This window comes from Giraffa tippelskirchi, chromosome 1, assembly GCF_054371585.1.
Source record: "Giraffa tippelskirchi isolate mGirTip1 chromosome 1, T2T-mGirTip1v1.2.pri, whole genome shotgun sequence".
NCBI classification, from domain to species: domain Eukaryota; kingdom Metazoa; phylum Chordata; class Mammalia; order Artiodactyla; family Giraffidae; genus Giraffa; species Giraffa tippelskirchi.
The window spans coordinates 101,810,239-101,871,186 of record NC_137275.1 but is presented as its reverse complement, the minus strand read 5'-3'; the positions used below and the strand labels follow the sequence as shown (position 1 = coordinate 101,871,186).

At 38.6% G+C, this 60,948-nt stretch overlaps 1 long non-coding RNA gene and 1 other non-coding gene across 3 annotated transcripts; both read right to left on the bottom strand.

Annotated features, from left to right (window-relative positions):
* Window positions 1–2,569: 2,569 nt before the first annotated feature.
* Window positions 2,570–12,943, bottom strand: LOC145521355 (uncharacterized). Of its 2 annotated transcripts, XR_014065335.1 has the most exons (4): window positions 12,900–12,943; window positions 9,490–9,650; window positions 4,486–8,162; window positions 2,570–2,847 (listed from the first exon to the last, which is right to left on the bottom strand). It is a non-coding gene; the product is annotated as an uncharacterized LOC145521355 (long non-coding RNA). The 2 variants fall into 2 exon arrangements; XR_014065336.1 differs by lacking the exon at window positions 9,490–9,650 and having other exon boundaries at window positions 12,744–12,904.
* On the bottom strand, window positions 9,796–9,868 carry TRNAW-CCA (transfer RNA tryptophan (anticodon CCA)). Its single transcript has one exon. It is a non-coding gene; the product is annotated as a tRNA-Trp (tRNA).
* Window positions 12,944–60,948: the final 48,005 nt, after the last annotated feature.

The following is a 60,948-nucleotide window of genomic DNA, read 5'->3' as shown; positions in this document are numbered from 1 at the left end:
AAGCTTCCAGTCCCACCTGTAGGAGACTGATCTTATATGGCCCTAATATCCAATTGCAGTCTTGGCCTTCACGTTGTGGCAATGGCATTTACTCTGAAAGTGTTTCCTCACAGGGTCCAGAGTGGGAGAGGGGAAGCCTGCACATCCCACATTGAGATTTGGGTGGGCTGGAAGGGAATGTGAGCCCTGTAGGAGGAAGGTCAAGCTGAGTACCACTGAGTGTTCCCTGTAGGAATAGGTGGGAATATGGGTGTGGGGGAAACGGGAAACACACATTTTCTCTGGAAAGGATCTTGGGCCTTCCTCGTTTTTAGATCTTGTAAGGATAGAGCACAGCAGCAGAAGCACTGTCTCAGAGCAGTGGGAAGGCGCACTTTAGTTCTGTGTTTTCTGGATTTCTCTTGCTTTCCGGTCTATAGTGCTATGGTCTGAATGTTTGCATTCCCCTCTCCCCCAAATTCATATGTTAAAATCCTAATGCCAGCTGTGATGGTGTTAGGAGGTGGTGCTCCTGAGACATGCTTGATGATGAGGGTGGAGTCCTCATGATAGAATTAGTGTTCTTACAAAAGAGACCCCACCAAGACCCCTGACCCTTCTGCCACATGAGAACACCATGAAGAGGCATTAGCCGGGAACCAAGAAACCATGCAGGCACCCTGACCTTGGACTTTTCAGCCTCCACATAACTGAGAAATTTCTGCTGTCTGTGAGCCGCCTGCTCTATGGTGTCTTGTGGTTGTAGATCGAATGGATTAAGACAGATAGTTAGAAAGAGAAGCAGTTATGCTGCTGTCCCAGGGGAACATGGAGCCATTGCAACATCATGCACTGGGAAAGTGGGGAGGCAAAACAGTGTCATCGGCACACAGACCAGACTGTGGCTGGAGATGTCCAGACAACAGATTTCTGATTTGAATGGGACTTTTATATGAAGTCTTCTCATATCCCTGCCTCTCTTCTCAGTGGAGGGTATATCCTGGGGTCTTTGAATAGCAGAATCAATGAAGATGGGGAGTGTGAATAGAGAGGAACAGCACCACCCTGTGCTGGGGTTTCCTGAGGGTATTGGACTGATGCAACATTATTGACGTGGGCCATGTGGTGGACACTGTGATAAGCCACCCAGATTTCCACTTTAGGGCTGAAGGATTTACTTCCCTGGTTGCTAGGAGTGCTGTTGGCAGAAAGACCTCAGCTGTCATCTCTCTACAGAATACGCTTCTGCTGAGAAGTAACTCAGCCAAGGTCACACTCCAATAATGACTAATCTACATGGGATATAAAAAAATGTTGGCCTTCTCTGCTTATCTCAGGCCAACTCTGAAGGATCGTTTCAGCTTTACAACTTCCCAGAGAGTTGGTTAAGCCTCCACTGAGATTACATTGATGCTCAGCTTCTCCTTTTGTCTAGTTCTGATTTTTCTTTCCTCCTTTCACAGATACTGAACCTGAGCAATTCCTAATAACTGCCTCACACACTAAACTCTGCCTCAGCATTTTCTTCCTGGGGAAATCTGACATGTGACAGACACAAACAGGGTGTAGAGCAGTGGGGGCTTCTCCAGTCACAGCTGCAGGTGGTCCAGTGGTCCATAAGGATTGTTCTAGCAAGGAATAGTTTATTAGCTGCAGAGTTGGAGGGCAGTTCTTCCTAGAATGATTACACCATCAAGTAATATAATGAAAATTTGTATATATGTATGTGTAATATTCTTACAAACACCATGTTTTCCTTCCAAAAACTTCTGAGGATTTTGGAAATATATGGTAGGTTTATACTTTGCTTTATTTAGGGGCCAGTGGAGGAGACAAGGCTTTCTCTGTAGAAGACTGATATATGATATATGAAAATTTTTCCAGTTACTCCGTTTGTACTGATTTTTCTTGTTTCTAAAGATACAGTTTCTAATGTTATAATATCTAATGATATGATAGTATATCATCATGTTATATTGTATTTCTTTTGTTACTGATGAAATTAAACATTGCTTACCAGGTATTTATTGATATTTCTTTCCTCTTGAGAAGTTAAAGACCCAGACAAAGTGCTAGATATCCAACACCTGTTCACTCACTTAGTAAACATAACACCTTAGCTGATGTTCCTTTTTGTCCATTCATTAGGAGACTTTTTTACTCCTATTGTGTTATGATCTGGTGATGCAGAAATAAAAGTTGGTACATATCTTTTTCCTGAACACCTGAAAAACCCTATCCAACTTCGTATCACTCAAATGAGTCATGTAAAGATGGAAGTTCTCCTAGAGGTGAACTTCACCGTTTAAAAATGTTAAATGTTTCAAGGAACTGAGCCACAGAGAATGAGAAGACCCTGGCTGCTGGGACTGGTTGGGACTGGGCTGGTTTCTGGACTCTGATTTCTGGTCCTGTCCTCTCTCTGTCACGTCATTTCTTCTTTACACACACAGATGCCATCCAGAGACTGATTGGAGGGAAGTCTCTAGATTAAAATTAAAGCAACCTTCGTGAATAAAAAAGACAGGACTATCACAAAATAACTTGAAATTTGAGCACACAGAGCTTTAGAGCTAAAGGTCACGCTGACTTCACAGCACAAGTGGAATAAGTTTATTAGATGGGGAAATATACCTCTTGTTCAGGGTGACACAGATGAAAGATTTAAGCGGCCTTTAAAAAATATTGCTTTCCCAAACTCTCAGAAAACTTGTCAAATTCTCTAACTCTAGTAAACTATAGTTTAAAAAAGCAAATATTTTGCATATTATGAAGATGATAAGTCAACAAGTAAATGACATATAGTATATATTTATCTTTCAGCTGCTTGCTGTCCAGCATCCATTTCCAATCAACACCTTGATTTTCCTGGGAAAGATACAAATTTGTCTTATTCTAACTTTCAATTTTTCCACTGTAGTTCACAGAAAAAAAAATTACATCACAACCTATGAAACACATTTGTATTTATATAAAACTAATCAAGTTTCAACAAAAAATATTACTAATGGTAATGCACTCTGATGTTTTTATTTCTGTTCTATATTAGTCTATTTGAAAAAATTGCTTACAGTCCATTGTAATGAGTGTATGGTCCACAAATGAGATGTTATTTACAATTTGAAAAATACTAATCTAATTCAGTAGATTTGAGGGTGGTGGAATTGATCTCAGGAGTGGCCAGATTACTGCCAACAGAGATCCACTGAGGGATGGGTAAGTAACCCAGACAGAGCCAGTGAGATGGAAGGAAACTTCTGCTAAGACACAAGGATATGAATTTTATAAATTCAAAAGGACTTTACTACCATCAAGGTTGGAGAAGGAAATGGCAGCCCACTCCAGTATTCTTGCCTGGAGAATTTCATGGACAGAGGAGCCTGGAAGGCTACAGTCCATGGGGTCACAAAGAGTTGCACAGGACTAAGAGACTAACACACACCATCAACGTGGGATATACTATGGCCAGTCACTGTGTGGAGCTGAGGCTGATGCTTTTACTACAGAACCAGAGTGGAGACTTGGAGAGGAACTGATCCTGGGTGATAATCTTGGAGTCACTGTATCCAGTCACTTTATCAGTCATGTTTCTAGACAGTTCAGTTACATAAGCCAATAAATTCCTTATATTGTCAGGCAGTCTCACAGGGTGAAAATTTAAATTTGTAATTTATAATTTTATCTATTACTTTCCATATGATTATAAACAGACTTTTTTTTTTTTTTTTTAAAGATCTAAGTCACAGTTGGGGATTATTCATGAGAGGCAAGATTAAATGATCTGTTTCAGTTCATTGCTTGCCTCAGTGAATTCTGGATCAAAATGAATCTCACTGACATTGACAACTTAAGCTCCTGAGGAGGAACATATTCTCCAATGACTCATTCTTGGGAGAAATAAGAACTTTGCTCTGGGTACAGGGGTCATGTCTGTTAGGAATGTAGGTGATGTCACATTGGACATTCATTATAGACAGTTAAAGAAGATTAGTGTGTGCTTCTAAAGACTAATGGAAGTAATTGAGGGAACAAAGGGTATGGTCCTTCAGTTCTAGAAAGGGGAGTGGTTGATGGTGTAGAGGGATGCACACCAGTGCCATGAAAATATTTTTGAATGGATTACAGATCTGTAGGAAGCACCCTACCTAACAAGAGCTCAGTGACCCTGTAAGGCTTGGGACATTAGGAAGTTATAAAAAGAGAAGGGTGTATTGTTGTTTTGTGTGGCAGATGTAACTAAACCTAAATGTTGCTTTGTGTCCTGAGTTTGGTGGAACAAAGTTTAGACACATACTACATTGACTTGACTTCTACCAACACAGAAAAGTATAATTGAACTTGCTAATTTTGGTTGTGAAGTGAAAGTTACTCTTGAACTCTAAAAGTCATACTGAGAATGAAGATGGTGAGACATTGGATCCAGTGCTTACTAGTTCATAATCTCTGGTTAATTTGGGTCTTTAATAAACCACTCAGATATCTCTATGTATAAGGATGCATGCTTACCTTCCAGGGCCTTTCTGGGAAAGCAGCACAAGATATGGAAATTAGGCTTGAAGTGAGAAGTCCTGATTTTGCTTATTGTCTCTTTGGCTTCTTAGGTGGCTCGGTGGTAAAGAATCCTCCTGCCAATGCAGGAGATGTGAATTCGCTCCCTGGGTTGGGAAGATCCTCTGGAGAAGGAAATGGTAACCCATTCCAATATCTTGCCTGGAAAATACCATGGGCATAGGAGCCTGGCAGGCTACAGTCCAAGGGGTCACAAAAGAGTTGGATACGACTGTTTTGTGACATTTAGGGGCTCTTCATAATGTTCTTTGGAAATGAGGATAACACCAGTGCCTGTTAACGCTGATTTCATTGAGATCATTGTGTCCATTAGATGGAAAATGCAGGTAAAAATGCTTTGAAAACTGTAAAGAACTGTATAAATATAAGAAATTATCTACATTTGTAGGAAGAAACCTAACCCTGCTTTTCACAAATGCCCTGTCAGTATTAAAAAAAACAAAAAAACCAAATTGTTAATTATAGAAAGCCAGAAATTAAAGGCTCTCAGTTTTTGCAAGTTTAGTATCCTTGATTCTGATAATGAGTATGTTATGGTATTTTTATTTTTAGATAACTTTGTCATTAATCTTGGCAATTAATTACTAAAAGTGTTAGAGAGTAAAGCTCCATAAAGGGTTGGTAAAGTACAGCAGTGCTTTTGTCTATTATTCTGTTCTATTCAGCATACAAGCACATTACTTTAATCATCCTGTAATGTTAGAAAGGATTTTAGAGATCCCTAATCCAGTCTTAGCATTTTGCAGATCAAAAAACTAATGTCAGGGTAGTTGAGTGCATTGTTAAAAGATACAGAACTAGTTTATGAGAGAGCTGGAACTGATACATAGGTCTTTTTGTTCCTAATTTATTTTTCCTCAATGATTCATGTTGATTCTCAAGGAAAAAACAAAATCCTAGCTAGAGTAGTTTTAATTTTTAGGTTTCCAAAACCTAAATGCATATATTGTTTCTATTGTCAGAGAAATAGCTGAGTTATAGTGTGAAGTACTATGTATACCAGTTGTGAAAAAGCTAGTGATTGCAGGACTGGAGAGAAAAGAGTCCCATTCAATGACTACTGATCATAAAGTCACTTTCAGTCTCAGAATAAAATAATTAGAAAAATTATGTTATTACTCCTAACATTTTCTTTGCTCCGAAAGTTAGTGGTGATTTCCAAAGGTAGGGACTGATTATTGAAACCAACGGATTGTTTAGGAGTCCAAGAAGATCAATTAGACACTTATTCCTTCCTATATCCTGTGCAGTTAGAAACCCATCCCTCACTGGTTTTGGCAGGAGTCTGGAGATTTCTCATATGGGGAAATTGAACCAAGAGACCATAGGCCAGGGACAGCAGGAATAGCAGCTAGAGGTGCCATACCAAAAAGAGAAGCTTATTAAAAGCCCACATATTGAGTGGTGAGACCACCCAGACCTCTTGTGTCTTTTAGATTTGTATTTCTTGGCACAGTATTGCTGGTAGATTAAAGTTACTCAACAGATTTTTCCCTGGTGAAATGGCGTAGCTCCTCAGAAAAGATACATGATTACTTACCTCTGTGGCTATCTCAGCAAACTGGCTGGGTTCCACTAAACAAAATGCACCCACGCGTGTAAAACTTTGAATCTGCCGGCTCTTATCCCTTAAATATGAATAAATCAAATATAATAGCTAAACATTTGAGAGATGCCTCCAACATAAAATACTGAAACCAAAACCAAATCAACTGACAGTGAAACTCAGAGAAAATGCAGATAGTAGAAGAAAACTTCAAAGGATATAATACTTACTCGTAAAAAATGTTAAAACTCACAGGGATATTCAGAGCATACCATCTGAAACTATATGGCAATCAAAATAAACTCTATTATTAGGAAGATAAAGTCAAATTAACCTCCAGAAGGTAACCAAAATATAAAGAGATCTAAAATTGTAGGGAAAAGATAAGAAATTTAGAGAATGAATCCTAAGACATTAAAAAAATATATATGTATTAGGAGTGCCAGAAAAAGAAAGCAGAGGAAAAAGAGGGAGAGGAATTTACTTGGAGAAATACTGAAGAGCTGAAAAATATTTATTTTCACATGCAAAACTTTCACCATCCATACCATGCAGTTTCACAGGTTTGTTAACATTTTTCATTAATTTAACAAACCTGTATTGTGTGTCCACTGTGTGCCAGGTCCTCTACTAAGTCCAGGGGGAAAGTGGAAGACATATTAGTGGGAGCTTGCCCTTATAAAGTTTACCCTCCAGTGAGGCAAAGAGAGAGGACTAAATCACCCCACCAAGAATGTAAAGCTGTGATTGTGACTCATGATAGGAAGAAGTACATGGTACCAAGAAAGAGTATCCTTAGCAGCTTTGACCTAGTGAGAGAGCTCAGGAAAAGTTTTCAGAGGACACAGTGGTGGAGCTATAATATGAGGCTTCATCTAACTGCAGAGGCAGGACCAGCATGGGATGGTGGTCAGCCACAGAGGACGGACACTGCAGGTGTCTGCTGAGATAAGGGAGCAAGATAGTATAAGTGACTGAAAGAAATCTAGCGTGGATGAAGCAGGAAGAGGTGCATGGGGTAGGATGAGGCCAGGGATCAGAGGCCGTTGGGGGAGCTGGCTGAACAGAACTTTGTAGGCTGTGTTAGAGTTTGCCTTCTTCCTGTGGGTACACAATTGGCACTCATTGAATGTTGTAAGCAGGGGTGGAGATGGAGTTAAATTTGTTATTGTGAAGGTCGCTTCACCTGCAAGGTGGAGAATGGATTGGAGGAAGGCTAGAGGGAGATGTTAGGCAGATTTCACAGTTGCCAGGCAAAGGATGAGGGTGGTCTGGACAAGTGTGATAATGATGAGGATGAAGAGAAGAGGAAGTTCCTGAGAAATACTCGGTGAGTTAAATAAGCAGGCCTTTGTGATAACTTATATCAAGGGCTGATTCTTTGAACACTCTAAGTAAAATAACTTGCCTAGTGTGACCAAAAAAAAAAAAAAAGAGAGAGAGGGAAAAATAAATTCGAGCTTTCCTGGTGGCTCACATGGTAAAGAATCTGCCTGCAACCCAGGTTCAATCCCTGGGTTGGGAAGATCCCCTGCAGAAGGAAATGGCTACCCATTCCAGTATTCTAGGCTGGAGATATATAAATTTAGGACATTAGAATTGTCAAAGCATATATATGTACACGTAACAAAAGTATTTTAAAAGTTTACCAGTGAGTGCTAGGTATAATTCAATACAGCAAGTTTGAAAATCTAGATGAGGTCAATTTCCTAGGAAAATAAAGATTACCATTTTCTTTTCATGATTTATGACATCCTGAACCTGTAAGCTAGAAACAAAAGAGCCAGGCTCAGTGGTGACTCTTGTGAGATGAGTGGGAGGATTTGGGTACCGCTGGACAGTGTTCTAATCACAGCATCTGGAAGTGTTCTAATCTGCTCTTTAAAGTAACCTTGATAATCACTGCATGGCCCACTTTTTGCTCCCCATCCTGGGGAATAACAAGCTTGGCATTCTTCTGGGGAGTCACTGGACAGAGGAACTGTGATCTCTGTGGCATCTTCTCCAAATCCAGAGCTTTTGGAGACATGCTGTATTCTTCATGCACTTTTCTGATATTTCAGCAGGACTGTAGGGAAAGGGGAAATGATGTATGTTTTTTTTATCCTTTCTCATTGAACCAGAAGAAGAAATGTTTTAAAATATATCTTTAGAGTTTGAAATTCACTATTTTCATAATTTTTGAAAATTAGTATAATCTTTGAGTTAAATATTCAAAGAAAAATACTTTTCCTACTCTTATCTTTGTCTTAGTATTCTTATTTATGATGAAGCTTGTTTAGACATAAGGAACATTGATCACCTTTTCTTATTGGTATTCATTATTTCTGTGTAATTTGGAACTATAATTTGTGGAATATAGTTTAAAGAATTTAAGAGAAAACATTCCATAAAGTTGTGAGTGCCAAAGAAGTTTCTATGTCTCAGAATTTTTGGTTTCTCTGTTTTAAAAGATCTGACAGAAATGAACTCCTAGTAAAGCAGTATGAATAATTAAATTCCTCTTTATCCAAGGCATTTTGGAATAAAAAGCAACAATAACCATACAGCAAGTTAAATATTTTATAAGTTACAAATTTTGCAGTTGTACAAACCAATGCTGTGGTGTGCTAATTTGTCATTAATAGGCTAACAGAAGCATACTGTGAAAAAATGAGTTTAATGAATGTCTTCACACAGATATTCTTATAATCCTATAACCTTCACCTGCTTTCATAAATGGTGGTTTGGCTCAGCACAAAAAACCAGTGCTCAGCCTAGAAGGCAAGGAATTGAAATATTTAAAATACCTACACCATAGTGTAGATATTTTATATACTTATAATTCTACATATAAGTGATATCATACAAATTACAATACCAATTTTCTATTTGCATTGGAAAAAAACTATGTTATAAAGCATTCTGTATTTTCATATGTAGGCCCCAGAAACTTTTAAAAAATTTTCACTAAAATTTATTAGCATTCAAGTCATCTGGTTAAATGTTATTGTATCACTGCTATATTTAAAACAGATAACCCATAATGCCCCACTGCATAGCACATGGAACTCTGCTCAATGTTATGTGTCAGCCTGGAATGGAGGGGAGTTTGGCTGAGTCCTTTCACTGTTCATCTGAAACTCTTCATATCGCAACATTGTATGGGGGTTATACCCTAATACAAAATAAAATGTTTTTTAAAATGTTATTATATCAATACTATAGACATAAAAATATGTTTTTCAGATATGGAAATAATGTGTTTTTTGACATTTTAAAATTGAAGTATAATTGGTTTATAAGGGTTCAGGTATACAGCAAAGTGATTCAGTTATAGAGCCTCAGAAATTTTTATATGGATCCATTTTATTTTTCCCAAATATTCTCTTAACTTTCTTTTCCTAGGAAATTACCTGTGTGTCTCCAGAAGAGTTGTGCATGATCTTCAGTGTTCTTTTCTCTCCGTCACTAAGGAGCATTGGTTTTAGCTCCTAACCGTCTCTCAAATCACTCTACATCGCCCCCTCTGCTTTGTATCCATTCTAGGCCAAAACTCTATGGTTGGCTCTTAACACTGGTGAAAGTGAAAGAAAGTGAAGTTGCTCAGTCGTGTCCGACTCTTTGCGACCCCATGAACTGTAGCCTACCAGGCTCCTCCGTCCATGGGATTCTCCAGGCAAGAATACTGGAGTGGGTTGCCATTTCCTTCTCCAGGGAATCTTCCTGACCCAGGGATCGAACCTGGGTCTCCTGCATTGGAGGCAGACGCTTTAACCTCTGAGCCACCAGGGAAGTCCAATAGCCTCCCAAATGTTCTTGAATCCATTTTCCTCCTAACAAGCAAATCTTTAGTTAAAGTGACCTCTTTAAAATAAAAATATTATGATACTCCTAGCTTATCATTTCTTGATTTTCCATGCTCTTGAAATATAGTTCAAAATTCTTATCATGTTCTGTAAAAGCACAAATGACAGCTTATGGAAAAGCCTCTAAATGTTTCTTTCCTTCATGTGCTTATTATAGTTTATGATTGTATATTCATTTGCATAACTTTTCCCCTTGCTCCGTGTTCCTCATTTGTGATCATTTTGTCATTGATTTCACTTCTACATTTCTGTAAATTTCACAGTACATTGTTACTATTTTAATTTTAGAGAATTACTTAAAAATTTTGTATTGAATCAAAGATCCTTTAAATTATATATGCTTTACAATTTTTAAAAGTTTCACACAGGTGATTTCATATAATTCCATAATAACTCTTTTCTTTCGTCTACCCTTATATTTCCTCTCCCTCCTTCTCTCTCTCCACCCCACTGGTAACTGCTAGCTTGTTCTCTATGCTTGTGGGTCTGCTTATTTTGTGTTTTATTCACTAGTTTTTGTAGTTTTTTAGATTCCACATATAAGTGATATTATACAGTTTTTGTCTTTCTCTGTCTGACTTATTTCATTTAGCACATGCCAAGTTCATGCACGCTGCTGCAAATGATAAAATTTCAGTCTTTTTTTCCAGCTGAGTAATATTCCATCGTATATATATATACCATATCTTCTTTATCCATTCATATGTTGACAAAACTTAGGTTGTTCCCATACCTTGGCAATTGTAAATTATTTTTAAAGGAGACTTAAACATCAGATAAAAGTGGTTTTAAAAATTTACCCTCATTTATTTTTTACCACTTTGTAGCTCTTTATGTAAATAAAAATTTTAATGTTGTATCAAACCTGTTGCCTAAGAAATTAACTTGAGCAATTCTTATAGTGCAGGTCTCCTGATAATACATTTTATTCACTTTTGTTTCACTGAAAAGTCTTTATTTTGCTTTTATTTCTGTAAGATTTTTTTTTTGAGTTAAGATTTCTGTTTTGACAGTTTTTTTCTTTCAGTATTTCATTGTTGACTGGTTTTGCACTATTTTTGACAAGAAGTCTGCTGAATACTTTGTTTATTTGAGGTAACATTTCTTTATTATTTGGTTGCTTTCATGATTTTCTTTTTATATGTATTTAAAAAAACAGTTTCATTAGGCTGTTTCTAATTTAAATACACACACACACACACACACACATATATATATATATATTCAGCTTGGGTTTCTCTGAATTTCTTAGATCAGTGGTTTGTTTGCTGTGTTTCATTAATTTAAAAAAAATTTCTTTGCTATTATCTCTTCAAATATTCCTCCTGCCCCATTCTATGTATTTTGTCCTCCTAGAACCTAACGGTACATTTATTGAACTAACTGTTATTGTCCCACAACTCTTGAGTGTTTTGTTCTGTTTTGGTATTCTTTTTCTCTTTATGTTTGGATAAATTCCATTGACCTGCTGTTGGGAGCCGCGTTAGGCATTACCGACAAAATGGAGGCACAGCCCCAACCCCCTCTCCTCATCCCGCAGGCACGGGCCGGGATGAAGGAGTTAGGTCTTGTGATTCTGACTTGTCCTTTCCTTCCTTCGGTTGAGTTGTCTGGAAAGAATGTTAAGGTGCTTATTGTTCTTGCATGAGAAAGCACAAAGCGTTCTGCAGTTGCCCAGGAAATAATCCATAAAGTTACATTTGTTCAAGGACCTTTACGAAGAATGTTCCAGGATGAGCACATAGGCCGCAGCTTGAGGCCGTGGGAAAATTGTTATTGAGACCTGGTTGTGATGGAAATGTTTATGGCAAAAGAAGTTTGCTGAGTTTAGGGTTTAGGAATAATTAAGAATAGTTAGAAGCAAAAAGTTTAAGGTATGTTGTAGTGTTGGCATATTTTACTATAGCTTATAGAGACTAGGAATTTTAGAGATACTAATAGCTAGAAGCCTTTTTAGGAGATAATGAGCTTAAGTTACTAGGGGATAGCAGGATTTAGAAAGATAAGAAATAAACTGAGGAATGTGGTATACAGCCCAGAGACAAACTTGAGTTACAATGTAATCACAAGGACACATAAGAGGGAACTCTGAAGGACAACAATGATTTATGGAGACAGTAAATCTGGGTGAGGGGAAACTGAAGATGTCAAACCTCTGACCTAATGCTTTTGTAAAAGTATAAAAGAAAACCTGATGCTTAAAATAAACATGGAGTTCCACACTTTGAGTCAGAGGCTGCATCATTCTCTGCCAACACCGCTCATCCCTTCAGGGCGATTCCCTGGCTGCTGGAGCTGGACTCCAGCAACCTGCCTTTAATTTTATTGATTCTTTCCTTAGCCTTGTCCAATCTGATTAGAAAGTCATCCAGAGAATTCATTTGTTAATATCATGTTTTTATTTCTAGCATTTCCATTTGACATTGTTTCCATTTTCTGCTAAATTTTCCTGTTTATTTTATGGGAATTTTGTCATCTTTACCATTACTTTACATTTTTATATAATAAGCATAGTTATTTTAAAGACTATTAGTTCTAACATCTTGGTCATCTCTGAATCCTTTTCTGTTAAACATTTTCTCTCTTGATTGTTTTATTTCCCTCCCCTTTTTTTTGGGTATGTATTATAATAAATAACATTTCTTCTTGAAATGGTCATCCCTTCCTCTCCTCTCTGGTCATTTCTTTTGAAGACTGGACCCATCAGTCAGTAATTAAACTGGGTTTTGGTTTTACTGTTGCTATAATCAAATTTAGTGCTCTACAGACTTCAGATTCTTCCAGGAATGAACCACTACTACCTTGTGTTAAGCGTTGGATTTGGGATACTGGCTGGGTTTTCCATGTTTCTGGTCCACTCCTCATGGTGAGAAGACCTGCACACATGTGCTACAGTGAGCTTTCTCTCCATCCTCTTGCCAGCCTCCGATAAGAGACTCTTGTTGCTTGTTACTCACCTATCCTGGTCCAGCTCCAGTCTTCAGCAGATCCTATGTACTTTGGATTCTGGAATAGAATTTCTCAGCATTTCTTTCCCTGCCTCACATGAGAGCCAAATTCTTCATTCTCTCCGTGTGTGTATTTGTGCATGTGTGTGTGCCGTGCACATACCTGGAGTTGGATGGTCTTGGGTGGGAGAGGGTTTCCTTCTTGCCGCCCCAATGTTAGCAGATTTCAGCTTTCTATCACTCTATGACCCTAAGCATGACCAAGTGTCCTACCCGCCTCCTGGGACAAATAGCTGTTCTTTCTGCCCTCCCCCCTGAGGCATTTTGTCTTTGCCGGGACCCTGGGGATGGATGGTTTATAACTTGTCTCCCAGTTGCTTAAGGCTTTTGCTTTGTGTGAGAGAAAGCTTTAGAGATGGGGTTGGGTTTGTACCTCTCTGTCACTGAGGAGTCTCTTGCAGTCTCCTCCCTGCCTATCTTTTTCACAGCACCTGGTGGAGGCCTGGACAAAGAGCTCATGTGAAAGACTGAACTCTCCTTGTTTGTATTAAAATTTAAACATATTTAAAGACCTTAAATATGAAGGTCTTTCTTCATATCCACTTTGATGCTACTTACCTCTCCAAGTGTACTGTGCCAATGGTCCATGTCACTTCTCTCTCCTTGAAAGTGCAAGGGGAATAGATTTTCCCCTTCTTGACTTCAAAATCCCATTTTGTGTTAAGGTAGATTATAAATTGGACACAGATAGATTTTAAGGAAACACTATTAACCCAAAGTCTTTCTGTAATAGTATATTTTTAAAAAAATATGTTTAATGAGAAAATGAGTCAGATGATAGTTTAGTACTCTTTTATATTCAAAACATACTAGTAGTTTTTTGTAACCTTGGAAGTTATGAAAAACTATTAGATAGTTTTGGTCTTTCAGAATTAACTAAGGAGTAGCCTTCAGTAGAAGTTTTAAAATTTCTATGTACTGTTAAGAAGCCTCTGCAAATAAGAATTTTCCAACTCTGTTCCTTAATGTGCTTAAAAAATCCTTTAGAATTCAGATCATAAAGTAAAGAAAGTTCAACCATCTGTACTGTCTGTATTTTCTCTTTAAAACAACACCAATAAACAACTGTGATCATTTGTTTAGGATTTATAAAGTGTCAGGAACTCCACTGGATGCTTTGTTTTCATTAACTCAATAGTTTTGAGTGGGAGATGATATTTAATCTCTTTATAGATGAGGAAATAGCTGTGACCCAACCAATGTTCTGTAACCACTGAGCTGTCTGATCCTGGAGTACTTAAGCATAACAGTGAAGCTTTTTACAGGTTAATAATTTTGTGAAGATTTTGTTTATTTATTTATTTAGATTCATAAACAAAGGAAAATTTTATCCTTTGATCAGAGAATGGAAAGGTGTGAGCTCACACTCTAGAGCACGTGTGCTCTGTGAGGGGTTTAGTTTTTCTAAACGAAGCAGAGACACCATGGGAATTCAAATATAAATAGCACTATTTTCTTTGTGTTATCTCATAAAAAATCAAATGAAATGTATTTTCCCTGTACTCTGATATTCTACGTTAGTGATATTTTTTGTTTTACATTTTACTTAAAATCTTTCTTAGAACTGAGAGTTTCTTCTAGGTGTACTAGTAGTAATCTTAGTGTATATTGCTAAATATTGGAGAAGGAAATGGCACCCCACTCCAGTATTCATGCCTGGAGAATCCCGTGGACAGAGGAGCCTGGTGGGCTGCCGTCTATGGGGTTGCACAGAGTAGGACACGACTGAAGCGACTTAGCAGCAGCAGCAACATTGCTGAATATAGTTTGGGGCAAATAGAAGAAATAATCATTCTTACTGACTGGATATTGGATGACATTAAGGAATAAATAATAAATTATTTTTGGTGTGATAATGGTGCTGTGGTTATGTTTTAAAAAATTCTTAGCTTTAAGCATTCATACATTTTAAAAGGAAGTAATATCATTCAGGGATTTGGTTTAAAATAAAATTGGTAGAGTTAGTGGATGAGAATATAGATAAAAATGATTGCCATGAACTGATAATTTTTAAACATGGTGAGGGGAGGATGGAGGTATTATTTTATTTGAAATTTTCCATAATAACAAACAAAAAAAGAAGAAATAGTCACATGAATGGACATCACTATAATATAACAATATTGCAATTTAGTTCAAGGAACTATGATAGGCTTGTCTACCTAGTGTGTTCCAGACAATGGCAATACAAGGTTGATTAAGAGACACATTTCTTGCCATGCAAATTATACACTACTAAGAGGGAAATCCGGAGAAGGCAGTGGCACCCCACTCCAGTACTCTTGCCTGGAAAATCCCATGGACGGAGGAGCCTGGTAGGCTACAGTCCATGGGGTCACTAAGAGTCGGACACGACTGAGCGACTTCACTCTCACTTTTCCCTTTCATGCACTGGAGAAGGAAATGGCAACCCACTCCAGTATTCTTGCCTGGAGAATCCCAGGGACGGCGGAGCCTGGTGGGCTGCCGTCTATGGGGTCGCACAGAGTCGGACACGACTGAAGTGACTTAGCAGCAGCAGCAGCAGCAAGAGGGAAGTCAGATTGATTATATTCTTTGCAGCTGAAGATGAATAAGCTCTATACAGTCAGCAAAAACAAGACCTGGAGCTGAGTGTGGCTCAGATCTTGAGCTCCTTATTGCAAAATTCCATCTTAAATTTCAGAAAGTAGGGAAAACCACTAGACCATTCAGGTATGACCTAAATCAAATCCCTTATGTTTATACAGTGGAGGTGGCTAATGGATTAAAGGGGTTAGTCTGGAAGACAGAGTGCCTGAAGAACTACGGATGGAGGTTCATAACGTTATACAGAAGGCAGTGACCAAAACCACTCCAAAGAAAAAGAAATGCAAGAAGGCAAAGTGGTTGTCTGAAGAGGACTTACAAATAGCTGAGAAAAGAAGAGAAGCAAAAGGCAAAGGAGAAAGGGAAAGATATACCCCACTGAATGTAGAGTTCCAAAGAATAGTAAGGAGAGATAAGAAAGCCTTCTTAATTGAACAATGCAAAGAAATAGAGGAAAACAATAGAATGGGAAAGACTAGAGATCTCTTCAACATAATTAGAGATACAAGGGATCATTTCATGCAAAGATGGGCTCAATAAAGGACACAAACGGTATGGGCCTAACAGAAGCAGAGACCCCGCTGCTGTGTCAATCATAAGAAAATGTGGAAAATTCTTAAAGAGATGGAAATAGCAGACCACCTTACTTGTCTCCTGAGATACCTGTACGCAGGTCAATTAGAACCAGACTGGAACCACGGTTCCAGAATGGAACCACGGACTGGTTCAAAACTGGGAAAGGAATACGACAAGGTTGTATATTGTCAGTCTGTTTATTTAACTTATATGCAGAGTACATCATGCTAAATGTCAGACTGGATGATTCACAAACAAGAATCAAGATTGCCAGGAGAAACATCAACAACCTCAGATATTCAGATAATACTACTCTAATGGCAGAAAGGGAAGAGGAACTAGAGAGCCTCTTGATGAGTGTGTAAGAGGAGAATGAACAGGGCTGGCTTAAAACTCAAAAAGCTAAGATCATGGTATCTAGTCCCATCACTTCATGGAAAATAGAAGGGAAAAAAGTGGAAGCAGTGACAGATTTTATTTTCCTGTGCTCCTAAATCACTGTGAATGGTGACTGCAGCCTTGAAATTAAAAGACACTTGTCCTTGAAAGAAGAACTATGACAAACCTAAACAGCGTATTAAAAAGCAGAGAGATAATTTTGCCAACAAAGGTCCATATAGTCAAAGCTGTGGTTTTTCCAGTAGTCATGTATGGATGTGAGAGTTGGACCATAAAGAAGGTTGAGCACCAAAGAATTGATGCTTTTGAACTGTGGTTCTGGAGAAGACTCTTGAGAGTCCCTTGGACAGCAAGGAGATCAAACCATTCAATCCTGAAAGAAATTAATCCTGAATATTCATTGGAAGGACTAATGCTAAAGCTGAAGCTCCAATACTTTGGCCACCTGATGTGAAGAACTGACTCATTGGAAAAGACCCTGATGCTGGAATGATTGAGGGCAGGAGGAGAAGGGGGTGACAGAAGATGAGATGGTTGGATGACATCACTGACTCAATGTACATGAGTTTGAGCAAATTCAGGAGATAATAAAGGACAAGGAAGCCTGGTGTGCTGCAGTCTATGGGGTCACAAAGAGTTGGGCATGACTGAGCAACTGAACAAAGAAAGAAATAATAAATTATATTTCAGTACAATATAGTGTGGTTTATTATTTTTAAAAGTAACAGACTGCTAAAGGATTAAAACAATCCCAGACAAAATGTGTTCTCAGAAATCCTATAAAGGGATGATTTTTGTTGTCTTGTAGTTTAAAAGAATATTTGATTACAAAAGAAAAATTTTCATGTACATTTTTAAGTAAGAACAAGCACTTCTAGTTTTTTAATTAAAAATTCATTTTAATTAAAATGTTTAAAATCAACATACCAAAATGAGAAAGTTATCTAAATTTAGTTAGAATATGTTTTTCTTTAAAATTTATTTTGAGATTTCAAATAGCATGCATTTAACCTGTATTTCTTATAATAAAATTATACATTTATAAATATTAATATAATTTTATATACAATGAGTTATTTAGTGATATATTTATGCTATAAGGACTCCCTGGTGGCTTAGCAGTTGAGAACCCACCTGCCAATGCAGGAGAGGCAGGAGACTCGAGTTTAACCCCTGGGTAGGGAAGATCCCCTGTAGAAGGGAATCATCAACCCACTCCAGTATTCTTGCCTGGAGAATTCCATCAACAGAGGAGCCTGGTGGGCTACAGTCTAATGGGGTCCCAAAGAACTACTGAGCACATTATGCTATAAAGAAAAAAACAGTGTAAATTCACTTTAGAGGACTTGTAAATTTTTTATGCTTTTGGGAGAGGGGACAAAAAGCCACAAGATATGGCAAAAAAGTATTAAAGTAAAATCTATAATCTCATGGGAGTGGGTGGTAGTAGGTTTTCTACACAGATTGGAATTTTATTGGATTAAGTTTTTAATTCTTGCTGTCTAAAGGAGCCTAGAAAGAAACTTTGTTCTCTCTGAGTTGAAAGGTTACACATAATCAAGTCAGATTTTAAAAAGGGAGAAACAATGCTTATTTTTTGTGTGGAAACTTTTTAATCCTTAAGCAAGAGATGAATGAATTTAGTATATAATATAAAGATTGCCAGAATAAATTTATCATTGTTATACACATGTCAATTTATTAATGCTGCAAATATTTTAAGCAGCAAGTAACAGGAAATAGTGGTCTTTATTTTAAAAAAACTGGAGAAGGCAATGGCACCCCACTCCAGTACTCTTGCCTGGAAAATCCCATGGACGGAGGAGCCTGGTATGCTGCAGTCCTTGGGGTCGCTACGAGTCGGACATGACTGAGCGGCTTCACTTTCCATTTTCACTTTCATGCATTGGAGAAGGAAATGGCAACCCACTCCAGTGTTCTTGCCTGGAGAACCCCAGGGATGGGGGAGCCTGGTGAGCTGCCATCTATGGGGTCGCACAGAGTCGGACACGACTGAAGCGACTTACCAGCATTTAAAAAAAACAATGAAAATTCTAACATCATACCCATTTTATCTGTACCTGTAACATCTTTCCATTTATTAAATATACTTTTTTGTAGTATATTTGTGATATGAAGTAGTTTACTGGAGAATTTATTGCTCTATTTACATAACTCATTTAACATTTCTGCAGGCATATCAGTTTTACTATTTACCCTACCTGTGTACTTCACTTAAGTTTATTTTCATATTCTATTTGTTTTTTTTTAAATTAATTTATTTATTGTCATTGGAGGCTAATTACTTTACAATATTGTAGTGGTTTTGCCATACATTCACATGGATCAGCCATGGGTATACATGTGTTCCCCATCCTGAACACCCCTCCCACCTCCCTCCCCATCCCATCCCTCTGGGTCATCCCATTGCCCTGGCCCTGAGCATTTGTCTCATGCTTCGAACCTGGACTGGCGATCTATTTCACATATGGTAATATACATGTTTCAATGCTATTCTCTCAAATCATCCCACTCTTGCCTTCTCCCATAGAATCCAAAAGTCTGTTCTTTACATCTGGTCTCTTTTGCTGTCTTGCAAATAGGGTTATCATTACCATCTTTCTAAATTCCATGTATATGCATTAAAATACTGTATTGGTGTTTTTCTTTCTGACTTACTTCACTCTGTATAATAGGCTCCGGTTTCATCCACCTCATTAGAACTGATTCAAATGTATTCTTTTCAATAGCTGAGTAATATTCCATTGTGTATATGTACCACAGCTTTATTATCCATTCATCTGCTGATGGACATCTAGGTTGCTTCCATGTCCTGGCTATTATAAACAGTGCTGCGATGAACATTGGGGTACACGTGTTTCTTTCAATTCTGGTTTCCTCGGTGTGTATGCCCAGCAGTGGGATTGCTGGGTTGTATGGCAGTTCTATTTCCAGTCTTTTAAGGAATCGCCACACTGTTCTCCATAGTGGCTGTACTAGTTTGCATTCCCACCAACAGTGTAAGAGGGTTCCCTTTTCTCCACACTCTCTCCAGCATTTATTGTTTGTAGACTTTTTGATAGCAGCCGTTCTGCCAGTGTGAGATGGTACCTCATTGTGGTTTTGATTTGCATTTCTCTGATAATGAGTGATGTTGAGCATCTTTTCAGGTGTTTGTTAGCCATCTGTATGTTTTCTTTGGAGAAATGTCTGTTTAGTTCTTTGGCCCATTTTTTGATTGGGTCGTTTATTTTTCTGGAATTGAGCTGCAGGAGTTGCTTGTATATTTTTGAGATTAATTGTTTGTCCGTTGCTTCATTTGCTATTATTTTATCCCATTCTGAAGGCTGTCTTTTCACCTTACTTATAGTTTCCTTTGCTGTGCAAAAGCTTTTAAGTTTAATTAGGTCCCATTTGTTTATTTTTGCTTTTATTTCCATTACTTTGGGAGGTGGGTCATAGAGGATCCTGCTGTGATTTATGTCAGAGTGTTCTGCCAATGTTTTCCTCTAGGAGGTTTATAGTTTCTGGTCTTACATTTAGGTCTTTAATCCATTTTAATTTTATTTTTGTGTATGGTGTTAGAAAGTGTTCTAGTTTCAGTCTTTCACAAGTGGTTGACCAGTTTTCCCAGCACCACTTGTTAAAGAGATTGTTTTTCTCCATTGTATATTCTTGCCTCCTTTGTCAAAGATAAGGTGTCCATAGGTGTGTGGATTGATCTCTGGGCTTTCTATTTTCAACATCCATTTGTGATTAAAAAAACCCTCCAGAAAGTAGGCATAGAAGGAACATACTTCAACATAATAAAAGCCATATATGATAAACCTACAGCAAACATTATCCTCAATGGTGAAAAATTGAAAGCATTTCCCCTAAAGTCAGGGACAAGACAAGGGTGCCCACTCTCACCACTTATATTCAACATAGTTTTGGAAGTTTTAGCCATAGCAGTCAGAGAAGAAAAAAAAATAAAGTTTTCCAGATTGGAAAAGAAGAAATAAAACTCTCACTGTTTACAGATGGCATGATCCTCTACATAGAAAACCCTAAAGACACCACCAGAAAATTACTAGAGCTAATCAATAATATAGTAAAGTTGCAGGATATAAAATTAACACACAGAAATCCCTTGCATTCCTATACACTAACAATGAGAAAACAGAAAGAGAAATTAAGGAAACAATTCCATTCACCATTGCAACGAAAAGAATAAAATACTTAGGAATAAATCTGCCTAAGGAAACAAAAGATCTATATATAGAAAACTATAAAACACTGATGAAAGAAATCAAAGATGACAGAAATAGATGGAAAAATATACCATGTTCATGGATCGGAAGAATCAATATAGTGAAAATGAGTATACTACCCAAAGCAATCTATAGATTCAATGCAATCCCTATCAAGCTACCAATGGTATTTTTCAGAGAACCAGAACAAATAATTTCATAATTTGTATGGAAATACAGAAAACCTTGAATAGCCAAAGCAATCTTGAGAAAGAAGAATGGAACTGGAGGAATCAACCTGCCTGACTTCAGGCTATACTACAAAGCTACAGTCATAAGGACAATATGGTACTGGCACAAAGACAGAAATATAGATCAATGGAACATAGTCTATTTGTTTTAACAATACTAGAATAGAAATTTGAAAAATACCACTACTTTTACTTTTCTAAATAAAAGAAACCGTATTACACTGTTTGGACATAAATGTTAACTTTAAAAGGAGTTGATTGTGTCATTTTGTCCTATATCTCATGAAGTGTTTTAGACTAGCCAGACAAGCATTTTTGCAAAACAGTGTATTTTTGCCTTTTTATTAATGGTATTTAGTTTGCATAATATTCTGTCACTTGAATGTTATTGGGTTTTTTTTTCTTAAAGAATAATATGGAAAGTGTCTTGTGTTAGAGTTTGCACAGTCATTCCACTTACCATGTAATTTATATGAAAAAAAAATCAGCTTTCCAAATATATTTTTAAAACTGTGATACCATTCCCAACCCTTTGCAACTCATTTTTCTTGTAATTAAAAAAAAATTTTTTAGCTCAATTCAGTTCAGTTCAGTCGCTCAGTCATGTCCGACTCTTTGCGACCCCATGAATTGCAGCACGCCAGGCCTCCCTGTCCATCACCAACTCCTGGAGTCTACCCAAACCCATGTTCATCGAGTCGGTGATGCCATCCAACCATCTCATCCTCTGTCATCCCCTTCTCCTCCCGCCCCCAATCCTACCCAGCATTAGGGTCTTTTCCAATGAGTCAACCCTTCGCATGAGGTGGCCAAAGTATTGCAGTTTCAGCTTCAACATCAGACCTTCCAATGAACACCCAGGATTGATCTCTTTTAGGATGGATTGATTGGATCTCCTTGCAGTCCAAGACACTCTCAAGAGTCTTCTCCAACACCACAGCTCAAAAGCATCAATTCTGCGGTGCTCAGCTTTCTTCACCGTCCAACTCTCACATCCATACATGACCACTGGAAAAACCATAGCCTTGACTAGATGGACTTTTGTTGGCAAAGTAATGTCTCTGCTTTTAAATATGCTACCTAGGTTGGCCATAACCTTCCTTCCAAGGAGTAAGCATCTTTTAATTTCATGGCTGCAATCACCATCAGCAGTGATTCTGGAGCCCCCAAAAATAAAGTCTGACATTGTTTCCACTGTTTCCCCATCTATTTCCCATGGAGTGATGGGACCAGATGCCATGATCTTAGTTTTCTGAACGTTGAGCTTTAAGCCAACTTTTTCACTCTCCTCCTTCACCTTCATCAAGAGGCTCTTTAGTTCTTCTTCACTCTCTGCCATAAGGGTGGTGTCATCCGCATATCTGAGGTTATTGATATTTCTCCCGGCAATCTTGATTCCAGCTTGTGTTTCTTCCAGCCCAGCGTTTCTCATGATGTACTCTGCATATAAGTTAAATAAGCAGGGTGACAATATACAGCCTTGACATACTCCTTTTCCTATTTGGAACCAGTCTGTTGTTCCATGTCCAGTTCTAACTGTTGCTTCCTGAGCTGCATACAGGTTTCTCAAGAGACAGGTCAGATGGTCTGGTATTCCCATCTCTTTAAGAATTTTCCACAGTTTATTGTGATCCACACAGTCAAAGGCTTTGGCATAGTCAATAAAGCAGAAATAGATGTTTTTTCTGGAACTCTCTTGCTTTTTCAATGATCCAGTGGATATTGGCAATTTGATCTCTGGTTCCTCTGCCTTTCCTAAAACCAGCTTGAACATCTGGAAGTTCACAGTTCACGTATTGCTGAAGCCTGGCTTGGAGAATTTTGAGCATTACTTTACTAGCATGTGAGATGAGTGCAATTGTGCGGTAGTTTGAGCATTCTTTGGCATTGCCTTTCTTTGGGATTGGAATGAAAACTGACCTTTTCCAGTCCTGTGGCCACTGCTGAGTTTTCCAAATTTGCTGGCATATAGAGTGCAGCACTTTCACAGCATCAACTTTGAGGATTTGAAATAGCTCAACTGGAATTCCATCACCTCCACTAGCTTTGTTCGTAGTGATGCTTTTCAAGGCCCACTTGACTTCACATTCCAGGATGTCTGGCTCTAGGTGAGTGATCACACCATCATGATTATCTGGGTCGTGAAGATCTTTTTTGTACAGTTCTTCTGTGTATTCTTGCCATCTCTTCTTAATATCTTCTGCTTCTGTTAGGTCCATACCATTTCTGTCCTTTATCGAGCCTATCTTTGCATGAAATGTTCCTTTGGTATCTCCAATTTTCTTGAAGAGATCTCTAGTCTTTCCCAATCTGTTGTTTTCCTCTATTTCTTTGCACTGATCGCTGAGGAAGGCTTTCTTATCTCTCCTTGCTATTCTTTGGAACTCTGCATTCAGATGGGAATATCTTTCCTTTTCTCCTTTGCTTTTTGCTTCTCTTCTCTTCCCAGCTATCTGTAAGGCCTCCTCAGACAGCCATTTTGCTTTCTTGCATTCCTTTTCCATGGGGATTTTCTTGATCCCTGTCTCCTGTACAATGTCATGAACCTCTGTCCATAGTTCGTCAGGCACTCTGTCTATCAGGTCTAGTCCCTTAAATCTATTTGTCACTTCCACTGTATACTCATAAGGGATTTGATCTAGGTCATACCTGAATGGTCTAGTCGTTTTCCCTACTTTATTCAATTTAAGTCTGAATTTGGCAATAAGCATTTCATGATCTGAGCCACAGTCTGCTCCTGGTCTTGTTTTTGCTGACTGTATAGCTCAATTACTTGGCACTATTTTTAATGAAAGAATTTGCAGGATGTTTGTTGCCATGTTGTTTTATGCCCCAAATTGAACAATTTGTTTCAGCTTTGGAAAAGCTCACATTTTTCTGTCTCTAAAGGTAGGTAGGAAAGTCATACCACAACTTGCTACCCATTGATTGTAACTCTGTCTAGCACACATTTATTTTATTTATTAAGATGATCTCTTACTGACGCAGAGTCTAAAAATTTATTTTGTATTTGCAGAGTTGTTTCCTCTTTTTCACTTTCTATATTATATATTAACTAGAAAATAATACATATCAAATATAGTAGTCATTCATTCACTCAATAAATGTTTTTGCATGAGTACTCTATGCAGGGCATATTTCTGAATACTGGAAATACAACTGTGAACAAACAGGTAAAATTCTCGGCCCCTCAAGGGGCCTACCTTCCAGTGGAGTTGGAGATAGTATGTAAAGGAGTGAAGCAGATCATGTGTCATGTGGTCACTGCCATAGCCTATTTGGCTGCTATAAAAAAATGCCACACAGTGGGTGGCTTATAAGATTTTGCTGGTCACAGTTGTGGAGGTTGGAAAGTCCAAGATCAAGGTACCAGCATGGATGACCTCTGGGCACAATTGACCTCTGACCCCCTTCCTGGTTGTGTTGTCAGCGAGCACCTTCTTGCTGTGTCCTCGCATGATGTAAGGGGCTGGGATCTCCCTGGAACCTCTTTTATAAGCACTAATCCCATTTATGAGGGTATCAACCTTGTGACCTAAGGACCTCCCAAAGGCCCACCTTCTGGTACTTTACACAGGGCCCTAGAATTTTCAATATATGAATTTTGCAGGGACACAAATATCAGATCCTAGCAGTCCCAAATGCTGTGAGAAACAAGAAAAGATAAAGAAAGGAGATAATGAGAGTAGGGGCTGGAAACTGGAAACTGCAGTTTAAACTTGCTTAGCAGAAAGTAAACTGACTGTCACAGACATGATCCCATGCAACTGTGTCATTTTGTTCATCAATTCCAATAGTGTATATCATGAAGGAAAAACACCATTTTATATATGACCATGTTTTAAATGGAATTAACTATAAAAACAAGGACTACTGATAAAAACCCTGTCCCCTTAGATGCTTAGAGTAGATCTGGGTCATTTGCAATTTGATAAAAAAGTAAATATGTAAAGTTTTCTCATAAGCAGAAGGATAGGCTGTGCTTTAATGGCCTAAAGCTGTGAAAAGAGCCCAATGGTGCTTCAATTAGTTTCAGCTGTTTATAATGAAACAGCCTGACAAATAGCGGCTTAAAATAATAGACGCATATTTCTTAGTGATATAAATGAAGAAAAAGGCTTGGTCATCTAGTTCTAGAGGGGCAACACAATGGTACTGTGGACCCAGCTGCTTTTTTCCCCCTTCTGTTTATGTAACTTCATCCTAAAGTTATCTCATGGGAAGTAAGTGTGCAGTAGAGGGCCAGTCAGTGGGTGAGGGGTAATCACTGTGCCTTAAGGGGTTGACTCAGGGGGCTGGGGGGCTCAACCCTGCACATAGCGAAGAAAGGACTGGCCCTTGCCTGGCTTCTGGGCAGCAACAACCTCTGAGCGCTTGGAATATCCCACCTGATAAGCACGTTCCTGAGGCCCTGAACCACGCAGATAGCTTCTGGTAACAATGTGGCTACAGTGAACATCTGCTTTTACTCTCCTGCACCTGAACTGCACCGTCAGTTTGGCCTCGGTGGGGGCTGGAGGCTGCATCGCTCGGGTCAGTTGGTGTGTGCTCCTGGCCTTGGTGACTGATTCCCAGCAAGACCACGGGCACTCAGGTGAGTTTCTCTGCTTGGGAGCCCTCGACACTTGTCACACCTCCTTGCTGGGAGAATTAAGTGCTGTCTGTGAAACTCTTCTGGGAGAGGACACCTGGAAACTCCTGTCGGTTTCTCTTGGCCCAATCCCCCCTTGTGTCTTTTTCTTACATTGCTTCGTTTCTGTGTCCTTTTGTTGTTATAAACCATTCCATGAGTTTAGCAGCATTTCTGGGTCCTGCTAGTGAATCATCCAGTGGTCATGGGGGCCCCTGACATGGTAGGTGACCACCAATCCATCCGTGCTGCAGATAATAGAAAGAAGGCCAAGCCTTTCACAGTAAAGAACCCCCTGAATGTGGAACACAGTATGTCCATTTATGTGTTATTGGCTACGAGTGAGTTACAAGGCCTAGCTATAATCTTATATACTTTGGCAGCAGCATGTTCAACCAAAACTTGAATTCTTGTCCCTAAAGTAAAAAGGGAAGCTGGATATGAAGAAGGAACCAGCAGTCTCTTCTATAAGTGGATTAAATTTGGCTTATAAGAAAAATATACTTTCTATTTGGGTGTTTGCTCATTTCTTAACTTCTGCTTTCCTTTTTTAATACTATAGAGCTTTAATTTTAAAGTAAATTTATTTATTGGCATAAAAATCTTCATCAAAAATTTGGTGTTTAAATGTAGATTTATCTATCTTCCTTATTTATTTTCTTCTATTTAATATACACATACTGTAAGTTTTACTCAGGTCCCTGTGGTAAATTAATGAGGTGCTGCTGATGGAGGTAACTGCACATGATGAAGATGAAGCATTTCGCAGGAATTTAGCTGTTTTTTTAAGGACCAAAATGAAATTTTAGTTTTGTGCTTTATCCATCTCTTATCTGTGTGTGTATCTATGTATCTATCCATTATGTATTTTAAGTGTCTGTTTTCTCTGTATCTGTGTATTTCCTGTGTATCTTATCTGTCAATGAATGCGAGTGGCTTTCTGGCTACATTCTCTCCAACTCAGGACTGTCTCTTCCTCCCCTTCCAGGCAGGTCCCTTGATGCTCCATCTCTGTACTCTCCCCTGTAGCACTGTGGGTGTGCTCCCTTTCCTCTTCCTGCCCCCACTTTTTGAATCTCTTTCCCTATTTCCCTGTTTCCTATCACAGCTGTATTAGACAAGTTGGCCCTGCTCTTAATCCCCTTGGGGGAAACTGTCTCACCCACAGCCCCTGTGAAGGGAGGAGGTCTCAGTCATTCCAGAAATGGGATGAACATGGTCTGTACCACATCACCCCCAACCCCACTCTTCACTGAGAATGTCTGAGCTGCAGCAGGCACCTGACTAACCCATAGCCTTACCTGTGAGGCCATTTGACAGATTAAAAACTCTGAACAAGGATCAGCTGAGCAAATTAGACTCTCGTGAATTTAAGCTGGAAACATGGACCAGGGCATTAGGTAGTTGAAGCAAAAGTTGAAAAAAGAAAAAAAAAAAAACATTCAGACAAAGAAGTGGGACTGAAAGACCATGAGGAAATAAGCTAAAAGGTGTGGATGCTCTTGTTGATAGTTTGTGAAAAGAGAGGAAACAGGAGCTGAATATCTTGCAAGCAGGGAAGCAGTAGACTTCTGCCACCCAGGTGAAAAGAAATATGTAAAACATACAGCGTGGAGCTGCTCTGTTGGGAACAGGAGTGAAAGCCCCAAGACCCCCTTTCTCAACTGCTCATCCTGTCAAATCCCTGCCCGCTGCTCCTGGAGGCCCCTTCTTTGAGCTGTACAGCTTCTTGGAGTGAAGCTGTTTGGAGTGCAGTTTGAAAGCCATTTCCCTGAGCTTTGAGACCTGTAAACAAAATAGTGTTACTTGCTGGGGTGAACAGAATATTTAACTGCTATCCAGGGTCAAACTTCTTTCCAGCCCTGGGAACACCTGAGTCAGACTCTCAGTCTCTCTAAGAAAGGTATTTCCCCTTGTCCACTCCCTACTTGGGCTTCCTTGGTGGCTCAGATGGTAAAGAATCCACCTACAATGCAGGAGACACAGGAGATGAAGTTCGATCCCTGGGTCAGGAAGATCCCCTGGAGTAGGAAATGGCTACTCACTCCAGTGTTTTTGCCTGGAGAATTCCATGGAAAAAGGGGCCCAGAGGACTACAGTCCGTGAGGTCGCCGAGAGTCAGATATGACTGAGTGACTAACACTTTCACTTCTTACTTGCCCCATCAATCTCCGCCTGGTTAGACTATCCTCATGGCATTATGGACTATTCCTCCCAAGGACCTTTCCTTTGCTTCTCAAGGGAGTATAATAACTTGTTCCAAAGCGCATTTGTGGTTTTCCCCTAGAGCACGCTGGACACTCCTGAGCTAATCTCCTCCACACCCACATACTGTCAGAGCTGGGATGGGTACCTCTTTTGAGCCTTGTAGGTTTCTGTAATGTCAGATGTGATAGGAGGGCACCAAGACAACTAAGAGTCACTGAAGAGGGGAACCCCGAGAGGAGGTGACTCAGTGGCTGTCTCACGTCTGCAGACGGCCTCGGTCTCAGCAAGCCGTCACTGCATCTCTGACGTGCACCAGGATCAGTGCAGGTGGGAGACGCCCTGGAGGACCCCTGTCTATGAGGGGAGCCCATAGTTTTTATCTGGGCAAGAGCTTCATCAGCACAGGGCTGCAGTCCTTTGGGGTCTGACCTGTCTTGGTATGATGTCCTCCTCTTTTTTCCTGCTCACACATCCTCTCCTCTTCCTTTTCATTATTTAAGCAGAAGATACACATCTCTTTCACAGCTTGAGTGGCATGTAGAGCTCCGTACCAGGATACAACCATGAATTCCCTTTGCAGCTTTCATGTCTTGATTATGCTTGCTCTGTCTTTGTGGGAGGTGATAGCATAGCAATACAGGTTACCTGTGGAAACCCTCTGACTACGAGTGGCAGTCTATGAGCTTTCCCTTCCTAGAAAACTTGGGAGAATAAACAGAAATCACTTTTGTGACTACTTAAAGGTCCAAGAGGTATTAGGGGGCATGTCAGGGAATAAGATTATATTATCTTGGGATAATATTGTGGACTGCCATACTTTGCTCTGGAAGCAGGATGAAGTTACCTAAGGATTGAAATAGAGCATATAATATATATTTCACTGAACACAAAATTTAGGTCACTGATCACTCAGTAAATACTGGTAATTGTGGTTATTATTATCGTGATTATTTTTTAATTAAAAATTAGTTTAGCATCAACCTGTGTTAGATTGACAATATGATATTACATCATTGTGAGAACTAGTTAATTTTGTCTTTTATTCTACAGGAACATTACCAGTATCCTTTCCCTAGTATATATCATCATGCCTAATATCATAATAGACTTTCAAAACAGTTTTGTGGAATGACTGAGTGAGTCCTAACCTTGGCGTATTGTTTCCTGTATTCTGGGATGTCCATGAAGTTATGCACATCTATCACCATGAATGGAAAAAGAAAACAGCACAGCTTACTGTGAAAATAGTGTCATTTAAATTAAATTTTAGATTTGCTTTTGTACCATTTATTTACTGCCAGCTTTCATTTTTCTTTAGGTCCTCTGATCAGAGGGGACTTGGGCACTGCTTAGGAGGCATTAAGAGGAGAGTTACAGATGTTTTCAGTCTGTTTTTATTAAGCATAGACCGCCACTTGAGGATGGCTCTGGGCAAACATGAAGTTGCTGGAACACAAAGGTTGCACCATATGCAAAGCATCATGCCTCTGCCTGCACTTTCTTTGCTTTCTAACAGTTTGGAGCCAATAGCTTAGAACACAATGGCTGTTAAAGTTGGCTTTACAAGTCAGTGAAAGGGGAAAATTTATCAGATGATAAACTTTTACAGTTTCTGTTCATGGCATGGTTGGCAAAGTAATAATTAAAATCGACAACATACTCTTCTTCTTCAGTCTATTTACTTTCAACCCAAGGCCACCTAAATGCCCAACTAAATCGGTCAGCTATGGATGCAAAAAGTTTTATCCCTGCATCATAGTTATTTGTGCACTTTCTTGAAAATTTTATAAATATTTTCATGGAATATTAGTCTATTTTTGTTGCTGCCATTTGTCAGGGCTTCGCTGCCTGTGTTTGAACGGAAGCAGTGAGACTTTCCAGGGCAGAGAACAATCAGAGAAACCATATCCTGTTGACTTTGCCTTGTGGTTATGGAGAGAGAGGAAGAGACGGGTGTAAAAGTAACTGTTTTGCAAACCACACTTGGAGAGGGGACCAATTCCTTTCTCTACTTACTGCAAATGCATCCTGAGTAGACATTTATTTCTAATATTTATGCTGTTGTTAATTTTCTGCACAATTTCAATTGTGTACCATTGCATGCCAGCTTTGCATCTGGCTTCAGGTATTCAGTTCAAAAATAGCATAATTCACAAGTACATTTTGTTTTTAAAAATCACCAAGCCAAGTTCTGCAAATACTTGTAAATCTGATAAATTTCTGAGGAGGTATAGAAGATGACAAAGAACAGCTTAATATATCAACATCCACAATACAGGTTTTGGTCATCCCCACCTATTTTTGTTGTTCAGTCACTGAGTCGTGTCCGACTCGTGTCCGATTCTTTGTGACATGGAGTACAGCACACCAGACTCTTCAACACTTCACTATCTCCCAGAGTTTGCTGGTATTCACGTCCATTGAGTCAGTGATGCTATCTAACCATCTCATCTTCTGCTGCCCCCTTCTCCTGTTCCCATCAATCCTTCCCAAAAGACCCAGGAAAATCAGAGTCTTTTCCAGTGAGTTGACTCTTTACATCAGGTGGCCAAAGTATTGGAGCTTCAGCATCAATCCTTCCAATGAATATTCAGGACTGATTTCCTTTAGGACTGACTGGTTTGATCTCCTTGCTGTCCAAGGGACTATCAATAGTCTTCCCCAGCACCACAATTTGAAAACATCAGTTCTTCAGCACTCAGCTTTCATTATGGTCCAGCTCTCACATTTGTACATGACTACTGAAAAACCATAGCTTTGACTATATGGACCATTATTGGCAAAGTGATGTCTTTGCTTTTTAGTATGATGTCTACTTTGTCATGGGCTTCCCTTGTGGCTCAGCTGGTAAAGAATCTGCCTGCAATGCGGGAGACCTGGATTCAATCCCTGGGTTGGGAAGATCCCCTGGAGAAATAAGGAAAAGGCTACCCACTTCAGTATTCTGGCCTGGAGAATTCCATGGACTGTATAGTCCATGGGGTCACAAAGAGTCAGAGATGACTGAGTGACTTTCACTAGGTTTGTCATAACTCTCCTTCTGAGGAGCAAGTGTCTTTTAATTTCAAGGCTGCAATCACCATCCACAGTGATTTTGGAGCATAAGAAAAAAATCTGTTGATGCTTCCAGTTTTTCCCCTTTTATTTGTGATGAGTTGATTGGACTGGATGCCATGATCTTAGTTTTTTGAATGTTGAGTTTCAAGCCAGTTTTTTTACTCTACTCTTTCCTGCTCATCAAGAGGGTTATACTTATGTATAAACTTAATTAAGACTTGCGTTAGACCCTAGGAATATTAGGTATTTTTCTTTAAAATGAGAATTTTTAAAAATTCCTTTTTAAAAATCAAATTATAATGATTTGACAGTAGAAATTGAATGATTAGTTCTGGAATTCTAATTTTCATGCTGCCACTAACCTTGTTAGCCAAATAAACTATAGGATCCAAAAGGTATATGTGGAGCAAGATAATATTTTGCATGATTTTCAGTTGCAACATATATGTATATAATATATGTATAGACACATATATATGTGTGCCCATATATGTATATAGACACACACACATATATATATGTATACACATGTATACACAAATATATGTGTGTATACATACCAAAATCACTGCAGATGGTGACTGCAGCCATGAAATTTAAAAGACCCTTACTCCTTGGAAGAAAAGTTATGACCAACCTAGACAACATATTAAAAAGCAGAGACATTACTTTGCCACCAAAAGTCTGTCTAGTCAAAGCTCTTGTTTTTCCAGTAGTCATGTATGGATGTGAGAATTGGACTATAAAGAAAGCTGAGTGCCAAAGAATTGATGCTTTTGAACTGTGGTGTTGGAGAAGACTCTTGAGACTCCTTTGGACTGCAAGGAGATCCAACCAGTCCATCCTAAAGGAAATCAGTCCTGAATATTTGTTGGAAGAACTGATGCTGAAGCCGAAACTCCAATACTTTGGCCACCTAATGTGAAGAACTGACTCATTGGAAAAGACCCTGATGCTGGGAAAGATCAAAGGCAGGAGGAAAAGGGGACGACAGAGGATGAGATGGTTGGATGGCATCACTGACTCAATGGACATGAGTTTGAGTAAACTCTGGGAGTTGGTGATGGACAGGGAGGCCTGGCATGCTGTAGTCCATGGGGTCGCAAAGAGTTGGACACAACTGAGTGACTGAATTGATACTGATATGTATTCACACATATATATGTTTATAAATGTATACACACACACACACACACATATATGAGATACTGAGAGTGTTAAACAATTAACATCATCATCCCTGGCTAATCTATAATTATTCCTTGAGCATCTGCTGTGTGTTTAGAATTGGTATATGAGTGGAACAAAGAAATGGCATATACAGTTCTATTGTCTGGTAAAAATTCAAAGGGAAAAGATATTAAATGTTTTGACTGGTGACTTTTAATAAGTGTTCTGACAGTTTTCATCAGTACCACCTAATCCTCTGCCGACAAACTTGTCATGTTCAGAGAACACCAGAGTCAGACAAAACTTTACCCCTCATCCTTCTGCCGGCCTTCCTAGGCTCCACATAATAAAGCCCACCAGCAATTCTGGAGCTTTCTCTGATGTTGTATTTTTCATAACTGAAAATTTTTGCTGGTTTTATCTCTCATGTTTCCTTACAGAAGGAAAGATATATTTGTGAAAGTTCTCTAGTCTCAGAGGGATAAACTTTTTCCATATCTAGTGGAGTGGCCCCAAATAAGTGTTTTTGTTGACATAGCATAAGGAATTTTACCCGGAGGATAATTGAATGAATCTTATGTGATAAGTGCTTTCTCTTATTCTCTGTGGGTAAATGACCTCTAAACACAAGATTAGGATGTATTAAGAAAGGTGGCACTTGCCAACATAGAGACTCACCCTGCTACCTCAGGAGAAGCCAGTGATAATTCTAAATTGTCACAGATTCCTAAGTAAGATACATTTCCTTAACACAGGGTCTCTATATGTAAAGGTGATGCACAATTATCAACAATTGGGAAAGGTATGACTGACTGCATTTCCGGAAAAACCAAGAGCTTCATCTGAAAAATTAAAGACTGTTTCGGATGAGGGGAACAATATAAAAATTTTAAAGCCATAAAATGTTGATAAAATACGTAAAAAGTTATTAAAATAATACTATAAACAAAGTCAAATGACAAGTGGCAACCTAGGAGAAGATATTTGGAAATGTATGAGGAAGACCTAACTGCAAAATATATAGAAAGCAACTGCTGCTGCTGCTGCTAAGTCGCTTCAGTCGTGTCCGACTCTGTGCGACCCCATAGGCGGCAGCCCATCAGTCTCCGCCGTCCCTGGGAGTCTCCAGGCAAGAATACTGGAGTGGGTTGCCATTTCATTCTCCAGTGCATGAAAGGGTAAAGTGAAAGTGAAGTCGCTCAGTCGCGTCCGACTCTTAGCGACCCCATGGACTGTAGCCTACTAGGCTCCTCCGTCCATGGGATTTTCCAGGCAAGATTACTGGAGTGGGGTGCCATTGCCTTCTGCGATAGAAAGCAACTACAAATCTATTAAAAGCAATTGAAACATGAATAAATAACATGGCCAGGTTCTATAGAAAAAAATGATTTTTAAGCAAAAAACAAGATATCCAACTTTACACAATAAATATGTCAATTAATATTAAATCAAAAACCACTTTTTTGTTTTGCCAATTAGATTGACAAAGTTTTTAGTAATGAAATAGGTGAAAGTGTTGGCAGGAGATTTACTGTTTTATTGATGGGAATGTGAGCTGGTTAAAACTCTGTGGAGACATACTTGAAAATATCTATTAAAATTTAAAATGAATATATTCTTTTACCCAGCAATTCTGCTTTGAGATTTATTCTTACTATTTATATATCCAGTGTGTGTGCAAATATTAACTTCATTAACTGAAGAATTTTTGATACAGTGAAATATTGGAAACCACTGCCCATGTAGATCATAAGTTAAATGCATTATGACACACCGTAATATGGAGTGCTAAGCCTCCATTAAATGGTAAAAAAAAAATAGTTCTATCTATGCTGTATGGAATGAGCCTTAAAATCTATGGTAAAATGAAAAGTTAGACCCAGAACAGGATGCATAATATACATGTTAGTATAGGATTATAGGTAGAAGAATACAGCAAAACTGATAACATTTATTGCACTTGGGAGCACGGAAAAGAAGAAAAGAAGACAAAAGACAGAAGATTTCTTTTATCTATTGTTTTTTCATTCTCCCAGAACGTACGGGCTTGTGTGAATTAAAATTTATCAAACTTTGAATAGGTTATCATTTATGACACCATTATTATGTAATTTAGAAATCATGTTAACAGAGAGATAGTACCAAGACTGTTTTACAGATGAGGAATGAAAGGCTAGGAAAAATAAGTTGCACAAGGACAAAAATCTTGTGGAGGGAATTCTCCTACATTGTTGGTAGGAATGTGAATTGCTGCAGCCACTGTGGAGAATAGTATGAAATTTTCACAAATAACTAAAAATAGAACTACCATATGATCCAGCAATCTTACCCCTGGGCATTTATCCAGAGAACACCATATTTCGGGATGATATATGGACCCCAGTGTCCACTGAACCACTGTTCACAATAATCAAGGCATGGAAACAACCTAAATGCTCATCGACAGATAAATGGTCAAAGATGATGTGGTACATATATACAATGGACTCTGCTATAAAAAAGAATGAAATAATGCCACTTGCAGCAAGATGGATGGACCTAGAGATTATCATACTGAGTGAAATTAAGTCAGAGAAAGACAAATATATATCATTTACATGTGGAATCTAAAAAAATGATACAAATGAACTTATTTACAAAACAGAAACAGATTCACAGACTTAGAAAACACACCTCAACCCTGTCTGCATTGGGTTGAGTCCTAGGGACATTGAGTTTATATTTATTTAATTTTGATTAATGAACAATGTTGATCCTATTCTGATTTTGACTTTTAGTTGTATTAAGACTCATAAGAACGTTTCTGTTTTCTATTCATAGTGAATTGATTCGTTCATTCATTTACCTAGTCATTTATTCATTCAGGTTCAGAACGTTTAATAGGTGCTCACAATGATGAAAGGACAGTTTCTACCCTCATAATGTGGTGTTTGTGATCCTGTTGGGAATCAGAGATCACACTGACAATTATGATATATTGATGTATATAATAGATTTATAGGCAGAGTAAAAATGTTGTGCAAAGAAATAGAAGGTCCAGTCAGCTGGGCAGAGTCCAGGAAGGTCTCCTGCAAAAGATGAAAACTGAGTCGTAAAAGCAGATCATTTGTTTTTTAGATGGCGATGGGGAAAGTGTATATACCAGGCAGAGGCACTGGCAAATGCCTGTGGGATTTGTCCGGGAACAACAGGTGATTTAAAATTACTGTTGTTATTGCTGTTTTTCAGTTGCTAAGTCATTTAAAATTGCTTGAGTATTTAGGGTAGATGTGGAGTGGTGAAAAATGATGTCAGGTAGATGTTAAGGACACAGGTAATAAAGTGATCCTTTGTATAATAGTACAGAGTTTATTATGAAAAGCAATTGAAAAAGAAGGAGCAGGGTTAGATTTGTATTAATGTAAATCACATCAATTATATTTTTCAATATGATAAATATAAGTAATTGTATATGAGTTTACATCTACATTCTTTGTTCTAGTTGTCCATTTCTCTGTTTCATTCAAGTACTCTCCCTATCTTATTTTTTTAAATTCAATACCCAGTTCAATTTAACATGAAAGTGTCTCATAGCTCTTTAAAAGTAAGATAAGAAAATCCTTGAAACAGATTCCTAGAAGGGCATGTTAAGTTGCCCTCATAGGACAGCCAGTGTCATCTTTCCAATCAAGAAGCAGCAGTCCTATTTAAACTAAACATGCTAAAAATACACCTGGAATCAGTAGCTTGAGAAACAAATTTGGAAAAGGTATTCTCTACAGAAGAGTGGGCTTCTCTTTGTTCCAACAGAGCGTTTAGTTTCTCAGGGATCTTCAAATAAAGGTCCAACTCCACTTTGCCTCTGGGCACAGCCTTTTTTTCTTCCAGGCTCTCCTGTCCTCATTAGTGATGTAATTCCCTTTGGGAATCCTTGTACAAAGAAAGACATCTGTTTCCATTTTCTTCTTCCTAGAGAGAGAAACAAGATCTCTCCATGTCATTACATAGGTTAGTTCCATGCATGTTAGCTACTTTCTGTGAGGTATAAGCTCAAAGATCAAGGAGACATGAGGACCTGGAAGACAAGCTGCAATGTGTTCTCCCCACACTATAGATGTTTCATTGCTACTGATGCTTAATGTGAAGGAATGCATATTTTTTCTTTTCCTCTCTCTTTCCCTCTCTCCTGGCCTCCTTTTCTTTCTTCCGTCCTTCCCTTTTCTTTTAATTTGCAGAGACAGTATGGAGACATAGAAGTATTCCACTTCCCTGCAAAGTGCAAATTTACATTTACAGCTGGCTCTCTGCATCTGCTGATTGTGCATCCATGCCTTCAACAACCAGGGGTCAAAAATATTTTTAAAAAATTGTAGAATGCTCCCCCAAACAAAACTTGAATTTGCTGCTTGCAGGGAACTACGTAGCATTTATACTGTGTTAGGTATTAAAAGTAATCTAGAGCTAATTTAAATTATATGGGAGGATATGTGGAGGTTATATGCAAATATTATACATTTTATGTAAGGCACTTGAGCATCCTTGGTATTGGAAACTGAGCGGTGTTCTGAAGCCAATCCCTGATGGATGCTGAGGGACAACAATACATTCTAAATGAGAAAATTATGATTTTGTTTTCTATAACATCTTGCAAATAAAATGTGTCTCAAATGGTTTTACAACTCAGAAGAGAGTTATAAATCTAAAACTTTTAAAAATTATATAGGGAGAGATAGAATAATGCATGAGAGAAAAAGAGGTAGTATATTTGTGTTATAAACACTATGGTTAAGTCAGGTTTTTTAGTGATTCACTTTGGGTGAAATATCTTTATGAATTATGAACATATTCAGTAATAAGGACTGATAAATTGGTTTACTATCTCAAATGAGTTAAATTCAAAAATATGCATAACTTCAGCTAGCTAGAGGTGATTTGCTCTTATGACATTTTTTTTCTTCTGCAAATTATTTAGTTCTATCAGCAGGCCTGGTGAAAGTTTCCTTCATTCTACACATCAATCTAACTCTTAAATTTCATGAATATCAGGTAAGAAATATATGTTGCATAGATAATATTTAAATATTTATATAAACTATATAAATTATACATACTTATATATACAGTATATTACAGTATATATGCAATATATTCTTATATAAATTATATAAGTATTAATATTTGTTGTGATATTTGTTGTGAGAATATTTTTTTCTGAAAACCCATTTAGTTTGAAGCTGACAGTTAAAAGCAACCAGGAAATCAACATTTGTCAAAGGCACACAACACACTGGGCCCTATGTATACAATACATTACCTAATCCTTACACACATTCTAAAGTAGCTGTTGTCCCCTGCATTTTCACAGAGGAGGGTGCCCAGGCTGAGAGAGGTTCAGGGATTTGTCACTGTATAAAATCCAAATCTGGCACTTGAAATAAGATTCAAACTTTTCTGGCTTCTATTCCATGCTCTTTGTAGAATATTGTATAAAGGTTTGAAAACTAATGAATCTGTTGAATAAATTAAACGTTTTGTTCCAAATTCAGATTACTTTTCATACTCCCAGAACTCGTTTCCATAGTAGGCTTATCCTATAGTATGATTCAGTCACTATCTTAAGTGGTCATTTCTGCAAGCTGAGGACTGTTTTATTTGCCCAGCTGAAAACTGGTGAGAAGCCTAGAAGGTCCTGAAATAGAAGGATTTCAGGATATCTGAGTAGACCCTGGAGAGAGAACAGTGCAACACTGTTAACTTTTATGACAGGTAGGCTGGCAGGTGACAAAATAGCTATTTCCTCCTCTTCCACGTCCTGAAATACTTGCTGTTTGACTTATCAACTGCTATCTGGTCAGACACACATTTACATTTTAACTAAGGTTTTCAGCTGTGAGCTAAATGATTTTGGTGCATAACTTCCAGAAAAGAATTATTAATCAATTCAGTGATCCAGGTACTGTTGCCTATGTGTCTTTTACTAGAAGTAGCTATATAAAAATGAGAAACAACTCTTTGAATTCCAGACTTTTTTTCTCAAAGAAATGAAGACATTTTTATTTAAAATTCCCACCTATTGATAAGTTTCATGGAAAGTCCTTTGTAAGATCCTCCCCTAGGCCTTGTTTCTCAACCTTGGCACTGGTGGCATTTGGGGTTGAATATTTCTTTTTTCCCCAAGATTTGTTTATTTATTGGTTGCACTGGGTCTTTGTTGCTGTGCATGGGCTTTCTCTAGTTGCGGTGTGTGGGCTTCTCATTGTGGTGGTTGCTCTTGTTGCAGAGCACAGGCTCTAGGCTGTGCCAGCCTCAGTAGTTGTGGCTTGGGGCCCTCCAGAGTGCTGGCACAGTAGTTGTGCTCATGGCTTTAGTTGTTCTGCAGCATGTGGAATCTTCTGGGACCAGGGACTGAACCAGCAACCCTTGCATTGCAAGTCAGATTCTTAACCACTGAGCCACCAAAGAAGCCCTCAATACTTCTTTGTTGTGGGGGTTCTCCTGTGCATCATAGGCTGTGAAACAGACCCTTGGGTTCTTAATGAAATGCCAGTAGCATCTTCAAGCTGTGACAGTCAAAAACGTTTCTAGGTATTGGCACAAACAAATGCCCCAAAGGGCAACTACATTGAGAACCACTGCTATAGACCCCTTAAACTTTATTTTTGGTCAGTTTGGGATAGAAAAGAGAAAAACAGTTCTGAAGATATAGAAGGGAGACTAAAAAAGAAAAGTGTTATAAATAAGTAAAATTAGATGCAAGACAGCAGGATTATTCCTAACATACTCAAACTGAAAAAAGTCCAAATGTTCACCAGTTGGTTAACGGTTAAACAAATAGTGGCACATCCATACAATGGGAATTTAGCAATAAATAGGAAATGAACTACTGTTCAGTAGTTCATGAACTACTGAAGCACTGTATTTTGTGCTATACAAAATGATTTTGGATTTTGAATGAATCTCAGAAACACAATGCTTCATGAAAGAAAGATACAAAAGACTATATACTCTATGACTCCATTTATATGAAGTTCTAGGAATGATAGAACTCTACTGGGAGGAGTCAGATCATGAATGCCTGAAGTTGGGCCTAGTGAGAGCAAATGACTTCAGAAGGGTATGAGAAAATCCGTGGTGGTGAAAATGATCTATGTTTTGACTATAGTGGTAGTTACATGACAGTGTACATTCCCAATATACATGAAATGTAGGATTAAAATGGGTTAATTTTATTGTATGTAAATTATACCTCAAGAAAGCTGTTTGAAAAATAGATGTGAAGACAGTGAAGAGAATATACTATAGAGAATAGGATGGGGAAGCCATTTCCAGACTCATTTTTGTAAACAATCTGTGACAACTGACCTCATAGAAGTGGATGTGAATACCCAGGGCTGGAGCTGATTGGCAGGTCTGACTTTGCTTCAGGAAAACACCCTGGCAGCCTCTATTTTTGCACAGCAGCTTGTTTCTAGCGGGGCCAGTCAGAGTTGTCTCAAAGATTATCTGGCAGCCCCCAGATCACTGGGACCTATCATCTAGGAACCCAGAGGCTCTTTTGAGAAACTATGAATAAAGGAGGTAGGAGGTTAGATCTACAACACAGAGTCAGCCAGCAATGTCTCCTTAGACTCTGAGACACCAAAAGCCAACTTTAGGAATGACCTTTCGGTTCTCATTCACTAACTAAGCAGATCTTCAACGTTTCCTTCCTCCTCAATCTTTCTACATAAAATAACGTGAACTAATCATATGAGAACTTAATGCATGGTTAGCATAAACTTGCTCACTTTTTTCCTAAGAAATGGTTAGCAAATTGTAAGAAAAAAGCCAAAGAGAGACAGCTCCTGCTATGAGGTTAGAAGAAGGAAAGATAATTTCAAGAAAAGGTTGGCTTAAAATTGACTTCTTAAAAAAAAGCCCTTAAAACTGGACAGATCTGTATGTAAATCCTGGCTCACTCTCTCTAGCTCAGTCAGTTACTTTGCTTTTTGAGTCAGTTTCTTAGTATAGAAAATGGGAGAGTATATTTATTTACAGTTATTATGAGAATACTACAAGTATTATATTTGTTTCCTATGGTTGTTGTAACAAATTACCATAAACTTGGTGGCTTAAAAAAACAATTTATTTTCTCAGAGTTCTGGAGACGAGAATTCCAAAATCAGCGTGTTGGCAAGGACACACTCCCTCTAGAGACCCTAGAGGAGAACACTTCCTTGCTTCTTCAGGTTTTGGTGGCTGTCAGGATTCCTGTGGCTGCATCTTTCTGATTTCTGTCTTTGTCTTCACATGGCCGTCTCCCACGTATCTCTAACCTCCCTCTGCCTTTTATAAAATAAGGACACCTGCTATTGTACCCAGGGCCTTTCTTCATCCAAGATGATCGCATCTCAAAGTCCTTAATTATATCTTGAAGACCCCTTCTCCAATTCAGATCAGTTTCACAGGTCTTGAGTAGAATATGTCTTTTGGGTGGGGTGGGTGGGGGCTCAGTTCACCTCACTGCAAGTCCTCCTGGAAACACCCAGTGTCAGCTCAGTACTTGGTAGCTATTATTATGTTCATGATTTTACTTTTGTAATTTCACCAGAGCTAAAACAATAACTTTAGTAATAACTGTTTGAATGCCTCAAATTTCATGTAATTTTACTCCTTTAGGCACAATAATATAGCAAGATGAATCATTTCTGAAATTAATGAATATTCTATAATTAATTAGCCTTTTTTTCAACACTGTGACAATGTTTTTGTCTTCTTTCAATCTTCTGTGTAGCCTCACAATCTCCCAGCAGGGGTGAGCATTAGGATATACAGTCATTATTTTTATTTTATATATTATTTTACTAACAAATATTTATTGAACAGTTATGATGGAACAGTGAATTGGAAGACAATATACAAGATCAGACTGGATAATCTGGGAGTTTATCTTCATGGAAGGGAAGGGAACTAGTCTGTTTAGGGTCTCTGTATACATTATCTTTTTTTTCTTTTCATTCTATATACATTATTTTATTTGCTCATCTATGGAACTAGGGGATACTATTTTTTATACACAGACTGACTTATTCAAGGTCATATAAATTGTATAAGTGACTTGACTGGCTTAAGGGACATCCCAACATATGGAGATGTTACTACAATAATACACAGAATATATTAGCTCATTTCCCCATCCCCTCTTTCCAAATCAAAAAATTTAATTACCTGCCTCTAAAACTCAATAGCTTTTGAAGTTATGACTCAAATGAGTCTCAGCTTTGCTTAGCAATAGGATTCTGCTCAGTAGCTTAAATAAATTCCAAAGCAGCTTTCCCCCTCTCTCCCTTTTCACAGGTTTAATAACCATCTTTTCTCCCTCCCTGTCCCTTTGTAGTGACATACAGGCTCAGTATTTTCTGTAGATAACACAACACACGATCAAAATGTGCCGAAGGGATATAAACGGCTCGTGAGCATCATCCGTTGTCTGCAGGCAGCGCGTTGGCACCGATTCGTTTGCTTCACTGCGGGCTTGACAGGCATCCTGCTCCCTGACGGCGAAGCCAGCGCGCCTGGGCAGTGGCTGCAGAAGCTGCTTCGAGTGATTAAATCTCAGGCTTCTGTCAGGAAACTGCCCGTGATGTCTTTTCTCACAACTACTTATGTCTCATTACAAGCCTCCTTTCTTCTCTGAAGATTCGGCTCTGGCATCGCAAAGAAAAAGTGCTCACGCGGCACGTCTTGTTTTCAGATCTGTTACCTTTGTGTTTTCGGTGACAGGATGCTTTATTTGCTCATTAATAAAGAAGCTGAAAACGGAGGAAAGTATTTCTGAAAATATTGAAGCTTGCACATGCATTTCTAATCTAAATGTTCGAGTTTTTTTCTCCTGAGGAGATCATACATACACATTCTTGCTCTGTTTTCACTGATATTTTCTAAGCAAATATTATAGTACTTCAGTGAGTATCTTAGTGCTTGTTATGCAGTGGGTTTATGCCATATATATATATATATAACAGATGAATTTTACCAGCAAATTTAGATGTGGTCCAGCAAAAGAGTAGATTTATATTCACAGATAAATATTGTAAAAAATAGGTCTACAATCAGCTTGATAATAAGAGCAGGCTTTTGGATGAAGGTGACTTGTGAAAAAAACAAAGAAGTAAATAACTAAGAAGGTAATGAATAGCGTTGGACTGAAGCATCACCTTTGTGACTCAGGAATGGGTTTAATTATTTAAAGAAAAAAGATCAAAACAGTCACAGTAATTGAAGCATGCTTCTCCCATCCTTTCTTCTATTTTTGCCTTCATTCCTTTATTTTAATTGACAAATGGAGGGGATGTTTTTATTAAATGAGTCAGTTCAGGAATTAACGCAACTAAATGTCAAGTCATTTTTGAAAAACCAGGTATACTACTTTAAGTTTTGTTCCTAGAAGCAGAGCCTGAGATTCAGGCACAAGTGTTTTGTTGAGGGAGTGGTAGTGTTGAGGAAAACCTTTGAAGGGAGTGAATGAAGCAGAACAGAGGTGAGAGGTAAAGCTCAGTGTAGGCCTGGCCTACAGGAGTTGAGTTCAAGAGCGAACCTCACCCCCCAGCCCTTCTCTTGAGGCTGTGGAGCTGGTGTGTCATTACTCATTGCTGGGGGTTTGGATGTGAAGCTGAATGGTGAGTGGGGACGTAACTTTCCTGAGTTCCCTTTACCTGAGGGCAATTCACTGCAGGAAGGTGCAGCTATGAGCCTTTAGGAGCCAGCACTTACCAGGGTGGCTAGAGATGAGGCTGCTGGCTCAGAAAAGGGGGTTTGAACTGGCACTTCACTGTCATCTACATCTAACTTACTAAGTCTGTTACTTTAAAATCGTGTGTGTGTCTGTGTCTGTGTCTGTGTCTGTGTATGGTAATTTGGCTGAAAGGATCCCATATCTTCATATATATTGGTTAAAGCTTTGCCTTTTAGAATCTTTCTATGAGCAAATGAACTTATCATTGTTTAAAATGCTGACTCCTTGGGATAGATAATATTGCCAACACTTTATCTCACTTTTGTGTTAGTTAATAGATTACCATTCTTTTAAGGGCTGGATAAACATAGTTGGAGAAAATGGATTTAAATAACAAATGAGAAATAAGTTCAATTTGAACTTAAGATATTGGCATAAAAGATAACCCAGTGGGGGTTTTGTGCAGTCAGAGGAGTGGAAACTGGCAAGGTAATATTGCTTTGGGTCAGGTTGTCCTGTGTGTATGGCTCTGTGAAAACATCTGCACTGTCATCATAAAGTCATAGGTCAACTTGTAGCTTACTAGTCCTTTTTTTCCAATTCCACAGAGCTGGTATTACATGCAATTAATTCAGGCTAGATTACTGTACTTTTTAAAAACTTATTTTTAATTGGAGGATAATTGCTTTACAGTGCTGTGTTGGTTTCTGCTGTACAACAACATGAATAAGCCATAAGTATACATATATCCCCCCTCTCTTGAACCTCTTTAATCACTAAACATTAGAGAAATGCAAATCAAAACTGCAATGAGGTATCACCTCACACTAGCCATTCTGGCTAGCATCAAAACACCCACAAACAATAAATGCTGGAGAGGGTGTGGAGAGAAGAGAACCCTCCTATATTGTTGATGGGAATGTAAATTGGTACAGCCACTATGGAGAAATTATGGAGGTTCCTTAAACAACTAAAAGTAGAGCTCCCGTATGGCACTGCAATCCCACTCCTGGGCATATATCGAGAGAAAAACATAATCTGAAAGTATATATGCACCCCAATGTTCCTTGTGACACTGTTTACAATAGCCAAGATATGGAAGCAAGCTAAATGTCCATTAACAGAGGAATGGATAAAGAAGATGTGGTACATGTATACGATGGAATATTACTTAGCCATTAAAAAGAATGAAATAACGCCATTTGCAGCAACATGGATGGACCTAAAGAGTGTCATACTGAGTGAAGTAAGTCAGACAGAGAAGGAGAAATATCATATGATATCCCTTATATGTGGAATCTAAAGAAGTGATACAAATGAATTTACAAAACAGAGACAGACTCACAGACTTCTAGAACAAGCTTATGGTTGCTGAGTGGAAGGGTGGGGGGAAGGGATAGTTATAGAGTTTGAGATGAACATTTACACACTGCTATATTTAAAATGGATAACCAACAAGGACCTTCTGTACAGCACATGAAGCTCTGCTCAATGTTATGTGGCAGCCTGAATGGGAGGGGAGTTTAGGGGGAGAATGGATACATGTATATGTATGGCTAAGCCCCTTTGGGGTTCACCTGAAACTATCACAGCCTTGTTAATCAGCTATACCCCAATACAAAATAAAAAGTTTTTTTGAAAAGGTAATATATTTAGGTTGGTTCCAATTTTTATTTTTATTGTTAATAATAATGTTATAAATGTGCTTATACACCAGCTTTTCCCCTTTATCTCTAATAATTGTATCCTTTTTGCCAAAGGCTACAACAGTTATTTTTGTTTTCTGTTTATTGTTTCAGAGCTTCTAGGAAAAATTGCAATGAAAAGATCATACCTTAATATTAACTGTATTTATTTATAGTGAAATTCATCTATTGTTGGTATGTGTGAATATGCATGTGGTATTAGGTTCAGAGATAAAATGAATTGAGCGGTTTTCCATAATTTTCTAGGCTCCAGAAGTGATTACATTTTTTAGAATTTTCTACTACTCAAAAATTTAAAAGAACTTGTTTAAATTACTGTTTATATTCAGAGCTTTGTTTGGATCTTTTAAGGTATGTTACTATATTTCACTTTTTTCCATAATTTATTTTTCCTCTACTTATGTTCCTACTTAGGTCAGTTTTAGCAGTTTTATTCTTTCCCATCAATATATCTGTTATATTAGAATTTCCAAGTTTGTTATCATGCCATTGTGCATTATGTTCTTGTAAAAAAAACAAAAAAGATAAATCTTTAACCAAACCAAAATTCTCATTTGTATCATCCATTCTCTTTCTTATTCTCAATTTTTTTTATTCTTTCTCTCTCTCTCTCTCATGATTTTTTATTTACTTCCTTCTGCCTGAATGATTTCAGGATTAAAACAAAATTAATGTTTAAATAAAAAATTACCAGGTTAGGTCCAAGTGTGGTGCTTTTTATAACTACAAAAATTTCCTGGAATCCAGTGAGCTTTTTTGGTTTGAAGACTTATTTTAGGTGAGAAAAATTTTATTTTATTATGTCTCTGAATATCATTCTTTCGTTTGAACACCTGTAATTTCTAGCTTAAAATCATTTCTTATGTTTATTATTTTCTCTTTACATCCTGAGTTTTGTGTTTTTGTCTTCTCATTAGCAATTTAATTTTAGGCTGTGTTTTTGTTTCTTTAGCCTTCAGTGGACATTTAAACTGTCATTGAATTTTAAATTCTCTCTCTTTTTTCTTTTTCATGCAATTCTACTTTTATCTATGATTTTTTTCTTATATAGTTCTTAAGGCCAAGCTTCTTGAATTTTATTAAAATCTGCTTTTAAAAAAGGTCAAGAATTCCAGGCAAATCTTTCTTTAGAAATATTTTTCATATTTTTCTTGAAGAAAGTCATTTTCACAGACATGATTTTCATTTTCATCTGTGTCTTTAGGGCAGTGTTCCTTGCTGTTATGTTTAGCATTTCTCACATTTCTTATTTTTCTCCTTCATTTCTCATCCTTGGAGTGAGAGCTACCCAGACTTAGCATTGATGTTCAGCCCTGGCAAGGCAGATGATGGGTCTTTAGCCCTCCAAGTAATAACTTGGTTAATGGCAGCCTCGCCGTCCTGATCTAACTCTGAAAATCAGGTTGACAACCTGTTCTTCAATATGCAATAGTTAGTAGGCATTTCTCTATTTCGTATATTGAAACTGGATTGTCCCCTCTTAGCAATTTGGGGGTTCTCTGACTTATTTAGTGTGTTAGGGAATCTCACGTCTGCATTCTCCAGCCTGCTCTGCGCTCATTGCTTGCTCATTCTTTTCCCTGGTTTATGTCTTCCCTTGGGGTCTCTAAGTCTCAGAACTCTATAAAATTTTGTCCTTCTCCCCTTTGCTGGACAACTGAAAGCAAGTAATTTTTATATTATAAGTGATAACACTGTTGAAATGACTTGAATTACTATGAACTCCTAGAATTACCTGTGCTACTAGAAAACAGTGACAACGTAAGAAGTTCCTCTATCCTTTCGTGTCCTGGGAAATGTTCTTAGAAATAAAGAGTGACCCTTTCCCCCACAACTTAGGTAAGCTTTGGGGATGTCCACATAATTACCTAGAACAAGGCCAGATACAGACCTTCCAAATTTTCATTCTTATTTTGTTGACCTGAAAGAAATAGACTTGCAGATATTTCTCCAGCAAGGATGGGTTTATTTGGGATTAGCAGAGAACTGCAGTTCAGAGTCCACAACCATGGTGAGTCATGTGCAAAGGTGTTGCTTTCAAAAGGAGACAGAGAAAACTTGGGTGGGCAATCGTAAAGAGGCCGTGCCAGGAAAGTTGGGTGGTGAATAGTAAAGAGAGGTTTTGCCAGGAAAAAGAGGAGTCTGTTTTCTTCCTTTGGGCTCTACTCTTGTTGCAGGGTGGGTGAGTTCCCCTTCCTGGTTTCCCAACTCTGTTTAATTGAAAGAGAAAGTGTTAGTTGCTCAGTCCTGTATGACCCTTTGTGACTCCATGGACTGTTGCCTGCCAGGTGCCTGTGTCCATGGGATTCTCCAGGCAAGAATATGAAGTGAGTTTCCATTTCCTTGGGATTCTGAGCTACTGGGTAAGCCCTATTTAATTGAGGTTCTATTAATTTTTAGCACCTTCATATATGATTAGCTGAATTATTTTATCCCTATTGATTAATCAGGATGAGATTCATATTAACTAAACTTTGAAAAGTTTCTGTTCAACTTTGACCCACACTCAGCCTGAGCCATCCTCATATGGATCTCTCCTGTGAATATTCTGTCCTTAAGGTAAAACATTCTCTGATCTGTTGTCTGATATGTTGTCATCCCACCCTCACACCTGATTTAGCCTTGTTAGTTTCTTGCTGTAAAGGAAAAGCCCCTTTCTGCCTAACCATGAGCAAATCTCATGACTGGAATGTTCTACCTAATACAATAATGATTTTTTCTTGATTGAATTGTCTTGGTGCTCTTGTCAACAGTTGTTGTTGTTCAGTCACTAAGTCATGTCCATCTCTTTGCAACCTCAAGGACTGCAGCCCACTGCAGACCTCTACTCCACTGTCCTCTACTATTTCCTGAAGTTTGCTCATACTCATGTCCATTAAGTCAGTGATGCTCTCTAACTATCTCATCCTCTGCCACCCGCTTCTTTTGCCTTCAATCTTTCCCAGCATCAGAGTCTTTTCCGATGAGTCTACTCTTCCCATCAGGTGGCCAAAGTGAACTTCCGCATCAGTCCTTCCAGTGAATATTCAGGGTTGATTTCCTTTGGGATTGACTGGTTTGATCTCCTTGCAGTCCAAGGGACTCTCAGGAGTGTTATCTAGCACCACAGTTCAAAAGCATCTGTTCTTTGGTGCTCAGCCTTCTTTATGGTCCAACTCTTACATCCATAGACTCTCACATCCACGACTACTGGACCATAGTTTTAACTATATGGACCTTTGTCAGCAAAGTGAGGTCTCTGCTCTTTCATATGCTGTCTAGGTTTGTCATAGCTTTCCTTCTAAGGAGAAAATGTCTTTTAATTTTATGGCTGCAGTCACCATCCACAGTGATTTTGGAGCCCAGAAAAATAAAATCTGTTACTACTTCCACTTTTCCCTTCTATTTGCCATGAAATGATGTGACTGGATGCCATGATCTTAGTTTTTTGAATGTTGAGTTTTTAGCCAGCTTTTTCACTCTCCTCTTTCACCCTCATCAAGAGGCTCTTTAGTTCCTCCTCACTTTCTGCTATTAGAGTGGTATCATCTGCATATATGAGGTTGTTATTTCTCCCAGAAGTCTTGATTCCAGCTTGTGATTCATCCAGCCTGGCATTTCACATGCTGTAACCTTGCAGGAGAACATGGCAACCCACTCCATATTTTTGCCTGGAGAATCCCATGGACAGAGGTGCCTGATGGGCTACAAAGGGTTGCAGAGTCAGACAAGACTGAAGAGAATTAGCACACACACGTGTGCTCTGCATTTAAGTTAAATAAGAAGAGTGACAATATACAGCTTTGACATACTCCTTTCCCAATTTTGAACCAGTCAGTTGTTCCATGTCTAGTTCTAACTATTGCTTCATGACTTGCATCCAGGTTTCTCAGAAGACAAGTAAGGTGGTCTGGGATTCACATCTGTTTAAGACTTTCCCAAAAGTTGTTGTGATCCATACAGTCAATGGTTTTAGTGTAGTTAATGAAGCAGAAGAAGATGTTTTTCTGGAATTTCCTTGTTTTCTCTATGATCTAACAAATGTTGGCAATTTGATTTCTGGTTCCTCTGCCTCTTAGAAATCCAGCTTGTACATCTGGAAGTTCTCAGTTCACATACTGCCCATAGACGTACAGGTTTATTTCTGTGCTTAATTTTATTCTGTTGATTTATGTGTCTGTCCTTATGCCAGTACTACACTGTCTTGATTTCTGTAGCTTTGTAGTCAGTATTGTTCTTCTTCTAACTTTGTTCTTTGTCAAGATTTTTTTCACTCTTCTATGTCCCTTGCATTTCCATAAGAATTTTAGGATAAATTTTTCAATTTATGCAAAAAAGGAAGTCAGCCAGGGATTTGATAGGGATTGCATGAAATGTATAAAAATTTGTAGATATATAGAAATGTGTATAAAATTTGGAGAATAGTATAATCTTAACCATGTTAAGTCTTTCCACTTACTGAATTTGAGGTTTGTTTCCATTTATTTAGAAATGTTTTAAATTCTTTCAACAATGTTTTGTAAGTTTTCAGTGTATAAGTCTTTTGTAAAATTATTCCTAAATTTTTTTTGATGCAGTTATACATGAAATTTTGCTAATTTTATTTTCAAATTGTCCCCATTGTCCTTTTAACATGTATTTAGTGTGGGGAGTTTTTCTCCTACTGTGGTATGAAGGCTTCCTGGTGGCTCATTGGTAAAGAATCTGCCTACCAATGCAGGAGATACGGGTTCCACCCCTCTGTGGGGAGGATCCCCTGGAGAAGGGAATGGCAACCCACTCCAGTATTCTTGCCTGGGAAATCCCATGTACAGAGGAGCCTGGCAGGCTACAGTTCACAGGGTTGCAGATGAGTTGAATATGACTTAGCAACTAAGTAACAACAACAAAATGCATGAAAATTGTTGCAGGCCCAGAATTAGTTTCCTAGAGCTGCCCTAACAAAGTATCACAGACCAAGTGCTTAGCATAAAAAAATTTACTGTCTCATGGTTCTGGAGGTCAAAATCAAGGTTTTGGCAGGGCCATGCTCCCTCTGGAAACAGAAGGGGCGTCCCTCTTCCTAGATTCTGGTGGTTTGCTGGTAATTCTTAGCATTGTTGGCTTGTAGATCAGATCAGTTCAGTTCAGTTCAGTCGCTCAGTTGTGTCCATGTCTTCACAACCCCATGGGCTGCAGCATGCCAGGCTTCCTGTCCATCACCAACTCCCAGAGCTTGCTCAAACTCATGTCCATCAAGTCAGTGATGCCATCCAAGCATCTCATCCTCTGTTGTCCCCTTCTCTTCCTGCCTTAAATCTTTCCCAGCATCAGGGGCTTTTCCAATGAGTCGGCTCTTTGCATCAGGTGGCCGAAATATTGGAGCTCAGCATCAGTCCTTCCAATGAATATTCAGGACTGATATCCTTTAGGATTGACTGGTTGGATCTCCTTGCAGTCCAAGGGACTCTCAAGATTCTTCGCCAACACCACAGTTCAAAAGCATCAATTCTTTGGTGCTCAGCTTTCTTTGTGGTCTGACTCTCACATCCATACATGACCACTGGAAAAACCATAGCCTTGACTAGATGGACCTTTGTTGGCAAATAATGTCTCTGCTTTTTAATATGCTCCCTAGGTTGGTCATAGCTTTTCTTCCAAGGAACAAGTATCTTTTAATTTCATGACCTGTAGATGCATTGCTCCAGTCTCTGCTTCTGTCGCCACGTGGCCATTGATCCTGTGTCCCTGTCTTCATGCGGCAGTTTCCTCTGCTTACAATGAAAGGACACTAGTCTTATTGGATTCGGGCCCATCCTAATGACCTCTTCATAACTTAATTACATCTGCAAAGTTCCTACTTCCAAATAAGGATCCAGGGCTTAGGGCTTCAATCTGTCTTTTGGGGACACAATTCAACCCATAACATTCCATGAGGTTTCTAGGTTCTCTTAGGCAGTGGAAAGTCCACTGGTTTCTTTAAATTACAAAGCCAAGTTTTGATTTTAAAATAGAGCACTCAGTCTTTGTCAAAGTTATGGTATGTAGAAGACATACATAATGTGGGTTTTCTGCCCTCTAGAGATAAGTATAAGGTAGGTTACTATTCTCTTTCTTACTCGGCTACATTCCTACTTGTAAGTGGCTGTTTCTGACATTCTCTGTCCAGAATGGAGGGAGAAATGCAAAAGTAGGGCAGAGACTCTGGACTTTGCTGGCCTGGGTTATAAGCTGCCATCGTTCTCTCTAGGCCCAGATAATACTTCATGTTGACCTTTCATGGATTCTTTGGAGACTTCTCTGAGAGCCTCTTGACTGTCAGTCTTTTGGAGTCTGTTCTCTGCTTCCTACTTGTCTGGCTGTTTGTTCCCTCTTCAACTCCTGGTTTTCCAGTGGCAACTCCCAGCAGACCCTCCCTGTTGGAGACAATTACTCTTCTACACTGGCAATTTTCTGGGGAAAATCTGCCTTGTATCACCTTTCTGTACTGGGTGGTGCACAGCTGGTTCTTGGGACATACCAAAGTACTTTTTTCTGAAGAGGTCAGCCTCCTCTCTCTGCAGGAAGGAACTAACTAGCTGTTACTTCTCAGTTAAGATTTCTCAGCTGGTCTGGTGCTTCTAAACTACAGAAAACACATCCCAACCTCCCAGCAATGCAGCCCTCTGTAGTGAAGAGGAGACATGGACTCTCTCATAACCAACCTGGTCAGGCTCCTCTCAGCCATTTTGTTGGTGGTGGCCTATAAAGGCTTGAACAAACATCAGTAGAGCTTGTAACAGCTCAAGGCTGCATCACTATGATGACCCTAGTCCTCCTTCAAGTGTGTGCCTGAGAAAACTCAAGGATGCCAAAAGAGTGTACTGTTTGTTCCAGTCGATATCTGAAGATGGGGCCCCTGACCCCCAGTCTTTGTGGGCCTTTGTGGGAGGGGAGAAGCCTAACTTCCACAAGCACCAGTTAGCAAATCCAGATGTTTCATATGGATCAACTCCTTCCTCCTGTCTTTTTGTAATTTTTCACTTTCGGACTCTATGGAGCCCTGGCTCAGTTCCCTCCCTGCTTTTTCGGTCATCCTATAAAGCACCTAGTAACTTCTGTAGAAATCAAAGTTGGGTTCAGTTCACACTGGACTTTTCTCTATTGCAATAGATGCTACAGATTCAAATCTGGCTTCACCGCTTCCCCTAGTGTCCAGCTTTGCTTATCTTTGCTACAGGGGAGCAAACTTTTCCTCTCCTTCTTTCCAGGAGGTAAGACTCATAGCACTCTGCTGTATTTCTTCAAAGACTCTTCAAAGAGTCTCAGTGCTTTTATATACCTGCTCTGGATGAGAAGTGAAAGTGAAAGTTGCTCAGTTGTGTTCGACTCTTTGCGACCCCATGGACTGTATAGTCCCTGGATTCTCCAGGCCAGAGTACTGGAGTGGGTAGCCTTTCCCTTCTCCAGGGGATCTTCCCAACCCAGGGATCGAACCCAGGTCCCCCACATTGCACGCGGATTCTTTACCAACTGAGCCACAAGAGAAGCCTGAGAATACTGGAGTGATACTGGAGAATACTATCCTTCTCCAGCAGATCTTCCTGACTGAAGAATTGAACCGGGGTCTCCTGCATTGCAGGCGGATTCTTTACCAACTGAGCTATCAGGGAAACTCCTAGGTGAGAAGCTTGTGCTTAAAGGGCCCAATAAATCATAGAACTGGATATTAGAGTTTGGATTCCCTCAGAAGCAGCCCCGGAGACAAGGATCTGAGTGCAACGAGTGTTTTTGGAAAGGGCAGGAAACATCAGCAGGGGAATAGGGGAGTGAGAAAAGGAGGAAAAGCTTCTCTTCTAGAAAGAAGACACACTATTGAAACAGCTCTCATGATGGAGATGAAGCTTAACCTCTGGGTGATAGTGTAAAATTCATGCTTCAGAGTGATATCAACCAGAGATGGTTGAAGGATGTTTCTAGCCAGAAAGAGAAAGAGAAAGGGTGTGGTTTTCCTGGTACTTCCAGCCTGCTGTCCCTGTGAGAACTACTCTGCAGAGACTGAGACTAAGCCCTCAGACTCTCAGTGGCAGATCCTGGCAGTTGGAAGCCTTCCAGGTGATACCGAGAGAGAAGATTTGAAAAGTAATATGGATCTGTTTGCTACAGTCTACATCTCAGATTCCATGTATCAAGGCAGTGACTGGTCACAGTTTCTTAAAAAAACCTTACAATACAAAGATTGAAAGGCCAAATTACAAGCTTAGTCTCTGCTAGGACTTTGGTCCCACATTTGATTTATTATTTCACTGTTTTTCTCCCTCTTTGTCATCATTTCTCTTTTCCGTCACCAATTCTGGATTGTTCCACGCTCTCACTTATCATTTTTGCTGATCTCTGCTGCTTGCCCAGCGTGGTAACCCAGACAGACTATAGCAGATGCCTTGTCCACACCTCCTTGGATCCTGGCACTGTGTGTGTGTGTGTGTGTATACTGAGTTTCAGCATTGTTTCATGTCCAACAGTTAGTACCCAAATCACTTTGGCACTGGGCTATCATCAGGCTGCTGAAACCCACTTTGCCAACAGACAAGGAGACTCAGAATTACATGGAAATTTCCATCCTCGAGGGGGCAACTCTTAACCAGAGACTAATAGGATGTAGCTACTCTGATTCTCTGGCTCCTTTTCAGTACCTCTGTGAGATGTCACACACATGGTCCCCAGAGCTGTCCTGTGGGATGGAAACATTATTTCTCTATCTTGCCCTCTGCTTTATATCATACTGTTGTTTGGCCTTCTTCCTTCTCAGTCTCATTTTATCTACTCTCCTGTTTGTTTTCCTAGGAACATTTCTCCAATAAATAATTTTTCAGATGAATCCTTGTTTCATACTCTGCTTCTGGTGAAACTCAACCTTAGACACGGAGCTTGATGTGAGTGGTTGGAAACCTTGGTTACCATGCCTTTGTTGCTTAGGGTTTAGAAGCACTAATAAAATTAATCAAATTTCTGAGTTCCAGAGATATTCATCCCTTCTCTGCTATGTAACAATAGAACTATCTTTTCATTGTAACCAGGATCCATTTATCTTACTATTATAGTAAATCTCTTATTTTGTTGTTTGTTGGTTTTTACCTGCTGATACACTGGCATATAAACCCCCAAATGTCCAGTAGCTTAGTCCCAAGTTTAGTTTTAGAACCCTCTTAGCATGCCCTCTGTCGGTACCATTTCTCAAGTGGATAACTGTGATTAACGGTGAAAAGTGTTAACTTCTAACGCTTTGACTTAGAATACTCTATTTTTCAGCATCATATAAAGTCTATTGGTTTAAAGTATTTATAGCATATTGACTGACAACATTCCAGCAATGCATGATATCATCTCCAACCTAATGCCTTAGTTGAGCCTTTCAGAGGTCATTCTAAAGTTCTGGGAGGCAGTTGTTATGGATCATGTGATAAATTGTAGGCCTGGAGAATCTGTGATCATGGATTGATAGTGGCAGCTCTTTAGCTGAAAAAAATGAACCTCTCAGTCAGGATGATATATGCAGGATCCAGGGATGACAAATCAGACCCTAGATGATTTAAAATTCTTGAGCTAAATCAAGTTATTGCATGTGGGAAAACTAAATCCAAATCTGGTGTAAATGTTGATTCTTGTCAAAATGAATTGCTTGTTGTTTTTTACCAAGTGGTTGATTGGTCTCCTTGAGGGGTAGTTTCATAGCGGTGGCTCAGCCTTGATCTCTATTTTTGATTGTTATGCAGTTGCAGTAGCTATGGCAGCCTTGGTGAGGTAAACCCCTTACTGTTGAGCTGCCACCATGTCTGCTTATGCATTCTCTTAACCCATTCTTCATCTGTTTTGGTTACGTAGTATGAGCCCATCCAGTTATCCATAGGAACACTGTGAACTGTAACTCATCTATGGATCCCTGAGGGTCAGGGCTCACTGATGCCATTCTGTCTCTGGTGCTTGTTGTGGTAACTTTGTCGTTTGCCGCTAGTTACATGTTGCCAAATGGCTTCTGCTGTGGAAAAACTGTGACCTCCATTGACCTTTGGAAACCCTGTTTCACTGGATTGACTTTATACGTATAATCCTTTCTGATCCAGACGTTTCTTTGTTAGTCTCATGTTTGTCTTAAATGTTTTAAATGGAGCATTTTGCTTCTTAAAGGAAACCTTTCGTATTATTTCCAGGTTGGATTATCCATAAACAAGTGGGCTAATAAAGTTCTTAGGTTTATCACTTTCTCTTCTTAAATATATCTAGCATTTTTGCAGCTTCTCATTTTTGCAAAAACGCCAATCAAATTTAGCAGGCTAACAGAAAATTGAAAGATAAATGGAGTCTTCAATTTGACTATTCCATTCTAGGAACTCACTAAACTATCACTTGAGTTTTTCAATTATCTATTTAAGATGCAATTTCTTCTTGGTTTGTTTAATTTGGTACTGATAATATCATCTCCTCATCCAATCACCAAGACTTTATCTTCTTTCACTCCACTTGTTCAGTTCAGTTCAGTTCAGTCGCACATTCGTGTCCGACTCTTTGCGACCCTGTGAACTGCAGCACGCCAGGCCTCCCTGTAGGTGTCCCTTATTGCGCGTCTTTCTCTGTCATAAAATGGCCAACTCTCTATGGGAAGTAAGGTTATGCCATTTTTATTTCTGTATTTCCTCTGCCAAATACAGTAGATATTCAGTAAATGTCTATTGAGTGAATAATTACATGACTAACTGAGATTGATGTAGACAGTTGTCTTCTACCTTGTTTCTGATTCAGTAAACATCTTAAATTCCTTTCATCTGATTTTCTAGCCTTGAATAGAAATTTTGGAGATTATAGATTGGAAGCAGCTTTGCTAAACATGCTGTACTCACTTTCTCACTGGCTTTTAAAAGTCTCACTGTCTCACTTTTGTAACACATCTCATTGCCTTCCCAAATGAGCTATTTTATTTCTCTTTCACTTTTTCTTTATAGTGTTAAAGCAGGACTCTTTTTTTCCCCCTCAGTTTCAACTGAGATATTAAAGACCAAGAAACATACAGTTGATGTAAAGTTGTCATGCAAAGACACAATCTAAAGTAAGTTAACCAGGATGAGTTAAGAGCCTATGAATCAGATTATACCAATACTACAAGTCCTTTTCCTTGGCCCTAGGAAAGAGTAGGCTTTGAGGAGTATCAGGAGGGGATTCCACTGGGGAGGATTTTTGGTGTGTATGATGTACCTGGACTTACCTCCCACTCCTAACTATAGGAGAAGAGTGTATATGTGGGGTTCTTTAGCTTCACAACTATATTGTCACAAAGCTTGTTTACTATTATTGTTATGTTTTTCACCACACTTCCTTCCCATTCTTTAGGCAGACCTGAGCTGAGTGAAGATATGTGTTTATATTTAATTAAATGTAGAGGCATGTTACTACATGAAATTGTACTGGGAATTTTAATTATTGAAGTGAGATGATACTACTCTGTGACTAAGATGAGCTATAAAGGCTAGAAAGAACTAGATTCCAGAGAGTTATTGAAGGGGCAAAGGGAGACAGAATAAAGTAGCTCTTTGTACTGTACCGAACAAGCTCATTAACAGTTAGTTACCCATATAAGCCTTCCTATATAGCTGTGAACCCCATGCTTAAGTAATTTCTCATTCTATTGATCCATGAGCATGTGAGCATGCCTCGTTGCATTAGTTCAGTGTATTATGTGTCAGTGTTTGGTTTTAGGTTTCATCACTGGTTTTTCAGGCATAGATACTTAAGATAATATACTAAATGCAGGAATTCCCTGTTGGTAGAGACTCCAATATGATACAACATGCTTGAGATCATTTGTATAGTTAATAAGAACTATTGAAGAATAATTGGATATCTTTTCAGCTGTCAGATACTTCACCATTTTTTATTAACACCTTTATATGTTCATTGAATTCCTTACTATTATAATTATGGGAAATCAAATTCAATTTGCAGGGTCTTTGAGGTAGAAGTTAAACAGAAGAAATGTTTTAAAAACTTCTGTTAATCTTTTACTCCCTGAACTTCATTCATTTCTAGACCAATGTCTTGTCTGAATCTGGTGTACTAATTAACAGTTAAATTGGATGAAACAACATGGTCTCATGAGCAAAGGAAAACAAATTCCTGTTTCTTAGTTTCAGCTGTTAGAAAAACACAGTCATTGCCTCTGTACTCATTACTCTAAAAATATTGCACAAATTTATCAGTTTTATCAAATGTTTGGCTGCTGGATTTTGTTACTCTATTATTTAATACATGAATCTTTGTATCTATATCAATGTTGGAGATTTATGTTTATTGTCATTAAAAAGTCTTTAGGCCATTAGTTCTTTAAACTTGAATTCTGTTTTGTATTGTATTGATAATGCCACAGTCCTCTTTTTTCTGGCATTTATTTGATATATCTTTATCCGTCTCTTTATTTTTAGCTGTTGAAAAAAAGCCACTTTGTTTTAGACATATTTTCTGTAAACAGCCTTTCTTTAAGTAACTCTTATGTTTTTCCAGTCATGTTTTTGATTAAGCATGTGCTGTATGTTGATGAGACCCTTCTTCTGTTTATCTTCCAGTATTCCAACTTGAACTTTGCTTCTAAGTCGTGGATTTTGATAGCTGTGTTCAGCCTGTTCATGGTTATTTGGTCCAGGGTTCCTGGTTTGAAGGTACCCTTAATTATGCTTTTTTGTGCATCAGTTTATATTTATTCTTAATTTTATTGTTATTTTTTCTTTAATAAAAAATTGTTATTTTTTTCTTTCTTTGCATTTTTTAGTTTGACTAGGTTATATTTCATCTTCAGTAACTTTTACCTACTTTATCTTTTTAAAATACTCTTTTGTGCTCATCTTTCACTACGAAGTGATTTTTTTTTCTTTCTTATTGGTTACCTTCCTGTTTTTATCTCTCAGATACATATCTGTATTCTCCAGGTCATTTTACTTACCACTTCCTCCCATATACCCAGTAAGACTTTTAAATGTTTTTGCTTCTCTATTTCCTCAAGTTACATACTTTCCTTCTGCCAACTCCTGGGTTTTCCTGAGATAATCTAGACTTTAATTCCAAGCGATTATGACATTTTACCTTACAATATCTTTGGTTCTTAAAATCCTCACTTGTCACTTTAACATTAATTTCTACTCATATTATCATCAATTTAAATTTATTAAAAATGCAAGAGTCATTGCTCACCACTATTTTCTCTTGTATTTCTTATTCCCCCAGCTTGGGATCCTATAATTGAATTCATTTTTATTTCATTGGAGAACCTCCTCAAGTACGCTCCATAGATAAGCACTTGGTTGTGTATGTAATCTGTAAGCTCTGAATGTCACATTGTCTTTTTTCTCTTGTAGAAGAATGATATCTTGGCTGCTGAGTGTGGGATTAACTACATGTTTTTCTCTCGTTGCCTTAAAGTTATTTCAGTATTTTCTGTGTTCCAGAGTAACAGATAAGAAATCTGATATTTGCAGAGTTACCATTACTTTGCAAGTAATCTTTTGCATATATATTTTTTCATAAACTTTTTTTTTAAATAGAGCTTTAGGTTTATAACAAAACTAAGCAGAAAGTACATAGGGGTTCTCATATACCCCCTCACCACCTCAACCTCCTCTACTCTCAACATCCCACCTTAGAGTCCAGTATATTTTTAAGAGTGTTAATTCACGTTTGAGAATACTCATCAAGAGATGTCTCAGGATGCATTAAGAAATTATTTATGCACAAGAATTGGTGAGGTCTTTAAATGCTTCCCTTGTGGCTCAGAGGGTAAAGCGTCTGTGTGCAATGCGGGAGACCTGGGTTCGATCCCTGGGTCAGGAAGATCCCCTGGAGAAGGAAATGGCAACCCACTCCAGTACTCTTGCCTGGAAAATCCCATGGAAGGAGAAGCCTGGTAGGCTACAGTCCACTGGGTCGCAAAAAGTCGGACACGACTGAGCGGCTTCAGTTTAAATGCAGAAAGTTTTCATCCATTATCATTTTGATTTCAACTCTATCCTCATTCTCATATTTGTTTTGACATTTCTATTATTTGATTATTTATACTTTTGGTCTCCTATTTTATCTTTCAGGTATAGTATTTCATTCTTTTTTTTTTTTTTTCATTTGTTTTTCCCTTTGAATTATGGTATATCTCTTCCTATTTGACTTCCTGCATCTGTGGGAGCCATCTGCTCTGGTTGTTCACTTTCTCTCATCTTCTTCAACCTACTATGTCTCTTTTAATGGCTTGTGGTTTTTGTTTACCTGCTTATGTCAAGCAGGATTTAATGTGACCCTTCAACAACCATGCCAGTCAGTGTTCAGTCTCAGTGAACGATGGACTTGAGGTGGTGGTGGTACGTGTGAATGATCAGTAGGCAATCTGAGATATTTCTTTTGAATTATTATGGGGAAGAACTCTGTTTTCAAGTAAAAGTGAGGGGGGCTCTCGTGGTGTAACACAGCTGTTTCCTGCCTGTGGCACCCGTGTGAGGGAGAAGCAGGGCAAGAAACGAGGAGGCCCAGCGAGGAGGTCGTTCAGGCCAGCCAACTGGCGCCCCAGGGTGTCTTTCCCCTCGTCTGCTCAACAAGCAAGTGTCTCTCTCTCTCCATCCTCTTGGTTTACTCCTTCCACTGCTATAGCGCTGCACTCTATTTCCAAAGATGTCCAGTCTCGAAGCTCTCTCTACTAGTTACAGTAAAGTGGGTGTGTTACAACAAAAAGACCAAAACCCAGAATGGCCTAACAAGCAAGTTTCTCTCTCTCACTTAGCTGAGATGAGTGATGTAGAGCAGGAGCCAGCTCTGCTCAACACAGATGCTTCCTTCCCTTGATGATTGTCATCAGAATGATCAAAGCTGAGTGACTGTGAGTTACACAGGGAGATTTTGGGGCATATGCATGACTCTAAGCCAGACTTGGAAGTGCTGCCCATCACCCCTTCAAACATGCTATTCATCAGATCTCAGCCAATGGTGACACATGGCACAGAGAATGAGAGGAAGTATAGTCTCTGGTTGGCAGCCCTGAACTAGCTAAACTCTATTTCTATGGAGAAAGAAGGAATTGGACTTTTACTCCAGTGAGACACCTTAGTCATAGTATTCCAACTTTTCTAGAAATGAATCCAATGATTCACTTGTTACTTTATTAGTTGCATCAATCACTCCAGCAAGGAATTGGAAGGGAGAGAGGGTCGGTAGCACCTCACATATGCAGAGCATTGGATGTGTGTTAGTCACTCAGTCGTGTCTGACTCTATGCGACCCCATGGGTTGTAGCCCTCCAGGCTCCCCTGTCCATGGAATTCTCCAGGCAAGAATACTGGAGTGGGGTGCCATTTCCTTTTCCAGAGAGCATTGGATAGCTTCTCACTAATGACTGCTACTTTATTATTAGGACCTGTTAGCACTTTGTAGTGATTATGTAATTTATAGGCTAGGTAGGACACCTTTGATAAGAAAAGGGCACTAATAAGCATACTTGAATACTGGGAAAACTGCAGTGTCACCCATTGACTTCTTGACTCTGAAGACGAAAAATCATTTTTCTTATGGTATTATTCTTTTGATGAAAAATTTAGGTTAAGAATGGGGAGACTGCTGTCAATCAAACAAGGGCCGTTTCTGCAGATTTCCACTTTGCTCCTTCTTACTGACTACATGGTCTCTAGGACTAAATAGGAGAGTTCTGAACCACAGGCTTATGCACAACTGAAAGAACAAATCACATTGCAGCTTTCAAGCTGCTTTCACACACACTGTGTCTTTTGACTGTCACACGAGTGCTATGTGGTGAGAGGTATTATTGTCTCTATTGAATTAATGAAGAAAAGGCCCAAGCGGATTAAGATGATGAAATGGTAGAACCAGAACCAGGCTTCACATCTTGTGCTTCCAATGGTTGCGCTCTTTCACTGCAGCACACAGTTTGCTCACATTTGATGTCAGCCTTTCTTTTGAGTCGATTTATCAGCTAGAATGAAATTTATTAAGCTCCTTGAAGTATTAGCAGAAGAGCAGATGCTGAATGCTGGCAATATTGTCTTTGGAGTAAGAATCAAAGAGATAACAGGTGCTCACCACTCTCCTTCCTCTCATTTTCCATTGTGGATAAATGTGTGAAATTGATTTCTAGGAAGAAATATTGCATTATCAGTCCTTCTTTATTAATAGTAATTGGTCATGTCCCTTAAATAGATACTCTTTTTGTTATTCTTTTTCCTCAGAATTTTATTTTTCAAAAATTTAAACTCTTGGGAGAATATTTTGAGGCTGTAATGTTATAGTATGTTGTTTAATATTTTGTGAACACTTTTAAATCAACTTGAGTATGTCACAAATACAAATATTCTGATTACATGGCTATTGGTTGTTTTTATATTCATAGTATCTAATACTATCTATTTTTCATTCTGTTTATACAATTAGAAAATACAACATCTGGAAGAAGATCGTAGAGATAAAATAATCTGTGCTCCCAAAGTCCAATTTTATAGGTGAAGGCAGTATATTCAGATTCCTTCTAAATAGGAACTGCT